Source organism: Cetorhinus maximus, chromosome 1 (assembly GCF_964194155.1).
Source record: "Cetorhinus maximus chromosome 1, sCetMax3.hap1.1, whole genome shotgun sequence".
Lineage (NCBI taxonomy): Eukaryota > Metazoa > Chordata > Chondrichthyes > Lamniformes > Cetorhinidae > Cetorhinus > Cetorhinus maximus.
In genome coordinates this window covers 204,152,030-204,224,118 of record NC_135879.1, presented here as the reverse complement: position 1 = coordinate 204,224,118, position 72,089 = coordinate 204,152,030, and the positions used below count along the sequence as shown (strand labels likewise).

Genomic DNA, 72,089 nt, shown 5'->3' with positions numbered 1-72,089 from the left:
AATGCTGACATCACCAGTGACACCCACATCCCATGAACCAATTTTTTAAAATTGTGTTTTAGGCTATATCCGCTTCTAGCTTAGGCTCACACACTGAATGAGGAGAGATTGTAGGATTTTCTTCAGATCAGTCTTTCAAATATAATTAAATAAATTTTAAAAATTGAGGTTGAACTGATGCTGTTTACTCTTTTAAGTTTGACTTTTACAGCCAGTCATTTGGCTCCTGACATAAGATGAAGTTGAACAAGGCTGTTCTCCTGGTGAGGAGCATCACTCAAGAGCAGCATGATCACAGATACATCACTTTATACTTTGAGTCGAACTGGGTCTGCACTCCCACATGGTGAGGCTCCGCACAGTGGAGTGGGGTCTTGCTGAAAGTACCATCCAGTGAGCTGCTCGAATGAAATTTTGTTGAGACGTTAATAGCAAAAACAAATTTTTCAGTAAATTCAGGTCAATTAACAAGTCTATTGGGTTATTAGTTTAATAGCCATTAATGCCATTGGTTTCAACCCAGCCTCTTCCGCTGTGCAGGCATGTTCTTGACTTATTTTTTATTCTTTCTTTTGTTTTTGGTCAGCACTCTTAGCTGATCCACCAGTTCTCTTAGAGGATGCAGTGAAAATCCTTATCTTTTCAGGTGCTAACAGACCTATTTTGCATTTACAACATGCCCTGTTTTTTATATTTCTGATTTCAAGTGTTCACACTTTTTGTTTGTATCTTTCTGTGGACGAATTTCACTAGTTTATGCCTGAGCTGGAAGGAGTGGGGGAGGGGTGGGGAGGAAAGAAAAAACAGCTACACTGGCCCCATCCCACAGAGGCACATCTTCTGTCAGCTGATGGTGGAGACTCAAAACACGAAGACTGATCTCAAACATGAAGAACACTGCAGCCTAATCATTCCAGGTCTCCCAACTGAGAGACAATCCTAGCAGTGGGAGGCTTCAAAAAAAAAAGCTCACATCAAGTTTAATTAGAAAGTGACACAAAGGTCCTGTAGGCTTGCACTGAACCGTAAACAGTTTTGGAGATACCTTTAAAAAACAGCAGTAGAAACCCTTACACCTTGCTTCCAGAAAGGATAGATTACAGTCTTCCATCATCGTCACTGCACTTGCAAGTTTAATAAAAAGACAGGTTTTGTTAAAAAAAACTTTAAAACAACAAATATATTGTAATTTGAGAAAAAGCAAAAAAAAGATTTTTTAATGTAAAGGAGAATACAAAGACACAATTTTTATATATCCATCTCATTAAATGCGTTGCAGCAGGAGGTATCCATTCTAAAATGAGATGTCTGAACAACATTGCTAACTTTAAGCACTAGGTTAATGGGGAGGGACCTGTCTTCCCAGAGATTTACAATGCAATATTTATTCATGTTTAAACTATCACTGATACCAGACCTTTATTTTAGTATGTTTTGGGGCTATTTCAGAATCTATTTAATGAATTGCCTTCCTGCTCACTATTGGAAGTCAGTGATTGATACTGGTCAGTTGATCACGTGACAAAAATTGATCAGAGCAAGCAGCAATTTAGAGAAAGCTCTCTAGACAGTTGGTTGCTAGGCAACTGTAGCCTTTGGTCAGTAGTGGTCAGTTAGTACGTGCAATAGCCTTTGTCCCAGAGTGGCCAGTTGGGCACTGACCTCTAATCTATATATATATATATTTATATATATATGGAGGGAGATCGGTTAAATGCTTAAGGCATTCACTTTCCTTTTCTTATCTTTACCAATTTTTCCAAAAGAACTGCTTAACCTTTTAAGCAAAGAATCTTCAGCTCTTCTCAGAAGATAAAATGGATTTAGCCCTTCAAAATATCATAAGCATCTTCAACCATGATAAAATGAGAAAGTATTATTGGCTTTGGTGGGATATAAAGATTAGTCTTCAGGTTGGTGTACTGTGTGAAAACTGTATAGAATAATAAACGTTAGCAGCAAGATGTAAGATAGTAACTGAACAAAGGGATTCAAAGACACAAAGGGGAACTTTGTGAAATTCATAACATCATAATTTCTAGCTCTGGAGTCATTATTCTTTAAAATATGCATGCTACTAACTATTTCTGGAGAAAAGAAAGCACACAAGTTGTGTAAATCTCAAATAAAAACAGAAAATTCTAGAAATAAACAGCAGATTGGTTGAAATTTGATAAAGAAAACATGTCATAAGATAAATATAGATAAAGAAGGCCATTCAACCAATCACTGTTAACTCTGCAAAAAATAACTTACCTCCCCCTCTCCCCCCCCAACCCAATTAAACAGCATCTAATTGTCTTTTATATGACTCCAGGTTACTGTCCCAGGTGAGACCTTTCATCAGAATTGATTTTACTATTTCCACTTGGTTAGAAGTGATTTGGTCTGCATTGCTGTTTGTGTTACTGATCCTGCTAAACTAGGGTACTTAAGATAAATGAAACTTCAAATGATGTATTGAAAGGATAATTAAGATAAGATTGTCATCAAAGTAGCAGATATGTAGCATCGTTAGACTTCTTCCTGAGTTCTCTGCCCAAAGGCAGGTGCCACAATCTCCACCATGGGTAGGGCAAGGAGACAGGCACTAAATTCACCTCAGCCAGTGCTCGGATCGAACCCCATGTTATTGGCACCAATCTGATCCACCAGCCATCCAGCCAACTGGTTCCCCAAGAAGCCTGTGTTTCTGTGATAACATACAGTTGTAGCCTGGAGCTATGGATAGTGATTGTAGAGCATCAAATTTCTTTCCATCACATGGATGACCAGGAATCTCTCCCGCTCTTACCACCTGCCATTGGCAAATATTGGAAGAATTTACAAGTTGATACTCAGCCTGTTTGGCCACATTATGAGCTCACCTTCCATGACCATCAAGTCCTGGAGTGGAACTTGAACCCAGTGCTTCTAGCTCAGAGGCAGGGATGCTACCCACTGTGCCAGAATACCACCCTATTGTTAAACTAGTAATCACAATTTATATATATATATAGATTTCTGATCACCTTTTAACCTGTGTTGGAGTCCTTAGTTATTTATCTACATAAAACACCACACTTTTTGTAGTTGTGCACAAGCTTTTAGAGACTTAAGTACATAAAACACCTAAATCCCTTTGCCCCGCCACAGCTCCTTGTCCCTCACCGTTAAGAAAACATTGCAGTTTGTATTTCTCAGATCCAAAATGGATGTCATGATTTTCCTTGGACCCCTCCAGTTGGACAGGTACCATGCCCTGTCTTCTGTTTGTCCCGCACGGTGAGCACCCGAACCTTGATCATAAGAATGAGGTGTGAATCTAGAAACCCCACCTCCCACTCCAATTTCACTAAACTGCCCCTGCCCATCCCCTGGGGAAACCCACGGGTATGGTACAGTGATATAGGTCAGGAGAAAAGCCAATGCAAATAACAATGCAAAACAAAAATGAGGGCATTCCAGGCTAGGTGTGCACAGCGCACTGTGGGCTTCACACCAGTCAATTGAGTTGCAGGTGGTCCACTTTCAGACTTCCATAGCATAACTTATTAATATTAATGAACTGAGCTCCTGAAATGCGCAAAGAGCAAGGAAGAAGCGTGGTGGTTGGTGGGGGCTCTATATTAACTTCGGACAATGGTATTCCAAGTACTGCTGACGGAGGGGAACCTCGCCTGATGGAAGTATTGAAAACATTGAAAATTCATCGGTTGGATTTTACAGTCCCCCGCTGGTGTATTTGAAGGAGGGGGTCTCGTAAAATACAGTGCGTGGCCTTCTCACCACCTTCCCCCCCGCCCCAGACCTCTCTCCTGTTTTACAATAGGCGGGAGAGGTGTCAGGCAGCCCACATGCCCTTGAGCCTATTCAGGTCCTTGTGGCAAATTAATGACTATTTAAGTGCCTCATTCCACCTCCGCCACTGTTTTACCCACAGCAGGGGGAGGCCCATGCCAGTGATAGCCCAACAGCTTATACTGTGCAGGATAGTGTCGGGCAAGAGGAGGGGGAACCTATTTTGGGGTGGTGTCTATCAGAGGTATTCCCTACGCCTAGGTTATACCCTACTTTTAATCCTTCCGCTGGCACTCAGACCCACGCCCCCCCATCCCCCCACCCCCTCATCCACCTCGCTGGGGTCTAAAAACTAGGACCTGCTGATACCCCAGGCTTACCTTGAAGTCCAGCTTCATATCTTCCTCTTGTTTGGGACTGCCGATAGTCCCAAAAGTGGGCATGCTTAAACCTGGTGCTGCTGGGTACGACAGAGCTGCCAGCCAATCTGATTGGCTGGCAGCTCTCTAAAGCAGGACTTCGTCCCAGATGAGGGCGAAAGTCTTGACCTTAGAGAATTAACGCTGCTTCCAACGTAAAATGGCGGCAGGGCAGCCGGCATTTTGTGTGCGGGCTGACAACCGACCTTTTAGTTGAGAGGTGGGGCACATGGAATATGGTGACCTGTAAAATACAGCCCATGAGTGCAATCAGGTAGAAGCAAATGGCTTTGCTGGATTGTGCCCTTACCTCTGACCATACCCAGCATAAAGCAGTGGAAAATCTGGACCATTGTGCTCAGCAGGTTCACAAACAAAGGAAATTGAATGATAATGGCAATATAAACATTAGGCTAGTTGTCCCATTTGTAGTGTGGTATAGTTAATGCAAAGGAGGACTGTAACAAAATACAGGAAGACATTAATAAACTCTTGGAATGGGCATATGATTGGCAAACTTCAATATAGATAAGTGAAAGGTGGTACAGTTTGGTAAGAAGAATAATGGGGCCACTTACTCCTCAGAAAATAAGGGTGGAATTTTCCCATCCTGCCCACGGCGGGTTTCGTGGTGGGCGGGAGTGCAGAATCTAGCAGCAGGCAAAAAGTTGGTAATCCGCCAGCATAAAAATAGTTTACAATTCTCCCAATGGTGTGTTTATGGCAGGTTGGTTATCCCGCCGACTAGTGACGTGAACACCAACATGTCATGAATGCTCATTAAAACAGCTGCTCACCAGAATCTTGCCAAGCCTTCCAATATTCACGCCAGTGGGAAATCAAGCATGTTTGAAAAGGGTTGGCTTGCACAGGTCGAACCTCAGTTCGTTCGTAACTTCGAGGCGAGTGGAACATACATTGTCTACCTGTCGTAGCGCTGCGCCGGTCTTGTCCAGATGAACACCACATTGCTGGGACTGTATGGTTGGTCTGCTCCTGCTCTTTGCCTACGTTGTCCTGAAGGACACCACTGCTGTGGTACTCATGCAGGCCTCCACTTTCAGAAACACTTCAATCGGGGGTGAGCTGTGAGGCGACAGTGGGGTTAATGAACATGAGGTGGGCAACAGGGACAGAAGACTGTGGAATGACAGGGGGAACACGAGGGGATCAACGGGGAGGGAAGGCTGTGGAATGGTAGTCGGGGAAGGGTAAGCACGAGGGGGGGGCCTTTCTGGGGTCACCCTCTAGCCTCTTGTTGCCACAGGAGTGAGCAGGTGTCTGCTTAGAAAGAAAGGAGGAAGACCTTGCAATGAAAGCCAATGGCTTCATTAGCACTGTTAAAGGGCTACTCAGAACTCAGTGGCTTCACATCACAGTCACTGCAACTTAAGAGTAACAGGGCTGAATTTTCAGCTCGGCGTGCACGCACGAGTGTGATATAGCGCGCGATGACGTTGGGCGAGTGTCCCAACGTCATCGCGCACTCTCACGATATTTCGGTCAGTGGGCGCACGCGGGAGTCGGCAGCGCACCTGCTGACAATTAAGAGGGCTGTTAAGCCCATTAATAAATTAACTAACTGAATTTTTCCCTCCCCATCCAACCTTTAGATTGGTGGGTGAATCAGCCAAGCAGCCTTTGGATTTTTGAGGAAACCTCATCCACGGGTGGGGTGAGGTTTCCGATTTTAATTAAAAATAAAATAAAAATTTTTAAATCTCGTTTTTAACATGTCCCTGCTCATGTGACAGAGGGCGCTTTCACTGCGTGCTTCCCTGCGCCTGCGCTGACTTCTCCGCTCGCTCTCCTCCCCCACCCCATCCAGGCAGTGCTGAGCATTTCAGCGCATGATTCACACTGACTGGCCATTAATTGGCCAGCCAGCGTGAAATCGCGGTTGGGGCCCGATCGCAGGTGGTCAGTTTCACGGCCGCTCCTGGGCCCACCCACTGTGCCCCTCCAGCGAGGTAAAAATCTTGCCCGTAGGGATGTAGAATTTGTGAATGTAGGCAATGGTGAAGGAGACACAGCTGCATCATACATGGCATTCCATCAATGAAGGCCTGTCATATGCTCACCAGAATTGACAATCCTAATGGGCCAAAGGGCATCCGCTCATTGACTTTGAGCAACTGATTGGTCATTAATATACCACATCAGAGATTGGGGCACAGAGCTAGGTTGGGTCACTCATCTCACTGAAACTTTAGCATCCCACACAGGGCTCAAGATATTACATATCTGTGATGCCATCTTGGTCACCTCGATGTGTGTGCTAGTGTCTCAGGGACAAGGCGGCATCAGCCACCATGCAAGTAGGGCAGGAAAAGGTATGGGTCCTTACGGTTTCCAAACATGTCATCTTCTAAGCTTCGTTTTCTTGCCCCTTGAATTATTAATGTCTTCAATGTTTCCTTTCAGAGAGAAGGCAAAAGCACATATGGATCCAGGCTCAATGCTGCCTTTGTCAAGGAGGAGGCGAAGAAGGGAGAGACGACTCCACATGCAGCTGCAGCAAGGTCAAGTGGAGCCAGAGCATGAACAGGAGGGTCAGGAGGAGAGATCCAGACAACTGGGGTGACTTGCCAGACCTAGGATTTATCATAGAAGAGTTTCCTATTTACAGATGAGTGAGAGGCAATGCCATGCACGTCTGCACTTGTCCCAAGCTCTGGTACATCACATATGCCACATTCTTTGTGAAGACCTGACGCCATGTGGAGTTGGAGGGTCTCCCCTGCCAATGGCTTTGAAAGTGACCACAGCACTCAATTTCTTGGCATCTGGTTTTTTCCAAGGATCCACAGGGGACCTGTGCAGCATGTCTCAGTCCACAACACATTGATGCATTATGGAGGTCACAGACGCCCTTTACAGGAAGGCCCATCGTTATGTCAGGTTTTCTCCGGACAAAGATAACCAGGCTGTAAGATTCACCAGCTTCGCCGCCATCTCAGGCTTCCCAAGAGTGCAGGGTGCAATAGACTGCACCCATGTGGCTATATGGGCTCCATGGCAGCAGCCCCTAATGTTTATAAACCACAAGGACTATCATTCCATCAGTGTGCAACTGGTGTGTGATCACCAGAAGCACATGCTGCACGTTTATGCATGGTACCCTAGGAGTTGCCATGACTATGACTCCTACAACCTGAGTCGCTCCCAGGTACCTGAGATTTTCAAGGGGCCTTTACGTCTGCAGGGATGCTGCTTGGGGATAAGGGGTACCCACGGAAACACTGGCTGATGACACTAGTGCGTCGCCCTCAGAGTCCATCCGAGGAGAGGTACAACGCTGCTCACAGCTCCACATGCTCCCTTATAGAGCAGACCATAGGGCTTCTGAAGATGCGCTTCAGATGCTTGGAACGCTCAGGTGGCTCACTCCAATATTCACTCGACAGGGTTTCCACACCATCGTAGTGTGGTACACCCTTCACAATCTGGCAATGCGAAGAGGTGAACTCCTACCAGAGGATGAACTGGAGGAGGATGAAGATCCGGTGGCCCAGGGAGCTCCTGAGGGTCAGTATGAGCGCGATCATGCCCGTGATATGTTAATTGCTGACAGGTTCCAGGAAGAGTAAAGTTAAGTGAGGGAATATGGCCGCATCTCTCCTAGCCCTGAATGCCATTTTCTTTCAACTCACGGGATGTCCAGTCACTTGCAGCAAGAATGAGTCCCACATTCACACATCCGTGTTCTGGCCTCATGAATCGCCAGGCCATGACCTTTGCTTTGGTCCGCGATGCCCTATTAGTGAGCTCACTCTGGGAACTAAGAGTCTGCTTAGAGATGAGAGCGATTCAAGGCAAGACTTGAAGCCCTATCCGCCATCTAATGTTACAAACGGTGCTGCAACTGAGATGTGGACATGCCTAGGGATCTCCTCCTCCTGTGCATGGCTTTTCTTCTGCCACTGCCACTGAGGAGACTCAAATGCCGCTAGAATATCAATGCTGATGAGCTGCCCTCACTCAATGGTGTTCCTTGAGGAAGCAGGGTTAGAAACACTTACATCACACCCTTCAAATAAAGATTTAAACACACAAGGGTGCGGAGACTAGTCTAATTGAGGTTGTCATCACAGGAATGTTAATCTCGCAGTGGGACACTATCACTGAGTGGGAGGAAGGCTAAACCTCAAAATAAGAGGGATTCGAAAGTACAAAATCACAATGCCTTCAGTTGCCAAGAACATTCACATAACCATAAAATACATTTCACAAAAGTGAAATTTCTTTACAGTTCTTTACACCCGTGACCCAAAAGTGACATCAATTTTTATTAACTTTCCTAACTCTGCTGCTATGCCTGAGTGCAGTCCCGACATCCGCATCAAAGTGTCTCCAAGGTGGTCTTCAGCCTTCCCATGGTGACCTCAATGTGCTCGCATGTCAGAGCCACAGCATCAGAAAGAATGTGGATGGACTCCTCCATCATTCACTCTAGTATGCTGAGTGACTGTCAAACCTCTGCCTGATATTCCGCCACCTGTCATCGCATCTCCAGCATTGAGTTGGCAGCCACTTCTAGAGGCTCATCATCTGACTCGGACTGAGCAGGTCGCTGGTCTCCAGCAGCCCTCCGAGTGCCAGTGACCTGGGCTGTCCCTGCCTCCGACTGCTGCGGGGGCATGTTCAGTGTGTGAGCCTGAGCCTAATCTACAGCTCTGCCCCGCCGACATGTGTGTCTCTGAGCTGGTGAAGGGTGCATGTGAGCGCCGTGATGGTTGTTCTGGAGCTTCCTCCTCGAATGAAGTCTGTGGGCTCGCACTGGTGCTGGACTGGCTTGGGGGCTTCGATCTGCTGGCGCCCAGAAAATTGAAAATAGAGTTTCAGTTAATGAGCATGAGCTAGATAGGACTGCACTGTGGTTTATCAGGACTGTGATTGTCAGGATTTGATGAAGTGATAGAGCTGTGATCCATAGTAGGTTGCTGGGAGAGGCCAATTTCCCCTTCCCCACAAGAGCGATCCCTGTCCTCCCCAGCCAGCTCGGCTGCAGCCTCCTCAGTGAGGTCAATGATGTCGGCCATCCTTCCCCCGGTCCATGCTCTCTCTCGTGCCTGTTGTGCACCAGCTGGGCCTACATGAAGAAGAAAGGCATGTGATGAGAAGGGATGGAGCAGAGGTTGGGTGAGATGCATGTCCCCTGTGTGTGGTGAGCCCTCCCCAGAAGGGCCAGAGGATGGAGTGTGAGCAACATGATAGGTGGGATGGTGGTGATGTGAAAGTCTCAGTAAGAGAATGAGTGTTGATATGTGTCCCCCGCTAATGGTTGTGTGAGATCCCTGAAGAGAGTACCCATTTGAGTGCATGATGCCATGATGAGAGTTGATATTGGAGGGAGTTGAAGGATGATTTAGCTTGGCAGAATGGATGAGATCATTCACTCTCTTCCTGCACTGGATGGCATTTCGGGCACAGTTGCCAGCTGTGCTGACCTGCTCCGTTATGGCCTCCCAGGCTGGAGAGGTGTGGCTGCTGCATTTCATGCAGCCATCCCTGTGATAGAGCATTTGCCTGTGCGCCTGCACCCCTCTGATCAAGGCCTAGAGGGCCTGGCAGGTGAAGCGGGGTGCTGCTTTCTTCTTGAGGCTCTCAGCCTTCTTCTTCTGGCTGCAAGATGTCTCTGGTGGGCTAGATAGAGTGAGATTATGTGCTGGACTGGCCTTTAAATATGGCGCCTGGACCTTTATACCTGTCAGCTGTCAGGTGGATGAATAAGACCATTGAAAATTGAGAAAAGAAAATACAGGGGTACATTTCTAGAGGGAAAGAATTGAAAAACTGAATCCCGGCCCATCTACCATTTTTAAAAATGTTTTAAAAACACTTCAGTGGGTGCCTTGCCTAGCTACCTAATTCGGCAGATCCCACTTCTGACACTGGGGCTGCTGATATGTCAGTGCTGCAGGGCTTCTTATTAATTCTCCAGCCAAGGGAGGCTGCCCATCATTCTTAATTGGATGATCAGAATCTAGTGTGTCTGCTAGAGAGAGCTCGCCAGATGAACCTAAAGCTGAACATGAAAAAACTGCAACTGAAGATGACTGAACTCAAGTAGGGTCATAGAGTCATAGAGGTCTACAGCACAGAAAAAAGCCTTTCGGCCCATCGAGTCTGCGCCAGTCAAACAAGTACCTAACTATTCTAATCCCATTTTCCAGCACTAGGCCCATAGCCTTGTATGCCATAGCATTGCAAGTGCACATCCAAATACTTCTTAAATGTTATGAGGGTTTCTGCCTCTACCACCCTTTCAGGCAGTGAGTTCCAGATTCCCACAATGGAGCTGCCTCAGAGAGATTGAAGAGCTTTTGAAATGATTGAATAAGAGGTTGAAAAATGTATTTAGACTGTGTCACATGGGATGGGACATGTTTTTATATTTATGAATTTTTATTTATTTATTTAAAAAAAGCTTTGGGAAACCTCATCCCACTCGTGGATGAAGCTTCCCAAAAGACGGGAACTGCCAGCCCACCAACCTTAAGGTTGGACGGGCAGCGTTTACAATTACCTTCATTAGTTCCTTAATGGCCTTAATAGGCCATTTACATATCAGCGGGCATACAGCTGACTCCGGCGCGCGACCCTGAATGAAACATCACACGCCCTACGTCATCAGTCATCATTTTACACATTGGCATGTCGGGCCCACCTCCGCATGCCAACTGAAAAATCCTGCCCATAGAGTACAAAAGCAAGTTATGATCAACTTTTAAAAGGAGCAATGATTCAACATCAACTGAAGCATTGTGTAAAAGAGATTTATGAGAATGGTTCTAGGGGTGAAGGACTTCAATTGCATGGATAAATTGGAGAAGCTATGATTATTCTCCTTAAAGAATAGAATGCTGAGAGGAGAGTTTATAGAAGCGTTCAAGATCATGAGCAGTCTAGACAGAGTTGATAGAGAGAAATTGTTGTTGAAATCCAGAAGACACTGATTTAAGGTAATTGGCAAAAGAACCAACGGTGATTTGAGGAAAACCTTCTTTATGCAGCGATTGGTGAGGATCAGGAATGCACTGCCTGAGAGGGGGTGGAGACAGCTACAACTGAGGCTTTCAAAAGGGAATTGGATAAGCATCTGAAGAGAAAAAAGTGATAGGACTATGAGTAAAGGGACACAGAGTGAGACTAGCCAATTTGCTCTTTCAAAGTGGGCATAGGCCCAACCTGTTCAACCTTTCTTCGTAGATAAGCCCTTCATCCCAGGAATGAGTCGAGTGAACCTTCTCTGTACCACTTCTAATGCAATTATATCTTTTTTTCAAATGAGGCCAAACCTGTACACAGTATCCCAGATGTGGTCTCAACAATGCCCTGTACAGCTGCAGTAAAACTATTCCATTCCCCTTGCAATAGATAGAAATATTCCATTTGCCTTCCTAATCACTTGCTGTACCGACATACTAACCTGTTGCGATTCATGTACCAGGACACCCAGATCCCTCTGTACTACCGAGTTCTGCAATCTCTTTCCATGACAAGTTCACATTTTCCCACCTTATACACCATATCTGCCAAATTTTTGCCTATTCATTTAACCTGTCGATATCCCTTTACAGACTCTCTAACTCCTCTTGACAACTTACCTTCTTACCTATATTGTCATCAGCAAATTTAGCTACCATAGATTTGGTATCTTCATCCAAATCATTGATATAGATTGTAAATAGTTGAGGCTCCGGCACTTATACCTGTGGCATTCCGCGAATTATAGCTTGTCAACCCAAAAAAAAAACATTTTTCCCTACTCTCTGCTTCCTGTTAGCTAACCAATCCTTTATCCATGCAAATATGTACCCCAACACCATGTTCTCTTATCTTGTGAGGTAACTTTTGATGCAGCACCTTACCAAATGCTTTTTGAAAATCAAAATACTCTACATCTACAGGCCCCCCTTTATCCACCTTTCTTGTTACTTCCTTGAAAAACTCTAATAAATTAATTAAACACGATTTCCCTTTCACAAGACCATGCCGACTCTGCCTGATCCCATTATGATTTTCTAAATATCCTGCTATAAATTCCTTATTAATGAATTCTATGACAGATGTTATGCTAACTAGCCTGCAGTTTCCTGCTTTCTGTCTCCCTCCTGCAAGTCTTATTTCCTTCAAGTTCCCATCCAATTTCCTTCTAAAAGCATTTATCATCTCCACTTCCTCCACCCTCAGAGGCAACAAGTTGCAGGTTACTGTGTAAAAAAGGTACTTCCTCACAACCGCTTTGCATCTCTTACCCAAAGGCCTGAATAATACAGTCCAAAAACGGGAGTGAAATGCACACATGCCAACATATTATCGGGCGCGAAGATATAGGGTCACATTCCTGCCATCATCACACGAGTCTGGGATAATAGCTATCAAGCGGGTCTGGAAATCGGGAGCCCGTCCGCGCTATGCAAGTTGAAGGTAATAGGCTAGTTGTGCTCATTAAAAAGGCAATTGTCTGCCATAATACATGCAGAATGAAATATAACGCTTTCAGAGTGGGATTTACACCAGCCGTATTTCCCGATTTTCATCAGGCAGGCTGTAACGGTGGGTTGTCTGAAGGCAGAGTTAAATCTTGACTGTTCAGTGTTCCTTGGCCACTGGAAGTGCTTCGTGGAAGTAGTAGATGTAAACTGGCTTAAATTCATGATTTAAGAACCTGAGACCTCATGCAGGGAGATCCATTTCTGCATTATGCTGCTAAAGAGGCAAGAGTGGCTCTTCAAATTACAGGCTGTGACCTCGATCCGGGTCACGGCTGTTGAGCTCCAACACCAGATATCCTGACCTGCTGCTCTGATTGGGTACTCTCAGTCTGTGGCCTGGAACCTACCCAGCACACTTAATTGGCCCAATTGACACTTTACTTGACCTATTTGGGCGGCTGGTTTAGAAGTCTGAATGTCAGCCGCTTCCAGGTGCCACGCCGGTGTGTATTGTTCAGCCCAAAACCTTAAATCTGTGCCCCTAATCCTTGTATGAGAAGTTAATGGGAACAGCTTTTCTTTGTCTACCCTAACTAAACTTGTTATAATCTTGTACACCTCTATCAAATCCGTTCTGTTGAAGAGTCATACGGACTCGAAACGTTAACTGTATTCCTCTCCGCAGATGCTGTCAGACCTGCTGAGTTTTTCCAGGTATTTTTATTTTTGTTTCTATCAAATCTCCCTTCAGCCTCTTTTGCCCTAAGAAGAATGTCCCCAGCTTCTCCAACCTAACTTTGTAGCTAAACTCCCTCACCCCGGAACCATTCTGGTAAAACTCTTCTGCACCCTCTCAAGGACTCTCGCATCCTTCCTAAAGTGTGGTGACCAGAACTGGATGCAATACTCTAGTTGTGGCCTATCCAAAGCTTTATAAAGGTTCAGCTTAACTTCCCTGCTTTAGTACTCAATACCTATATTTATGAAGCCCGAGATCCTACATGTTTTGCTAACTACTTTCAATATATCCTGCTATCTTCAAGGATGTATGCTGATGAATCCCAGATCCTTCTGTTCCTGTACACTCTTTAGAGTGCCATTTAGCTCATATTGCCTCTCCCTATCAGCTTTTGCCAAAATGCACAACTTCAAATTTCTCTGTTTTAAATTCCATCTGCCACATGCCTGCTCATTCTGCTAGCTTATCTATGTTCTATTACAGTCGATTGGTATCATCTTCACTGTCTCCCACACCTCCAAGTTTGGAGTCATTGACAATTTTTCAGATTTTACTCTGTACTCCAATATCCAAGTCATTTATATATATATCAAAAAAGCAATAGTCCTAGCACTGAGCCTTAGGGAAGACCATTGTCCCCTACTCTGAAAACCAATCATTTACCACAACTTGCTGTTTTCTGTCTTTAAGACAATAGTTTTGTCAATAGTGAACTCTGATCCTCTTATTTCATGAGCCTCAATTTTGTTAACCAACTTTTTATCTGGTACTTTGTCAAAGGCTTTCATAAAATCCATATAGACAACATCCATTGCTTTCCCTTCATCAACCTTCTCTGTTAATTCATTAAAAAAATCAGTTAGAGTGGTCAAGCACGATCTGCCTTTTACAAATCAGTGAAGGCTCTTCCTAATTAACTCAAAGCTCTATAAATACCTGCTGATTTTTTCCCTGATTATTGTTTCTAAAACATTGTCCATCACAGATGTTAAAATGACTAGCCTGTAATTCTTAGGAATGTCCTTATATCTTCTCTTGAATAAGGATGTCACATTTGCCTCTTCAATCTTCTGGCATCTCCCCTGGATCCAGGAAAGATTGGAAGATTATGACAAGCCCTTTCATTATCTCCATTCCAACTTCCTCGAGCAACCTGAATGCAAGCCATCCAGAGCTGGTGGCTTATCCACTTTAAGCAGTGCCAGCCTTTCGAACGCATCCTTCCTATCAATTTTCACCACATCCATTACCTCTACCAATGTTTTGTCAGCATCCTCTTTGTTGGTAAACACTGATAAAAAGTACTTATTAGCCAGGATTTTCCGGTCGTCGGGCGGGCTTGGGGGGTGGGCCGGGAGTGATAGGGAAGCCGACCACTACCCGCGATCAGGCTCCGACTGTGATTTCATGTTGGCTGGCCAGGAGTGGGGTGGGGCCAGGAGGAGCGCAAGTGCTGAAGCTCGTGCATGTGCCCAGGTGTGCGCAGTAAAAGCCTCCTGAGGCATGGAGCTGTCTCAGGGAGCTGAAGATTTTTAAAATTTAAAATTAAAAACTTTAGCAATGTTAAAAACATGTCCCCTCATGTTCCATTTTATTCTCTATCTCCCTCACCATCCAAGGAGCACAGGCTTAAATATTGGCTCAGACACCAGGGTTACTTCCCTGCTCTTCTTTGGGATCTTTTACGTCCAACCAAGCAGGCAGATTGGGCCTTGATTTAATGTCTCATCATAAAGATGGCAGCTTCCTCAGTACTGCAATGGAGTGTCAGCCTTGATTTTTGTCTGCAAGTCCTGGAGTGGTACATGAACCCGGAACCTTGTGGTTTAGAAGCAAGAGTGCTACCAAATGAGTCACAACTGACATGATACGGACTCGAAACGTCAACTGTATCCCTCTCCGCAGATGCTGTCAGACTGCTGAGTTTTTCCAGGTATTTTTGTTTTTGTTCTTGACATGATAACTTCCTGGTTTCTCCTGCATTTTTTAAATAATGGAGTTGGACTTACAGTTTTCCAATCTAAAAAGCGATAGTTCCTTAATCAAGAGAGTTTTGGAAAATTATGGCTAAAGCATCTGTAATTTCCTCATCCATTTCCCATTAAACCCCGGAGCAATTAGGTCCTCGGTGTTTGTGAGTTTATGGCGCCACTATTTTTTCTAATACAGTTTCCTTGCTAATGCTAACTTTTGTGAGTTCCAGTCTTTATTGCAATATTAGTTTCTTAGGAAAGTCAGGTTTATTATCCTCTTCCTCTACTGTGAAGACTGACACAAAAGTATTATTATTTTCATTTACAGTTTTACCCCATCTGTTTTTAAAGGGCCCATTATCACTCTTGACTACCCTTTCTCTTCTAATATAATTGCACAAACTTCTTGTGTTAAGCTTGATATCCATTTCAAGTTTCTTTTCACATTCCCTTTTAGCAGCTCATTTTTGTCTTGCTCTGGTGACCCCCAATGGTTTATCCTTTTTCACATCTACATGTGGCACCTTGGTGACATCCAAAAACACAGCATCAGTTTTCATACGTACGCTGACAACACCTTGACAGAATCATTACTGAAGGAGGTCATTTGGCCTATCACAGACAGAAAAGTGGAATTGAGACCACAACCAGCTAGCCATGACCTTATTGAATGGTGGAGCAGGCTTGAAGGGCCAAATGGCCTCCTCTTGCTCCTAAGTCCTATGTTCCTATCTTCCAATGTACTTGAATGTACTTTGGGGCAGCAATGGCGTAGTGGTATTGTCACTAGACCAGTAATCCTGAGACCCAGGGTAATGCTCTGGGGAGCTGGGTTCAAATTCCACCACGGCAAATGGTGGAGTTTGAATTCAATAAAAATCTGGAATTAAAAGTCCAATGATGACCATGAAATCATTGCAGATTGTTGTAAAAACCCATCTGGTTCACTAATGTCCCTTAGGGAAGGAAATCTGCTGTCCTTACCTGGTCTGGCCTACATGTGACTCCAGATTCACAGCAATGTGGTTTACTCTTAAATGCCCTCTGAACTAGGGCAACTAGGGATGGGTAATAAATGCTGGCCTAGCCAGTGACACCCACATCCCACAAAGGAATAAAAAAAATTGGAAGGAAGCAACTTGTGGTATTCCTCTATTCTGGGGCCTCAGTGATTCACGATGTTATTAAACTTAGATAATGCAATAGAGAGTCATATCCAGTTTGGTGATGACACAAAGATTGGTGGCATAGCAAGTAGTGTAGGCAGAAGCATAAAATGATAATGAGACATTGATAGATTAAATGAGTGGATAAAACTGGCAGATGAATTTTGATGCAAGTACATATGAAGTCATCCATTTTGGACCAAAAATGGATAGATTCAAGTTTTTTCAAATCATGAAAAACTAGGAACAGAGTCAGTCCAAATAAATTATGGGCTGCACGTGTACAGATCACTAAAATATAGTAGTCAGGTGCAAAAAAAAATCAAAAAGGCTAATAGAATGTTAGCTTTTATAACTAGGCGCCTATAATATAAAGCTGAAGAAGTTTTGCTAGAGCTATGCAAATTCCTGGTTAAACCTTATATGTAGTACAGTGTAGCGTTCAGGCACTACACCTTAGAAACAATATATTGACATTGGAAGGAATGCATTGCAAATTCACCAGGGTATTACCAGGGCTCCATTGGTTAGATTATGAGAAGAGATTACATTAATTTTAGGCTTGTATTCCTTGGCTAAAGGGTGATTACATTGAGGGTTTTGGATTTTGAAAGGAATTGGTACAGACTTTGGGTGGAATCGTCCCAGATTTGCAGGCAGGAAAAAGGACGTTTTACTCGTTGGCCGCAATGGTGGCTTTTTAAGCCATATTGTCCCATTCTCAGCGCATCACGCCTCACTAATAATTAATTCCTGGGAAACACGCCAGGTCGCTGGTGCGGCAGTCTCTGATTCGCCCGGCCACTGCAATTTGAGAGAGAAACGGGGCACCTCGACATCCCTCCAGGTGCTCCTTCCCCTCGAGGAGTCAGGCTGGGACTCTCGGGCACTCGAAGGGAGGAGGAGCAGCAGCTGGACACCCGTGGGTCATCCACTCAGGAATCTCAGAGATTGTCCTCTACCTCTGAGTCCCCTTTGCCTGTAACCCCCTCAACCTCGTCCTCTGTCACTGCAGAGGGAGCAGCTGGCCCACAGGAAGACAGCCAAAGCAAGCTGAGGCCCTTAAGGCCTCGGTACCCCAGAGGACCCACGCCAAAGTCATCAGAGGCAACAGGGCCAACCATTGCACAGGCTGCCTCCACCCATCCTACCTGGAAAAGTTAAGAATTTCTGATCACAAGTGGTTACTTTATAATCTAAAAATGTATTCACTTTCACTGAGTAATGTGTAATGATGTATTTCAGCTTAATTTACAGGCTTCACTAGTCCTCCCCCTCTAGCAGTTCAGCTGCATGCAGCTGGCCCACGAGTGATTTTGGAGGGAGAAGTGCAAGCATTTTCCCAAACACGCGGAGACTTTCTGCATCACACTCACTTCAATGTCCTGAGCATTTTCAATGCTGCCTGCTGGGGTTCTCCTTCAGTTGTCTATCTGAGCTGACCTGCATCTCCACCCACCCACTGATCACACTCCCATGCAGCACCTGTTCCTGCCCAACATGAGGCTCCTCTCACTTTCGATTTCAGAAGCAGGGTCATTGTAAGGTTTGTTTTGAGCTCCCCCTGTCCTTTCCCCTCCCCCAGTCACCCATGTCTTTTCCCCCATCACTGTTGACCCCCTGGCATCACCTTCCACCTCCCCACCGTCACCTACCACCCAGAACCCTTTTCTTTCCAGGATGTCCAGGTGAACATGCACGTTCTCTATCTTCCCGGGAATCCCACCCCCATCCACTTTGGCCTCCCCGACCTCCTCCTTCCCACCCCAGGGTCTGTGTCTGCCTCCGAGTCCCCACCAACCACCTTCACTGTCTCTTCTATCACGACCACCGCACCCTCACCCTCCCACCCTACCGGCTCACTCTGCCCTCTCTCATACTCACGATTCCCTCCTAACACACCCACCCTCAGTTCACTCCCCAGGAGGCAGTCATTGCCTCCACAGATCCCTCCCTTACACGTTCACCTGGACATTGCCACCCTTACTTCCTCCTCCACCCTTACTCCTTCCCACCTCTGGACTCCTTTTTCTCTCTGGACTCCTTTCCCCCCTCCCAACTCCTTCCCTTAAACCATCCTCTACCCTTACACCTACCTCCCCAGTTGCCGCATTCTCCCCGTTACATTCTCCCCTCTCCTCCCCACCACCGCCGTACTCCCTCGGGCTGCAGCACCTTCCGCTCCTCGGATGTCCACGATGTGAGCAAGACCTTAATGGTAAATCCCAACTTCAGCACATCACACTTGCCAAGACGTGTTCCAGGCCAGTGTGTTTTCCTGCCGACGTGGGCAATAAATTTGACGTGGGGGGCTGAATTCTGGCAAGCAGGCCTTATGATAAGATGCAGATTTATTCAGCGGCAGGAAATGCGGCCCACCATTGATGGGTGGAGCGGACGATCGCAAACTGGTTTCACAACCGCATGAAACTGATTTTTGGCTTTCTCACCATATTGTCCGTTCAATGGGGATGGAAAATTTCAGCCTTTTTCCCCTTGGTGGCAGATGCCTTAACATTAAAATTAGAGCCAGGCCATTCAGGAGAGAAGTTCAGAAATATTTCTTTATGCAAAAGGTGGTAGAACTATGAAACTGTCCTCCACAAAAAGCAGTGGATGCTAGATGAATTAATTATTTTAAATCTTAGATTGACAGATTTTTGCTAGTCAAGAGTATTAGGGGCTGTGGAATCAAGGCTGATGGAAGGAGTTAGGATACAGAGCAGCTATGGTCTCATTGAATGGTGGATCAAACCCAAGGAGCTGATTGTTCTATTCCTGTTCTTCTCTGCTAGTTTCTGTGGGACATTTTTTGGGATAAACAAAGTCACCTGGATGAGAGGGAGCATAGTCAGGGTTAGCGAACTCTCAGGCAGAAGCTTCCACATCCCTGGCCAGGAGGATGAATAGCAGCCAGTACTCCAGATGAAAAGATGTGTGTTTGAGAGCCCCATACGTGGGTCTACTCCAGGATCACATGCTTGAACCCTTGAAGAAAAGGTAGCAGGAACCAAGGACATTATTTGGGGGAGGGGGAGGGGGAGTGGGGAGGCAGGGTGGGTTGGAGATCTAGCTACCCCTCACCCTCAAGAGGAGCCAGCATCCATTGCATTTAGAGATCTGCCTACCAGGATTACTTAAGCAATGAAATTTCCCGACACTAAAAGTCCAGAGGCAACAGTTTCCCAAGCGGGGTGATCCCAGCACTTAATGCTGGGCTCGAACACCTATAGTTGCTCTGCCCCATTACATTTAAATGGTTGCTTGTCTGAGGCCTGGGTAATTCAGGTAGCTGCAAAAATATTATAGATTCAAAGTACTATTGAACACTATCACATAAACAACAGAAATTACTCTGAAATGTTGCCATCAAAAGCAATCAGTAGCACCAGACAAGACATCATCCCCTACTTAAAAAAGTCTGCAAAAAGTGAGGGAGAAGCTAAACCTGACTGCTGTAATTATATAGCCTTTACAGATAATATGACTCCATATTTTTGACAGAGAAGGAGAAGAAAGATGCAATCATGAATATAAATTGAAAGCTCACTTATAACTTGTTATCCAGTGAGGAAATACTGCAGATCCTTACCCAGTTTGATAAGCAACGAAATCTCTCATGTTGAAATGGTGTTGACACTAACGAAAGCTGGTAGCGAATAAGACAACGCTTTCCCCCAAGCCTAATAAAGCTATTGCTTCACAGAATCACAGAATTGTCACAGCGGAGAATGAGACCATTTGGCTCGCTGAATGAGCAGTTCACCTAGTGCCCTGCTTTCTCCCTGGAATCCTGCACATTCTTCCTTTTCAGATAACAGTCTAATTCCCTTTTGGATGCTTCGATTGAACTTGCCTCCACCACTCACTGAGACAGTGCACCCCAGGCATTAACCACTGGCTGCGTGAAAACATTTTTCCTTATATACTTTTGCTTCTTTTGCCAATTACTTTAAATTTGTACCCTTTCACTCTCGATCCTTTCACGAGTAAGAAGTTTCTATCTACCCTGTATATGCTTGCATATGTTATTTGTCCAAGTATATGCTTGAAAGTTTGCAGAAACTTTGGAGCCAAAATTCTGTAAGCCTGCACGTGCAGTGAAATCACACTTGACAGGACCCTTTGCTGTTACACTCCAGGAGACTTCCGAGGATCAGGTGGATTTTTCCTATTTAACGTGTTCTGCTAGGCATCCATGACAGTGGAAGGTCCTCTCAGGTGCCTGGCTGCAAAATATGCTCTGGTTAAATTCACCAATGACATCTTATGTGACTGCAACTGTGACTTATTATCCATCCATCATCAGTCTCTCCATTCCTTCAAACCTGTTGATCACTCAATTTGAAAAAGATTGTTACATTTACCTTGCTGAGCCACAATCCAGCTCCCGACAGGTCTGGTTTGATATGGAGCCCCTCACTGCTACCCGCTCAGACCTTCAACTAAAATTGCAGATCTGGTTATGTAATAAGCAGTTAGGAAGGCAAATGGTAAGTTGGCCATCATTGCAAGAGGATTTGAGTATAGGAGCAACAATGTCTTACTGCAGCTGTACAGGGCCTTGGTGAGACCACACCTAGAGTATAGTGTGCAGTTTTGGCCTCTTTACCTCAGAAAGAATATACTTGCCATAGAGGGATTGCAGCAAAGGTTCACCAGACTGATTCTTGTAATGGCAGGATTGTCGTATGAGGAGAGATTGGGCCGACTAGGCCTGTATTCACTGGAGTTTAAAAGAATGAGAGGGGGTCGCATTGAAACATATAAAATTCTGACAGGGCTGGACAGACTGGATGCAGAGATGATATTTCCCCTGGCTGGGTGAGTCTAGGACAAGGGGTCACAGTCTGAGGATATGGGGTAGGCTATTCAGGACTGAGATGAGGAGAAATGTCTTCACGCAGAGAGTGGTGAACCTATGTAATTCTCTACCACACAGGGCTGAGAAGGCTGAGTCATTGAATATATTTAAGAAGGAAATAGATAGATTTCTAGACACTAAAGGTGTCAAGGGGTATGGAAGTATGGCATTGAGATAGAGGATCAGCCCATGTTCATATTGAATGGTGGAGCAGGCTCAAAGGGCCGAATGACCTACTCCTGCTCCTATTTTCTATGTTTTATGTTTACCACTTCTATCTCCTCCATTAATGCTGTTACCAGGTGTTATACAGATGAAGCAACATAAAATAAAGATGAGAGACTGATAATTTATCTAAAAACATATGCAAGTTGTGCTAATATTCAATTAGTCATTTGGTAGTACAGAATTTGAGTATTGCTGAAAAAAGAGACATGTCTAAGCTTTTTGTCTTGCACTCATCAGGACACTCACAAGAATACCAATTTAAGGGAGAAAACAACAATTTATACTGTATGTGCAGAGTGTTGATTGATTGGCAAGTGGTGTTGCCATGGAGAAAGCACCACTCATGGTGACTGACAGTTAACTGCCAAGCATTGTTTGAATACATGGGGGTCTGTTCTTTGTAGACAGAAAGAACATGTACATACTTTTGCACCTGTTTCAGCTAAACAAAATAAGTGGCAGCCATTCACTGACTTACTCCTCAGGGCAATGCCTTGACCAATCAGGGCCAAGCTTCCAGGTTTAAAATTCAAACAATGCTTGGCAGTTAACAGTCAGTCACCATCAGTGGTGCTTTCTCCATGGCAACACCACTTTCCAACCAGTCAGCACTCTCCACACACAGTATAACTTGTCGTTTTCCCCCTTAAATTGGTATTCTTGCGAGTGCCCTGATGAGTGCAAGACAAAAAGCTTAGACATGTCTCTTTTTTCAGCAATAATATTGAATTAGAGAGCAAAATGCATATTCCAGCTCCATGACTCACTGGTGCAAAGAAACAGTATTTGGAGTTGAGAACCCAGCACAGGGGATTGTCAAAATGGTGTGCACATAATTAGAGGGAGGTGAGAGGTAATAGATGCAGTACATTGAGGAAAATTAGAATATCCTACTGTACATTTATTGTCTCCGTTACAAAGAAAAATGTTTTGCATGTTATCTTCAGGTATACTGTGTAAATGGGATGCTTAGTTTTCCACTGGGGAAAAGATCAGTATTGGTATCTCAATATTTGCCATTACACATCCTCTTTGTATTGAATGGTGACACTGATGAAACAAACATTAAATCATGATCCTCGGACCTACAGATACTTTTCAATAGGTCCCTTCAACAGAAATGATACATGATTAACAGTCTTATCTGAAATGTTAATGGGGGGCTATATCAGATGTTTGTGGTATAATGGATTGTATTCATAGAGTTATACAGCACAGAAACAGGCTCTTTGGCCCATCATGTCCATGGGGCCATCAAGCACCTATCTATTACATTTTCTAGCACTTGGCCCATGGCCCTGTATGCTATGGAATTTCAAATGCTCATCGAAATACTTCTTAAATGTTGTGAGGGTTTCTGCCTCTACCACCTTTGCTGAATGATGTGCAGCTGGCTATCACCTTGTTCCTGGATGCAGGTTATCCACACAATGGTCCTTGCAGAGCCCAGCAGTGCTGGTGAAGTCACATTGCTCACTCTAGGGGTCTTCTGTGGGGGTATTAATTGCTTCTCTTATAGATACTGATTGCTGAAGGCATGGCAGCCAATGGTTGGACAAATGAACTGGGAGATGGGCAAGGGGTCAGAGTTGGAGGAATGCAAAGTTCTCACAGAATAGTAGAGCTGGGGAGGTCACAGATGCAGTGAGGCCATGGAGGAATTTGAATAAAAAGAGGCAATTTAAAAATTGAGACATTGATGGACTGGGAGCCAATGCAGATCAGGAAGCATTAGGTGATGTGTGAATGGGACTCAGTCCATGACAGGTACACACAGCAGAGTTTTGGATAAGCTTAAGTTTATATAGGGTGGAAAATGGGATATCAGCCAGATGGTCCTTGGAATAATTGAGTCTGAAGGTACAAAACCATGGACGAGGGATTCAATGGTAAATGGGCTGAGGCAGGAGCAGAGATGGGTGATAATAGCTAGGATCTGTCTTTTGTTCCATACCCCTCAACAAGTTATCATTAAAGTATACACTCCCATTCATTGTTTTTCCTTATATGAATTAAATGACCTTCCACTTGCATTAAATTGCATCTGCCACCTGTCTGCCCAATTCCATAAGCGTTGTCTTCTGGAAGATGTTTTTACAGGTCTTCTTGCCAAATCCATTATTGTTATTAATTAGTTCCCCCAACCCCTACCCCTAGCAAAATATCTATCTCTTTCTGTGTGGCAGGTATCATTTTTTTCTTTTTTTTTAAGTGCAGTCAGTTTAATTCAAGGAACAACACGATGTTCTTTTTTTTTATTGAAACGCACCCAGGCATTTACTAAGGGTTCATTAATAAAAGCCTTAAGCTTGTCGGGTAAATAGAGGAGCACTATTCCAGTCACATTTAGCCTGCAGCCGGGGAATGGATGGAGGCAGCGCTGGTGCAGTGTGCATGTGGAGTGCGGGGGTATCATTGAGCTACGCGACGTATCACCAACGCAACCACCTACCATTTCTGCATTGCAGAATTTTGACTCCGTCCATTTTTATTTCACATATAAAGCAGAACAATAGATTGTCAATATAATCGACTTACTTTTCTTTCTTTTTCTCCCTCTCTTGTTAAGATAAACGAACAGATATGGGCCTGCTTTCGTTTTACTGTTGAGGTGTTTGCACTATGAGGATTTGCAGGATGGTTCGCATGGCGAGTGTGCTGGGTTTGGTGATGTTAAGCGTCGCATTGCTTATTCTATCATTGATCAGCTATGTTTCACTCAAAAAGGACAACCTCTTCGCCACCCCGAGATATCTAGGCTCAGCCGGCCCCAGACTGTACATGTTACACAGTGGATTTCGGTAAGTAAAGAATAATAATAATAATGATTTTTAAAATCCTTTTAAAAGAAGCCAACAGAATCTGGGCAAAATTAGACGTTCTGTCAGTTGGCAGCCCCGGTGCCCGCCTTGCTTCCCAATTGATTGACCATTGGTTCAGCCTTCAAACCAAAAAAAGGACCTGCGTTATTTCTTTTTTTTCAGAAAGTAATAATCGTATTGTTTGAAAGAAGCACGCAGGCCCGTGCATCATCGCAGGCGTACAGCATCTTTATGTGTTGTGATCCTGACATGTTCAGTCAGTCTCTCCCCCACCCCCAGCCCCCGAACTCCCCTCCCCCAACCCCTCTCCAGGCACCACTGTTGAATCGGCATATTTTAGATCCATACCCCGCCTCCGGATAGTTTCATGGAAAATAACAGGTTGGGTTGGGGTTGGGGGTGGGGGGGGTGCTATACCAGATGTTTGTAACATAAACGGATCGTGGTCCTTTGCAGACTGATGTGCAGCTGGCTGTCGCTTTGCAGGGCCCAGCGGTGCTGCTGAAGTCGCATCGCTCACTGCCGGGGTCTCTGGGGTATTGATTATTTCCCACAGCACCCACTGTCATCCCTAATTTGAGAGGGGGCTAAATGCTTCAGTCGGAAGTGTTGCTGTTGTTTATACTTATATGTGTGTGTGTGTGCATATACAAAATTGTAATTGTCTAGGCTTCATTGTGATGTCGAATATGCCCAATGTATCTGTAAAACAAATAACATTTGTGTTGTGCAAAGGCTGCAATGTTGCTGGCATTAGCAGGCAGTACCCGCACACTTGGAAGAATTTATGCAAAACTAACCTGACATTCAAATTTTAAGACGAAATGGAAAGCTTGATTGGGGAGCATCATAACCAAATGAGCATGTTCCTTCTAAAAAAAACAAAGAATTTGATTTAGTGCCTTATTTTTGTAACGGCCATCCAGGAGTGTAATTAATTGCCTAGGCACAATTCCAAAACTCTATTATATGCCTTTCTTAATACCTACTATCACAATCAGATTTTTTTTAAAGCATACTGATAGCGCAACTTGTGCCAGCATTCTTCAGTTTACATGAATATCAAGGGAAATCTGTTTTAAATGATCCTGTAAATAATCCAGGTTTTGGGGCGGGGGTGGGTGGGGGTGGGTTGGTCGTTCTTACAATTGGTGGAATTGAGATGCTATGATGCAACTTTTCAAACATGCTATGATTGTTTGTCCAATTCATATTGTCCATGATGCTGATTTACAGTGAAGGCTCCTTTGCACAGACAGCAACTTGGATTTATATAGCACCTTTAGTGTAGCAGAATGCCCCAAGGTGATTCACAGGAAAGTAATCAGACAAAATTTAACATGGAAAGAGAAAAATTGACAAAGGAGACACCAGAATGGGTATCTCAAAGTTTGGTTAAATCGGTAGAATTTAAGAAGAGCCTTCAAAGGGAAGATGTTTAGTGGAGGATTCCGGAGCTTGGGGGCCTAAATAGCTGAATGCATAGCAACCAATAGAGGGGCAAGGAAACCAGTATGCACAATGGGTCAGAATTATAACAACGAGCCTTACTGCACTCTAAGTAAAAAGGAGAAGATTCAACCAGGGATAAATATTTTAACAAAGTCAGGAAAACAATCCAGTGTAAAATCAAGCAAATTTAAAATTAACAACTCAATTAACAAATCAGATGATGAGTTCTATTGGACATTGTCAAAAATAGAAGTGCAGTAGATATTATTGAATCCATTTTTATTGAGCTAACTAAATTAATGGATCCAGTTGGAGCACCATGCAATTCAAAAGTACTTCGTAAAAAAGACTTGTGTTTATATAACATCTTTTACCATCTCAGGACATCCCAAAGTGTTGACAGCCAATGAAGTACTGTACTTTTGTAATGTAGTCACTGTTGTACTGTAGGCCTGAAAAATAGATTCATGGATCAACATATTGACACCCTCAAGAAGTTCTATACCTGCATAGTTACCACAAAGAGAGCAGACTGGAAAAAATAAATGTCAAAGAATGATTGCAATCTTTCAATTCTGAATTAGAAGCTAGCAAATATACTATGCATATTGATAGAAAGGATCAAATCTGACCTGACCACTGCAGGCCCACCATCCAAATATTCGAAAAGGGCCAAATGAAGGAAGGCATTGGGTGGAGAAATGGCTATATAGCAGCAGGTGAATAAGAAACAGCCTAGATTTAGAAAGGGGAGATCCTAATTGATAAATCTCCTGGATCCATCCTGACTAAGTTGCAAATCAAGTAGGTAGTGGAACTCTGGAAGATACTATTTATTTAGACTTTCAGAGAGCCACTAATCCACAATAAGGTGCCACATGAAATATTGCAAATAAAACTGGAAAATCATGAGAATCCAGAGTAGTACTGTAGTAAAACTGGGTAAAAAGCTGGGGAAGAAGTATGAAACAGAAAATACTAATCAGAGGATGAGTGTCAGACTATACAAGGGTTCTAAAGGAGGAGGGTAAGTGTCAATGATTCAACAATACAGAAAAGCAATTTAAATGACATCTTATTAACACTTCAGAATACTCAACAGGCCTGTGAAATTCAAGTTTGCCGAAGCTATAGATATATATACTGTATATAGACCATATATGCGACTGGTGAGTAGAATTTTGTTCCGCCTGTTCAGATGGAGTGGGTGCAAAGGAAAATAACAAGATTGATCACAAATATCAACTGAAAGATTAAAGAGGTGTAGGCTGTATAGTATAGAAAGAATAAATACTAAGGGGGAAACTTCACTGAGTTTGAAAATGTATTACATGATGCAGAATGTTCCAGGTGAGATGACATGGATTAAAATTAGTGCATTTAAACCATGCTTATATCCTTAAAAGTTGAAATGTTTGGGATAATCTAGTTAACTGATAGAGTCAAAGATGTTAGGAACTTTCAAAGTGCAAATAGAAACAAAGGTAAGTAATAACAGAAAGAAAAGCTTGGCTCAGCTGAGCAGCCTGTTCCATTCTTGACTTTCTTCTCGTTCATGGAACAAGTATTTAGTTGTGAAAAGAGAGGGGTTCTCAGGATTAAACAGGAGCAAATTAGATAATGGAATCTCTAGAGTACATCCACCCTCTAGGAAAAGGCATTATTTCACAGAAACATTAACAACAGGGAATGGACAAGGGATATCTCTGAGGAAGGGACGGAGTTGAAAGTTACTGAAAGAAAGAACTAAAATGCTAAAATAGTAATTAAACCCAGTCTAGTGGTATATTTTAAGATATTAAGAATGATTTACTGGTGTACCAGTAAATGATTTTGAGTATTTGAGGCCTCTGAGCAAAGCAATTTGTAGAAATCTCGGCCTTAATTTAGTTTTGATAAGTAACTTTACATGTGTGCTTGGATAGTTGCACAGGGATTGTAGGTGCTGTGCATATGTATTTCTGGGCAAGTTAATACAAATGATCAAACAAATGCCAGCAATAAATTGAAATAACACGTATTTGTTATAGTCAGTGAAAGGTTGAGAGTGAGTTCAGATCTTTCATCATCCGAGCCTTGTAAATTCACGAGTAATATAGTTAAACCGACAGGGCAATACTCCAATTAAACCTTGGTGCTGATTTTTCCTACAGGTCACAGTTTTCTTTGAAGTTTCTGGATCCTTCTTTTTTGCCAGCTGGAAGTGGCCTTAATGACAATGTTCGTGCCAAATCCGTAAAGTGGACTTTCAACACAACTTCTTTTTTAAAGCAAAGGCAAGTCTCCCTGCAAAGTGTAAAGGTCCAAGGTGCTAGACTGGAAGTGATTATCATTCTTTTCCTCTTTATTTCATACTTCCAGAGATTGCAGAGGTTTTTGTGGCTTTTACCTCTGCAATGGGGAAGCCTTCAAATGAAATCAGAGTTCTGGTACAGTATTGGTTATGGGGGAGATGGTAGCATAGTGGTAATGTCATTGGACTAGTAATCCTGAGACCCAGGCTTCATGAACCCATGAGGGCAAGGGTTCAAATCCTACCACCCATAGCAGCTGGTTGGATTTAAATTCAATTAATAAATCTGGAATGGAAAGCTAGTCTCAGTAATGATGACTGTGAAGCTATCATCGATTGTTGTAAAAACCCATCTGATTCATGAATGTCCTTTTGGGAAAGAAATCTGCCATCCTTACCTGGCCTGGCCTACACCTGACTCCTGATCCATAGCAGTGCGGTTGACCCTTCATTGCCCTGTGAAATGGTGAGGCAAGCTGCTCAGTTCAAAGGCAATTAGGGATGGGCAACAAATGCTGACGTTGCCAGTGACGCCCACCTCCCATGTAAAAATAGATAAAAGTTACGTAGAACTAAAGTTGTATCACTATGAGAGATAAGTGAAATCAAGACCAACAAGTGTGAATGTGATGTTTCATTGTACTATCAGTAATAGGCATATTTCAAAGTTACAACTTCTCAAAAGGAAACTTTTTAATAATTCCTTCTCAATGGCCCTTTTTGATTTGTTTTATTTCTCAATAGTTTAAACCTACTGAGAAAAAATTTCACTGCACTCCTAGAAGTGTGTGTTCTGAATTCAAATCCATTGCCGAGAATGAACTGAACTAACTCGTTCTGTACCTCTCTTTTGTTTTTGTTTTAGGAAGGACATCAGTCGCTATGTCGACATTTATAAAAATTTCACCTTGGTTAAGAAAAACGTGCGAGTTGGACAATTGCTGCACTATGACTATTCTAACCACAAGTACGTTTTTTCTGTCAGCAATAGTTTTCGATCATTACTCCCCGACGTGCCCCCTATATTAAAGATGCACTACAACACATGTGCTGTGGTCGGGAACAGTGGAATCCTCATCGGAAGCCATTGTGGAGCTGACATTGATAAATCCGATTTCGTGTTCCGCTGCAATTTCGCACCAACTGAATCTTTTGAAAAAGATGTTGGCAAAAAGACGAACCTCACGACCTTCAACCCAAGCATCCTCGAAAAGTACTACAACAATCTATTAACAATCCAAGATCGAAATAAGTTTTTCCTGAATCTTAAAAAGCTCGATGGAGCCATTCTTTGGATCCCTGCTTTTTTCTTCCACACCTCCGCTCCGGTGACAAGAACGTTGGTAGATTTTTTTATAGAGTATAGAGCGCAACTGAAGGTTCAGTTGGCTTGGCCTGGGAACATAATGCAACATATCAACAAGTAAGTATGTGAGGCCCAAGGATGCTTTTCCACGTCATTTCTATAAGTATTCCTATGATAGTCCATGCTAGTTAACCCAGTTATAGTCTTCAATTGCATCTGTATGATAACACAAATGGTGGTGTGACTGTTTCTCAGTTTAACCTGCTGTTGTTTTCTCTTTGTTTGCCGACTGTCTTGTTCCTCATTGGTTCAGTTTCTGTACTTCAATCAAATTGATTGGTTACCTTCGCATGCTCCGAACAATTCTTCAAACCCTTACTTCCAAAGTCCCCTCCCATCCTAGATCGTCCAAAAGTCCTTAAGTAAAACTGTCATGGTACTCTAAGATAAAAGCAAAAAACTGCGGATGCTGGAAATCCAAAACAAAAATAAAAATACCTGGAAAAACTCAGCAGGTCTGGCAGCATCTGCGGAGAGGAACACAGTTAACGTTTCGAGTCCATATGTTCTGTTGAAGTTTTTCCAGGTATTTTTTATTTTTGTCATGGTAACTCCTTGTTCGCCCCGCTGTTTATCCCGAAAACTGACATTTATATCATTGTAGACACCATTAAAAAAAAGCTAAAAATAATCACAAACGTGCACATAAAAAGGCAATTTTACCTGCCAATCGCTGACATGTTCCAATACACCTGGATCACAGATCCATCCTCTCTCCACGCCATTGGTTGTCAGAGCCTGTACAGAACGGCTCCGAGGCCTGATTCCTGGGCCCTGCCCATCACCTTTCTAACCTTTTTTCTAGCCTCTATCTTGGACTACCTATAACATTCTCCCCACCCAGTTCTTGTGCCCAAATACCCTGAGCATCTTATGACGTCCTGGCATTTTACCTCCCCCGGACTCACCGACCATCCTCCATCTCAAGCTCTGTCACCTGGGAAATTCTGTTTTGTTTCCCGGTCACAAGACACCCACAGTCCAGAGGGCACCTGTGCCTCCCCATTCTCTCACAGAGACTTTCAATTCTGAATCTTGGAGGCATTTAATTATTAAGTATTTATCTAACACTGGTGGGTCAGTCAAATCATTCACCTGATGGAATCATGTGTAAAATCATGTGAAATGTTGTATTCAGAATAATATGTTGCTTGTTTATGCAATAATATACATTTACCTAGGGCGTCCCCTCCCCCCTCCCCTCAGTCTGTAACCCTAGTCCTGAGTCCAGGTTCACACTCTGGTTTTCAACTCCTCCCCAAACCATGGCCACATCAAACCTGTTATATGCGAACAAGGAGCAGTAGGTCATTCGGCCCCTCAAGCCTGCTCAGCCGTTCAATAAGATCACGGCCGATCTGATGGTAACCTGACTCTGTTTCCACCGCCTTTTTCCAGGAAGAGAGTTCCAAAGACTCTGTTTTAAATGGGCGACCTCTTATTTTTAAACAATGACCCCCCCCCCCCCCCCCCAGTTCTAGATTCTCCCACAAGAGGAAACCTCCTCTCCACATCCATCCTGTCAAGATCCCTCAGCATCTTGTATGTTTCAATCAAGTCACCTCTTACTCTTCTAAACTCCAGTAGATACAAGCCTAGCCTGCCCAACCTAAGACATCCCACCCATTCCAGGGATTAGTCTGGTAAACCTTCTCTGAACTACTTTCAATGTATTTACATCTCTCCTTAAATAAGGAGACAAGTACTGTACATAATACACCAGATGTGGTCTCACTGGTGCTCTATATAACTGAAGCATAACCTCCCTACTTCTGTATTCAATTCCCCTCGCAATAAATTATAACATCCTATTAGCTTTCCTAATTACTTGCTGTCATCACATGTGTCACATGAAACCAAGATGGCATACGCCCAGAGAGAAAGCGCGAAAGAGAGAATATTATCAAAGGTTCAAAATTCCAATCTATCTCCAGGCGATAAGGAATTTTGTGAGTACCAGATATTAAGAAAGAGAGAAATGATTCGTGTAGAGAACCCCTTACAGAAGGCACACTGAGAATGTAAGAATGTAGAAGATAGGAGGCAGACTAGGAGAAACTCACACGGAGGCAAAGCGGTAAAAAAAAAATAGTAGACACCGAGATAGACGAAGAGAAAGCAATAGAGAGGCATACAGGGAAAAAGTAGAAGATAAATTGAACAAAAACAGAAACGGTTCAGAAAGCGAGAAATGTTCTTCATGAAAAATAAATCCACGGCAGATTATTTTTTTTTATTTATTGAAAAATTATTTTATGAAATGTTTTGTTGCTTTACCGTTGAACAGGTATTGGAAAACCAAACAACTGTCGCCAAAGCGGCTAAGTACAGGCATCCTGATGTACACATTGGCTTCTGCCATTTGCGAAGAGATTCATCTGTACGGATTTTGGCCTTTCGCTTGGGATCCCAACACAGGAAAAGAATTGCCATATCACTACTATGACAAAAAGGGGACAAAATTCACTACCAAATGGCAAGAGTCCCATCAGCTTCCAGCAGAATTCAAGCTGTTGTTCAAACTACACAATGAGGGCTTGACTAAACTGACTCTTTCACATTGTGCCTCCTAATGGGATGCTTTTGAAGTGCCAAGCCATTCCTTGTTTTCATTCTTGTTCGGTTTATGTTTCAAAATGCATTTTGTACCCAATACGTAAGCTCTCTATCGGCGACGCTTCCTGGAGCACACCTCAAAGTAATTCCAGCACTATGCCACTGACGTGTTCATGAGATTATGTGTATTGTGGTAGTAAACATTTATTTATTTTATATTGGGAAGGAGCCGGAAGCGCTTAGACGTGAACTTTGGGAGTTTCCTTTAAATAGGCGAATGAATGTATTGAACCACAAGAACCTGTTTATAGATATCAGCTCACAGACGCAAGTAGCTGCGTCGTGAGAGAAAATGGCCTGGCGATATCATGCCCTGTCAATTTATTGGAGACAATGTAGGCCTCAGAATTTTTAAAGCCTGGGATGTTGGATGTGGCACCCAATCAAATTAGGGAGAGGTAAGAAATGTTCCTCCACGTCCCGCCAATGAATAATTAAAATGAAATGTTGAACCGGCTCAATTTTTTTTAATGCAGTGGGGAAAAAAAATATTAAAGCGGGTGAAAGTATGTCCCAGTGATTTTGCTCAGGCGCTTTTGTTATCTGACCTTTGCTTGTTTCAATGGTGCCAACATAAAACACAGTCTGGATTTTCAATGTGCTCAGCACGGGATTCACCAAAATCACCTTACTTTAGATCCTGTTTTTTGTTGAAGTTTGAGGTTAATTCCTTAGATTTTAACACGAATCAGCTAGTGAACTCCATGTATGCTGGCTGATTTTAAATACCCAGTAGTGCGTAAAATAAAGGGAAACCCCGCAATAATTGATATCACCAATTACAACGGTTCAAGCACAAAAGGTTCTCAACAAAACTCTTCTAATAGAGTTCAGTAGGACGAGGAACCACGTTAGACCTGGAAGAAACGGCCTAGCATAGGAGAATGAAAGAGGGTTGCAAAGTAATTGTTCATTTAAACACATCCATAAATGGAAAACGTTTGATATCTCTCGAGTCCTGTTTATATAGAATATCTTACATGGTTGTCAAAGTGGACATGCGAGTCTTTTGTATGTACGTGGCACTTTTTTTTATCATCCAATGAACGGTAAATGTACTACTTTTGTACCGGTACTTAAAAAAAACCGACGTTTTATTTCTTTCACAGCTTCAGAAGAAACAAATGAGTATTGAGTACGTTTTCTTTTGCTGGTTTAGCAATTGCAAGGTTGCTATATGTCCCTGCCGCCATGTTAAAGCAGGGCTTCCAAGAAGGTGATCTCGACTCTGTGTTGTATTGCGAAAGTGAAGAATTTTATTGATTCTTGTCTGTAAATATTTTTTCTCATGCCTGCTATTGTTCATCTATATTAAATTACTTATTAACTTCTGTGAGAATTTTGTTTCAGTGGCAAGACCAGTTGTTGGTTCCCATGTAAAGACATTTTAATGAATGCTTCGCACGCCCATTAACATCGCAGAGAGCTCCACAAAAACATGACAGAAAGTTATTTGTATCGAAAAAATTTTGCATTTACAGTACCATGAACCATTCCACTTTGCTTAACGCATATGGCAGTAGTTTCCTTGGCTTTAGCCGTATGCAGCACCGTGAAAATATGGGCAGAAAAGCCATGAGCAAAACGAGGTACACTTGAATGTTCAAACACCATGAGCTTTACCTGAGATAAATGTCGCGCTTCAGGATTTTTTAAAAAATCACTCCCCACCGGAATGTTCTCAATGAGTTAGAGCAGACTGAATCTGATTGATTTTGGTGCATAATTGGTTTAATATCTCAATGTCGATTTGAAGGAGGAAAAGTCGGGTTATATATTGAAGATAAATGCATTTAAAGATGTGTTTACTTCTTCCGAGATAATGCTTTCATGTGAATCAGGGAATTGGAGATCTGGGGGTTTAATATGGTAGCTGCATGTAACTATCAGGTAAACTAAGATGCAGTTAGTTATCTGTAAACCAACATTAGCCCATAATCCTACGAATTACGCTGTCTCTCCCTGTATATATGTGTAGATAAAGTGTGCACGCATACAAGGAATCATCCAGTTTTGTGACTGTGTCGGTCGCGCAATTCCGCTTCCCACATACCCAGGGTACCTGCTTGCATTTGATCTCCTCTCTGAAGTTGTTTAATGCTGTCCTGTAAAGTAAGACTCCTTAATATGTTTGCTTTATTTCGCACTGCACTTCCATATCCTACTATTCTTGCCTGAGAGAGGGGGACAGGAGAATGCTGACTGTTGCTTTCCCTCAGCTCAATCCTTGTTTTACTGAGTCAACCACGGTTATTTGATCAATATTTTAAAAATCCATAGCTTTAAGCAGGGTTTCCGCCTCCCATCAGCGTGTCGGTCTTTATAACCGCACGACCTTTCACAATTAGACGCATATACACGTGACAATTGTCAAAACCGAGAGGCCGAGATAGTTCTTTCCCTTTTCTGCTTTAATAAAAATTTTTTTACCAACTGTTCAAAATTAATTCTTATCATGGAAAGAATGAGACTTGTCCCGTCGCATAATCCATCCAGATACAAAATGAAGAGTATGAAATAACGTAAACAATTAGATCATTTCTATTTATCAAAACCTGAACATTTCACACACGCTTCATGGTAGTGTCTGAAAGGTTTTAATTCAAGGAGAAATTTGCAAGTGTTATTTGTAAATTTGACGGCTCCAGTCTCTCTTCTATGCCATTGTTTAAATTATTCTTAGTAGAAAGCCTCGTGAGTACTTTCTACTAAAATTATCACACCATATAAACAGGTGTATTAGAAAATACCTATCGTGAAACTTGTTAATAATGACGTAGATAGGTGTATTCTGATTAGTTATACCTGAAATGTTTTAATAACAAGTGTAGGCAAGACGGGCAAGTACCCCAGTATTTCCACACTAAAGACAGTAAGGCTAATCCTAACCGTATCAACAAACTATATACTTTACATGTATTTTCAGATACGGCTGGGTTTGCATTTGACATATACTTCCCGACATTTTCTGTCTGAAGAGCTGCGGCTGTACCTGCAAACCACATACTCCGGACGAGGAGGAGTAGAGTTACTCCGCAGAATTTGGTTTCACTTTCACTGCGATGCATTAACAACGCTGAACGTACGAACTAGCACTGCAAGGGTTTGCAGCATGGGAACAAGGATCAGGAAGGATCGCACTGTTTGTCAATAGTTTATCTTTAATGTCCTGTCAACAGCCATTTAGAAAGAACGAGGGAGAACTACAGCACTTAAGAGAAAGAGGGAAGTTACGTTAACCGAATAAACTGGAGGAAGTGTATATCATTTAGGTATAACACCGAGAAACAAGTGAGCAACTTATTCAGCATTGCTCGGCAAGTACCGGACGTTGTGTTAATTCGGTTTGAATGCTATTAAATCCTCAGCGCCCATTAATCCATGCGAAAAAGTTCCTCAGCACTTACGAACACCCTAAATTACAGCATTATTTATCGCTCCTAAGTATAAAATATACCTGAATCTTGTAACTTCCAAGTTGTAGAAGAATTACGTTTTCTGTGGATGCATTGCCTTTATATCACAAATTAATATTCGCCTCTTGATTTACAGAAAATCTGTTAATGGAGAATACTTCTATATACTTGTGCAACACCTTCGCTTATTAATAAATGATGGGGTGTCAGTCAAATCTAGGGTCAGGATGTCTTTGTCTGTACCCCAGTCGGCGAACAGGTGAACGGGCCATTTGTAGAACTGTGCTCACTTCTTGCGCTTTCATGTGTTGTTTCTCGATTTTTTTTTTAAAAAAGGTGTTATAGTATACATTATGCACTAAATAATATAAACTATTCATCAACTAAAAACGGCAACCAGGCCTGTGGTATGTAAAATAGTATAGTTCACGTCGAACAAACTTATTTGTTCAGAGGATTTACCGATTGAAGAGTGTAAATCAAAGGATTATCTGCGCAGAGTGATAAAAGATACCGAAATCTTCAGATAAACTTGGGTGTGTTTTTTTCACGTATTCGCAAGGCACAAGTAAAATCATACAAAAGCCTCTTGTTTTTCATGTTATCTTTAGGAAATAATTTAGGACTAAAATAATCGATAACATCAGATTTGAATTGGAATGTCTCAAATTATTACGGCATAGTTTGGCATTTCAAATTATTGTAATACAACTATTCAGTGCTCTAAGATTCGTTTTATATACTTTCAGTTGCTTTTTAATGATCCGTTCATCAATATGTTCCACTAAATATAGAGAGCGTAATTTCGTTGTCCAAATTCAGGTTGAAAAATTCATCATCCCTTCAATTAATTAAATTGTGCAGGTTTAAATAACTATATATTGAAATATATCAGCAGCACTGATATGTTAATATAAAAATCATGGCAATGTGAAGGCCCTTTTAATAACTTAAATCTATAAATCTTTCATCCCGAAATAGGTTATTGTGGTTACTTGAGTGTACTATTTTCAAAACGAATCTCTTGGACATAGAGCTCTGCACAGAACTGGATTATGTTCTGTGTTGTGATTTGAAATATTAATCATATATAGATAATTCCCCCAACAGGAAATCCTCGTATTTGACAGTGTACCACGGCTCCTGTAAAATAAGCAACCTGAACATTGCCAGACGATAGTAAATGCTCCCAAGTGAAATTTGATGCAGGCCGGTCTGTTTCTCAGCATTTCACATATGAACATTACTTATTCCATCAGTGGTGTTGCACAACAGTTAGCGATTAAACCGAACCTCAACATAGATCAGGCAAAAATGGGAAAGAGCAAAGAACACTAGTTACTGCACCCAGTCGGAGAAAGCTTTAAATTATGCCAAAATGCATAGATATAAATGAGAATAATTAAGCACAGTACCGCAAAGTACAGGGTGGCAGTGGAACTGAGCTAACTTTCAAAACCTTCCCATTGGTATCTGGAAAAGGAAATTGGTCCAATTGGGGTTAGTCGAAGTTAAATGTCTTATTCTGTATTTATTTAAAGGGAGCGTTTAAAACAAATTGCAAAACACTAATAATTCAACCAGTGCTCTCCACAGAAGTTCGTCGCGTATTCGTTGTAAATTAAGTTATTTTTTCTCCAGAGGTTTCAGTCAATTTTCATTAGTTGATTAAAAATGTATTTAAATAATATTTACCCCAAGCCATTAAGCCGGATGAATCCAAGTTTTTAAAAAGTCCTATGAAAAGAATGGAAATAAGGGAGACGCCGGTCGGTGCTCGGCAGTGCAAGAACTGCAACTCCCCCTTATTTTGCAAATTGCATCTGTCTTACACGCTAATCGATAACATGAAATCAAAACATATGATTAAAACAGGCATTGCTTCAGGCGTTAGAAAATGAAACGAAATTAATAAGAGTTTTCATTCTACATAAAAGGCACAACTGTTAAAATAAAAAAATGAATGAACAAGGTCAAAATCCTGCAGTTTTCAAAGTTCAATTCTTAATTTTCTCTTCTTGCCCTTTCCCAACCAAGGGCGTCTTTATTAAAGATAATGCGGTAAATGTCGTAATTGAAAGAAATAGGAAATTTGCACAAAAGGCTTGCAATTACTTGTCATTGGGGAAGCTTCTGTAAATGATTTTTTAAACAATCTTTTAATGTCTTTAACTCCAGTGTTAATGATTAGATAATGACAGTACCATGTAGGAGCGAGCTGAAAGTTTAAACGACAGTGTGTTTCAGCTCCTCTAGGTCATTCCTCCCATCTACCAGTAACTATTTGTAATAGCAATTCGTTATCCGTCAAGTTTAGAATGCGAGACAACCGCAAGCTTCCCATTGGGCCTTCAAAATGCGTGGTGTTTATTCATTTTTCATGTGAGCGGTTCCAAGAAGATTGGGGTTTATGTCTGTAAGGGCCAACAAAGAGTAACCACTTCAGAAAGTCTCGAAGTTTAACTTGTCCTCCGAATCATTGCTTTCTTACCCACATCTGTTGTGTTACCATTGGGAGGGTGTCCGCCTGCTCCTTCCACACGGGACCACTGGACAGTTCTTTGTACCTAAGTCCCATTTGCTCTTTTTCCCCCATCTAGTTAATATAACAATCAAACATATCTAACAAAGAATGTCGTAGTTTAATTCTTTGCTTGGCTGCATTGACTTCCTTGGCGAGAACGAATATTATTAAAAATGCCATTGTTAATAATATTGTAATACTCCTGACAATACATTGAGTCAAGGCTGACAATATGATAATGTATATTTATCAGGTTTTATTGTGCCTGAGCAGTGTTGCACACTCTTAATGCAAACAAAAAAACTCAGGTTTTTTCAAGTACTTGAAAGAATTAACATTATTTTAGTTATGCAAAGTATTTTTAGTCAATCTACATTTTGTAAACAGAGCTCTTTATCATATGGCTTGCGTAAATTCCCACACGCGTCCAGGATTAAAAATGAAATTTCAAACAATTTGAAAATTCTTTATTTTTAATGCCAAAGCTATTGCTTAGATTGTACAAGAGCTGTTGAGGGAGTTTTGACTACTTCCTGAGAAGACTTGCGCACAACTTCCACGTATTAAAGTGAGAATAAATTGCGAAACATAAAATACAGGGATGATAACTTCGCAGGCTATTTGTTAAAGAGGGTCAATTTAACACATTAACTCTGAATTTCATTTTTGCTTCATTTCCTCGATAATCACGTCTTATAACATTATATCTCAGGTATACTGCATAAAATGTTATGTTGTGTTAATAACTTTCCTGGAAATGTGTTATTAGCTGAAAAATAGTTTGTATCGTGTTTGCCGCTCTTTTGTAAAACTTTATATAAGCTTCGTGACCTTGGCTGGAATGTCTTCATACTATCTATTTTTTTTAAATGATTACTCATTGCAATGATAATAACATACAAATAAATAATTGCAACGCTTAGATAATTTCAAAAAGAAATTAAAGGAACCAGACGAAATAGACTCTTTCCTTTACTTGTGGTCAATATAAAAATAAAGGTTAGTATAAAATAATGTACAAATATAATCTTTTGAATTCTCAACTGTATGAATCTCCAGAAGCACAGACTCTGGCCGAAATTAAACTTTAATAGCACACATGGAAGGTTGCTCTCTGAACACTGCAGCTCCCAGATGTAAAACAGGTTTGCATTCAGAACGTCTTTTAAAATCAACTGCAACTTCTGCTTCCTTTTGTATGGGACAATAAAAAAGATTTCATGCGTAGCTGCCTTTCAACAAAGGTACCTCACGCCAAAGGTTGTCTCCATTGCTTGGCTTCTTAACAATGGATTGTTAGGAAAGCTACTTGGGTTTCAGTTCTGGCAATGAAAAGTTCTGGCCTGCACTCGTTGAGCTCCCAGTTATCAGCCTTTGCAACAAATAAACAGGGAAGCAGGCAGGATCATCTCCATTTATTTAACCAGCTTTAAAGTGCATTTGAAAAAAAAAATCCCAAAAAGGTTTAAAACCTTACACATTCCGAGGGTGGAATTGTGTTTTCTTAGGTCAGCGTATATCTACCAAGGCATTTGTAAATACCTTAGTATCAAATAATAAAATAGGTTACGGCCATGTTTACTTTATATTTGCCTCAATAATCTTGGAGCTGCGTCTCAACAGTTTAAATAGAAACATGCTTAACTATAACTGATTCAGTTAAAAATAACGGAGCACCTTTTTAAATCAGAAAAGGGTTAGACACGCTGCAGAATTCCGCTTGGCAATTGACAGAAGAGAATTTCCAAGAGTTTAATTGGTTCGAAACATTCTTTTTTTCTCCCTCTGTTGTCGTTTCCCCGTTAACTGATTAAAATGAAGGATAGAATGAAGAGCTGGGATTCCTGACAGTGCGAAAAGTTGGCCCGCGCTTTCAATGTTTGCTGAATTAAACACACATTTGATATCAACTTCACAACTGAACAATGCAGACAGGTTTGAGAACACAAATAAGATTGTAGACACGTACAAATAGGAGTATATGTTTTTATTTAAGAATACACGCGTAGTTGGATTAAATTTAGACAGATTGGAAAAGAGTGGTTTATTTTATTGCATACACCAGTAAGACATTTTAAAATTCATTATTGCACATTTTACATAGTCCTCCCCCAGCCCCCCACCCCGCCCTCAATCCACCCACCCTCCTCCTCTCGTCTTCCTGCTCAAATGTTTTCACTTCAGAAATATACACTTGGCATATACTGGGGAGCTGGATTCTCTGGTGCGCTTATAGTAAATGATCAACACCGAGCGGTTCAATTGTAACGTTGGTCAATTAATAAAAACACAAGGTTTTACTTTACTGGAGATCGCCAGTTAGGACGGGCGATGTTACAATTTAACGTAGGATTGCAAAGGAACACGGTGCACTTACCACAGGCCCCGTTCGTATAGTTTGAGCAGTCTTATTTTTTTAAGCTCTTCGTGGTGCTGCTAGCGCACAGATGCATACACGGGCTGACTATTTGCAAGTAACGCTGGCATGGGGTCTGCGGCAAACTGAGCTCAATCAATACCCATTGCACTCACATGCCAGATGGTTTGTGAGGGAACCAAATAAAACATTTCAGATCGACCCACAAGCACTCATCTTTTTTTTTTAACTGTAGGACATTCTGCGCTAACACAATTGTCAATCGTTGTGAACATGTCCAAAATGAAACAAATCTGTAAATGCGCATTAATAAATTGTAGTTAAAGCTTTTCTTCTTATTTAAAGAGAAACTGTTTAGTCAGCTTTTAAATGTGCTGCAAACGAGCTGGATTTCCAGTAGGGGATCTCCTCCAATTAAATATAGGCCTCAACTGAAGTGGAGAAGATTAATTGGGCTAATAGCCATTTTTATCAAGATGATTTATTCGTTTTATTTTAAGCATGCAGCAAAAACGGATGAGAATTTGAGACTGGTCTATTCCTGATTTCCCTTTAACTATGTGTTGCAATTTAGAACCGACGCTCAGTTTGCCAGTGTATATTTATTCAGCCAACACTCCTGCTATGTCTTGCCACTGAGTCACATGGGTGAAGCGACCCACCTGAAATATTAACCCATCCAGCTTTCACCCTTTCAGATGTTGGCTGAGCCGCCGTGAACCCTGCCTTTATTTCAAATGTCCGTGTTTATTGTTTGCTCTTTTCAAGATTTGCCGCGGTTTGGCAGCTTTCAATTAAGCAAAAGGATTGTATTCGAGGCCACTAAAACAGTTCAGACAAGCACTGGAAACAATTCGGGAGTGCTTGCACTTAATCGGTAAACCTAATGCCAACGTGCAGGAAACTCTTCATTGTATAGATTGATTATTTAAACAAATCGAATTTTATTGACCGCATGCTAATTTTTCACTTCATATCGAAGTAGGATTTAACTTGGAAGCTAACAAACCAAGCGATATAAAGTTTGGTTTCCACAATAAATACAGCGAGATGAGAGCTAATGTTAAACGCGTTGGAAAACTACTCGATTTTAACAGCACAGGGGCATTTTTCTCTCTCTCGGCCTATAAATGGTCGCGCTGTTTCAGATTGCCTCTCGTAAAATACTAGAGCGAAAGAGGATCCTGCAGAGAGAACAGAAGGGTGAGGTAGATCATTTGGAGAAAGCAAATGAGACAATATGCCGAAAGAGCAAGAGAGAAAATGTGAAAAGATGAGAATGGATAGAGGGGGGGAAAAGGGGGAGCGGAGAATGTAAAGAAAGCAAGAAAGAGAATGTGGAGAGAAAAATATGAAGAAGACGAGAATGTAGAGAAACGAGGAAGGGATATAAAGAACGGGACCTTAATGAAGAATGACAGAAACAAGAAACAACTAGAGAGAGCAAGAAGCGGGGCCTGTGAATAAAAGGCCAGAATGTACAGAGTGTAGATCGGAAGGGGAGAACTGTGAAGAGTGTACGGGGAAAATATATAGGAAGAGAGAGAGAGGTGAGAATATGGCAAGATAGGGAGAATATAGAGAAAGGAGTAGGATATGAAGAGAGGAGAGAATAAATACAGAATAGAGAAAGGGAGAAGAAAAAGTGATGAGGGGGCTGCGGAGAAAGAAAAAGTCCTAACCAAAATAACAGTTTGTGATGAAAGGTGGGAAGAGAAAGAATCTCGAGGCGAAAGTGGGGTGAGTGGGAAAGCCCGCCACAGACTCAGGTAAAGTGAGACAAACGCTAATTTGTAGAAAACTGGTATTTAAATTTTAGCAATCATATTACTTGAGCTGTAAAAGTAAACGCCAAAACTGACAAAGCACACAAGACCTCAATTATAATTCGGAAAAACTGTATTTCCTGAAATATGCAGATTAGTGCCAGGTAATCTATCTAATGCTTTACCCTTACTTACAAAGTAAACCTGAACAAACATATGCGGACGCACCAGGCTGGTCGAGCTAATATACTGCTTTTGTGTTCATTACAAAAAGTTAGCCTGCCACAAGCTGTCTTCTCTTCTACACTACTTGACTTTTTGAAGTGTGACTAACACTGTGACTGACACACAACGAGCCGCCCTGAATTTTTTTTTTCCAGACACTGAAAATGTTCGATTGTTGCGAGTCAATCCTCTGAACAGAACAGGTACCTCCTGACAACTTCTCCAGTTTCTTACAAGTTTGCCAACAGCTGAAAGTCAGCGGAGGGATATTTATCCGCCAGACCCCGCTGCTCTTCCCTGACGGATGATCAAAAGAATCGAGGTCACGCATCTCAAACTCTTGCCCAGCCCCTGTCCTTAATTGCTGCCCCCTGAACAATGGGCACATCTGCGCACCCTCACCACATTCTCTGCAAAGTCAACATTTTTTTTTTGGGGGGGGGGGGGAAGGAGAGCAGGTCAAATACTGGGGCTACCTTTTACATCTTGGCTCATCTTCTTAATCTTTCTTGTCCACGGTGCCATCCGCCCCCCCACTCGCCGGTTGTAAAGGGGGATCCAATAATTTAACAAATTTGTATGAAAATAAACCTACTAATATATTTGATTCAAAAATCAATTCATTTTAAATAACATATTTTTAAAGTCTTGTTTCACCCTAATCCACAGTAATAAAACGTCCCAAATTTAAAAATAGCAGGCCCTGTATCTCTTCCACTTACTTTCAAGTCCAGTCTCTTTATGCACATCATCAATAAGATGCTACTGCGTGATTTACGATTTATCTACGGTCTGCTTACAATTTGTATCATTTACATCCAGCCGAAATCTGACGACAGCAGATGTTATCCTCGTGTCAGAATTACACAAAGCAATAACACTTTCCAAACGATAGGTTTATGGCAATTATAGTACAGCCAAGTGTTCAGTCTGGCCTCTGTAGTTTTGCTTGAGGAGCCTCGTCAGTTAAATTTGGTTAACGTGTTGAGGTAAATTATTGTCAGGAGTTACCAGGCCGAAGGCTGAGAAGAAGCGATTACATTGAATGGATTCCTCGGTACCAGCCTGCAGTCATTATTAAAAACACAATAGCATTTCGCCCAGGAAGAGTTTAAAACAAATGCAACGACATGTTTTGGGAGAGCCGAAGGTAACGTGCAACAAATTACAATCGATCTTTAAAGTTTTTTTTTAGGGTTTTTTTTTTCTAAAAAGGAAAGCTTTGCATGAAATTGGATTAATTGCAATTTTCACGGTTTTAATTAAATATATCTTGGATATTTTCAAAAAGTAAGCTTTTGACTCATCCGCAGGGACGGAAACTATATGAAAAATATTTTAAAAAAGTAATTAATGTAGATTTTCAATTAAAAAACACATTATTAAAATGATATACAGGCTCTGTGAAGGAATAAATACTTATTCTCCTCCGGTTTCCCTCTTGCATTCCAAAGGGTTAAATTAGCATGGCAAATTAATTAGCTGTTGTCAAATTGACGAAAATAGGCAGATCTTTAAAGAAATAAATATTGGTATTAGGCACCCAAAAATGACTCCGAATCAAACGCCCTGATGAGTAAGAACATAATTATTGGGACAAAGTGGGGAGAAAGACCTGACTTACTTGAAACCCGGAAGTTAATATTGTTTTGGAAAAAAAATGCCAAGGCCGTTGGCGCTGTGTTGAACGCTGTTTGTGAAGGGAAGGGAAGGAAGGGGGGGGGCGGTTTCGGATGAGAGGCAGCTTGTACACAACCCGTCAATCTAACCTGATAACGGACATCCCGCCCCTCGCCGCCGCGACTGGACAACGCGCCTCCAGTTCTTTCTGCCCAAGCGGGTGGAAGGGAGAACGAGAGCCTGCGATAGGCTCCAGACTGCTGTCTGTCAGAGCCATCCTCCACCCCCCCCAACCCCCACCCCCACCCTTAGGTTAGCAATTTAGGTTGAAGCAGGAGAAACGCGTCTCGGGCTGGCTCCAGCTGTCTAAACAGTCGACGTAGGAGGAGGACAGGTTCGGACATGGCGAGAACCGGCACTGGCCCGCCTGAGAGTTATCGGTGATCTTTGCAACCCGTGAGGCCTTAACATTTTTATCTTTCTTTTCATACATGTGTGCGTGCGTGTGTATATGGATGTGTGCATATAACATCTATACATGCATATATGTAGCAAAAAAAAACCCCAAGCCAAAAGAAACAATTCCAATTTTTAATGGACTGAATGAACAACGCGTATAGATGTATAGCCAAAGAAGTATATACCATGAACCCGGAGATTACAATGGACAGCATTGGGAATCTGCATGGTGGAATAAGCCATGAGCAATCCACGGGCGATCTGATGAACAGTCACCAGCGGCAGGCCGTCTCAGCAGCTCACCGGGAACTGACCAGCAGATCTGCAATGGTCTCCAGCATGGCTTCCATCCTGGATGGGACTGGGGATTACCGTCCGGAGCTCTCTGTCCCTCTCCACCCGGCCATGAGCATGGCCTGCGAGTCTCCACCTGGAATGGGCATGAGCAGCACCTACACCACCCTGACCCCACTCCAGCCCCTGCCTCCCATCTCCACCGTGTCGGATAAGTTCCACCACCCTCACCACCATCACCACCACCATCACCATCACCACCACCAGCGTCTCGCAGGCAACGTGAGCGGGAGCTTCACCCTGATGCGGGATGAGAGGGGCTTGCCCGCCGCCATGAATAATCTCTACAGCCCGTACCACAAGGACATGTCCGGGATGACTCAAAACCTCTCCCCTCTGTCCAGCAACCCCCTGGGAAACGGTCTGGCTTCCATCCACAACAGTCACCAGGGTCTCCAGGGCTATGGCTCCAACGGCCACGACAAGATGCTGAGCCCAAACTTCGAAGCTCACACGGCCATGCTGGCCAGGGGCGAGCAGCACCTGTCCCGGGGGCTTGGAGCCCCATCGGCGGGCATGATGCCACATCTCAACGGCATGCATCACCACCACCACCACGGTCACGCAAGTCACCACCAATCTCACGGGCCCGTGCTGGCTTCCAGCCGGGATCGGCCTCCCTCCTCCTCGGGCTCGCAGGCGAACAGCTCGGCTCAGCTGGAAGAAATTAATACCAAAGAAGTAGCACAAAGAATCACGGCGGAACTCAAGCGCTACAGCATACCGCAGGCCATCTTCGCTCAGAGGGTGCTGTGCCGCTCACAGGGTACCCTCTCTGACCTTTTAAGGAACCCCAAACCTTGGAGTAAACTTAAATCGGGACGGGAGACCTTCAGGCGGATGTGGAAATGGCTGCAAGAACCTGAGTTCCAGAGAATGTCAGCCTTAAGGCTTGCAGGTAAGTCGGCCGAATAATGCACGCAGGTTGAGGTTGTGGAGCAAGGATTGCTCGTGTTACTGCTGTGTGATGGGGAAAGTAACAGTAAACGGTGCAGAGGAACCAAAAGTCGTTGCAGTTATTATTTGCTAGCTCTTATTACATCGACTAGGGAATATTGATTGGAACTGTCTTTCTTTGTGGTCAGCTGCAGCCGTTCCCAGGATTGAAGGAAGACCCGGGCTCTGCTTTCCCATTACACCCACTGCAGGGCTCCTTTGAGGGCTCCTTGGTGCCATCTTCGCACAGTAGCTCTATAATAAGACAATTCAACATTCCCTCAATGAAAGGACACACCCACAACAGTAACGTGGAACAGCATCAACATCTGATTACCATTCAATTAACGTAACTTAAAAACCCACTTAAGGATCTAGTGTTCATTTTTTTTTTCTCTCTGCTTGATAAACATCTGTAGTTACACTATGCAAAATCCTAGGTGCTGCCGGCCTGTTCAACCCATGACAGAATCGGAACAGTTTCTCTCTCTCTCTCTGTCTCCTTTGTAACGCGGCAGCCTTTATTCCCTTTATTAACGTTATCTGTGGCCCCGCTCTAGAGATCTGGAAGGACTAAAATCAGACTATTGTTGTCTGCCCTTGCCCATGCCTCAGCTGTGCACCGGACTTAAGCGATTCAACCGGTTTTTGTTAAGTCTGCAGCGCCCGGTTAGCTCTCGAACGCAATGGTATCTTCATCTACAACGCAGTTATCTTTGTGCTGAATTCTGCCACTGGTTTTGTTCTGTCTGAATAGGTAGAGCAAAGTGTAAAAGTCTAAATAATGTTTCACGTTTGCGAAGGTGCCCAGCGACTGACCTTTGAGCTATTTTGCGTCTATTTAAACTAATAGCTAAGACAGTGCAGTGCGATAAGTAAACGATCGTTTTGTTGTGGTGGATCCCAACGATTTAGCACTGGACGAGATTCAGTGATTGACAATGTGATTGGGAAATCGGCGGCATTGCATCTCTGCCCTCTCGCGGCGGTGTCTGTCTCTCGAATCCGAGCTCATTCCTATTGTGTCTGTTTGAACGCAAAAAATGGTATTTGTCTGCAGTTAGGGATTATTTAAAATAATATAATTAACACTCCTACCTTTAAAGGCCGGCCAAAGAATTGCTCTTCAAACCTTCCTTCACACCTCGTAGGCTCTGTTGTAGATATTTCCCTACAAAACAATTAAGTGAAAGCAACATTTGATCACATTGAAAGCATCCATCAAGAGAGCTAATTTTATTTCTATATATATATATATATGGAAAATTACCTATATTAACTGATAAAATGTAACCATTCCGATCTATAGGTCGTGGAGACCCATCATTTAACCTTTGCACCTCAAAAGGACAATGGAAGGGACATGTATTACAGTATCTAACTCGATTACATATCTTTATTTGACTACGTAACGTGATCGGTATATATGTAGATTTTGAGGAGTTTTTTTTTGCGTTGGGGCAATCAGTGATTCGTGGCTATATTTCAATGAATTAGTTATCAGCATAGATTGGAGGGAAATGTAACTCAGGGCTGTACGATATTTCGATTTCATTTTAATATACAAATATAAACTTTATGTTTTGTTTATTTATGTGACAGTATTAACACCCATGTATTATACACAATGTTTTCATGCCGCTGGTGTCAGGGTCCGCTTAGGCAAATCGGAGGCGATGTTGGATACCAAGGTCACGTGGTGTAATTGCTGTAATTACTTTTTCCAATTAAACTTGGCTTTACCCTGTATGTATTGAATAAACTATACCCTACTGATCGCTTATTTCTGGGGTTGCAACAAATACGGAAAAAAAAAACGTCAATTATTTGAGACCTTTTAACATACCCTGTGAGATAAACATGTTGACATATTTGAGATGTCTGGGTGCCAAGTTGGCGGCATAACCCTACAAGTATATTCAATCCATATAGGTGATGAGCAGCGTGGGCCTGCCTGAATGATGCTGTAGCCATTAGTTTCTGAATCCTCCTGACCCGACAAGGTGGAAGAGACCTTTTGAAAACTGCCTTGAAATAGCCACCCCGTCTATGGGTCTGGTTTGTTTACCTGTCAAATTATGTTCGCGACTACATTTTCGGTAAAAGCTAACACTGTATGATTGCTAAGCCAAAACAAAAATCAAGACCCAAAACAAAGCCACACAGTAGGCCTGACTGAAAAAAAGTAATGATATTGTAACTTGGTATTTTCACTGCATGCAGTTGACGCTGTCATTTCACTCCACATCCCTCAAGTTGGCGATCAATTCTGATTTGAGTAATTAAGCTGCTTTTGCTCAGCTGATTTGGTATTTACAAACAGAGTGCAAAAATAAAAAAAACAACTTTGGCAATAATACATTTTAAAATAATCTATTTTATATAAATCAGCCCATTGTGGCGAGCTGCGTTCATTACCATATCGTTGCTGCAGAATAATGACTTCAGATGCTCCTGCCGCACACGCTGCAGCACGAATCGCAATGTACATATTCTTACAACAGTTTATTAACTCCGGGCGAACGCAGATCAGGAGATTAAAAAGACCAGAGGGACAACAGCATTTTACCCAGCCATTTGAGGCGAGTATAGTTTGAGTTTTACGTGGAGGCCTCCTCTGAACGATGTTGCTAATTTTTGAAACATTTAAAAGATGTATATTTTAAAAAAGTGCAGTAGCCGGGTTCTCTTATTTAAAATTTTGTCTAAAGATATAATATGCTTACTGGCAGTGCTTTGAAAAGCAGCCCAGAAGCCGCAGATATGAATTATTAATGTAAATCTCTGCATGACCGGTTGCTAGCTGCAACGTCACCCTTGGTTTTAACCAGGCAAAAATCTGGGCACTCATTCACCGCTGGAGCTGATAGCCTTGTCAACCAGTATCTTTCTCTCTGGCGACGGCTTCATAAATGATTTATATTTAGAACGCCTACTGGGGTAGAATGATAAATAAAAAAAAATGGGGTTGTTTCTGAACTAAGGATATGCAAGAGAGTCTTACCGCGGAATACCATCCGGGGGTAAAAAAACACAATAAATTCTCAGCAACACCGCCACCAGCGTGTTTCTGTTAAGCCCGTGGCTTTACTTCGTTGTTGGTGTTGCAATTGGCAAATTAATAATTGAAACTCTCCCGCTCCTGATGTTTGCCTCTGGCAGCCCCTTGTGTGAGAAAGTAACATCTTCCTAATGTAAGAGGATTCCTGGGAGCACTCAGGGCAAGAGAAGATATATGGGGGAGGGGGCGGGGGTGGGGGTGGGAGGAGGGAGATGGAGGGAAAGAAATGGAACCGTGGTATTTATTTTTATCACAGAATTTCAATAATGTGGTTATGTCACTATATAAAAAAAATCTGTGTCTATGGACGTGGATCGATGAGGATAATCTATAGAAGATTAAAAGGGCATTAATGCTGGCAACAATAACACAAACCTGAGGACCCGGTTAGACATTGATTTGGAACCTGATCCGGCGTTGTTACAGTAAAGCTGCCATGGTCTTCCTGGCATTGTCGTCCACATTATATTCCCTTTGTCTCCTGATAGTTTCAACTCCCTCCTCGCTCCCATTTTAAAGACATTTCGTTTGCACAGCCAATGACAACGATAGCTAAAGTGTTTTTTTTTAACCGTAGTACTATATTTTAGTATCGATTTTTTATTGTGTTGTTTTGTATTAGGACCAAAGGTGTAGCAGTGTTACTGTGTACTTCGCTGATGTGGGTAGTTAGCGATTTAAAGGATCTCATTTAAACATTCTTAAAGTAAGATTGTTAGCATGCAACACACTAATAACACAGAAAATTGGCTTTTATTAAAAGCAAAAAGTCCTTGAATCATTCTTCCTGATGATTTCTTTCTTTTGCAAGGCTAAATTGAGATTATCAAGATTCGAGAATGATAATGGCACGTGACCTCAGCTACAGTTTTGGGCTTTAACCTAAATTAATTTATTAAAGTTAGAATCAATAATCCAGGCAAACCAACCCATCCAAGAAGGCTATTTACTGGCTTTCCGTCTGACATTAATATACAAACATTTTAAAATAAAACCTTATCTAGGTGGAAAACTTAGTATGCATGTCAGAGGATGCGTGTTAAGTGACAGGGACCCAATTAGCACAGCAAATTGCAATTCAGGGGGACAGCTGGTATGTGGCTAGCTCGCTGGCAGGGCGTTTGGTTAAACGCTTCGGCGCAATGCAGATTGCATTCCAACACCCTGATTAAATGCAGCTTCCAGTATGTCTCTGATGCAGTCAGTTTAAATTTTTTTGCATTTCGGCATTAATTAGACACTTCTGGGACTCTGAAATATGTGTCATTAGGAACTAACGGCAGTGTAAAAAGAGATTATGCCCCAGTAGGGGATGGGTCAGGCTGCCCTCTCATCACCCTGTAATTCTGAAGACAGTTAGTTTCCAAATGCTGTTGAATATCAATATCATTTAACAATGGTGCAGAAATCTCAGCGAAGGCTTGGGTGCATCTTTCTGATTATTTGACTGTCATGTTCGAAATTTAAAAAAAGTGCATTATTTTGACTTGAATAGTATTTATTTTAGCAACCCATTTAATACAAACCTTATGGTACTTGACCGTCACAGATTCCCTGTCGGTTATTTTAGCTTTTTCTAGATTCTATTTATAGTAGCCATATCTGTAACCCCAAGTTTGGAAAATATAATCCATTGTTTCATGTTTGTCATATTTGCATCTGTTCAAAACAACCTTGTTCAAAATATGTATATCTTGCATATTTCGTTGGCAACGCAAAGGTAGATTCCCTGAACTAAGCTGCTGCTTCCCACCGCTGAACTGGCGCTGTGTTCATTTATAATTGTTTGAAATTCTTTATGACCTTTAAAACCATCTCCTTCTATACCAATATATTGAATTGCCATGAAATGCCAGTAATTGTTTTGTATATGCTTCGGAAATCCACAAAAACATTTTTAAAAATGTACATAGGGACCACGTTTAGAACATTACTTACATTTTCGAATCATACAGCTAAGGCTTAATTTACAAACATAAAACGTATCTGTTCAGATGCAGAGCAGATTTCTCTTTTTACAAAGATTTTTTTTGCTGCAGCCTTTTATGTTATTTAACGAAATGCTTGGCACTTTAAGCAGAGTGGAGCGATGTCAAACGTTATACATGTGGGCTATGCATTATATATAAATTTTAATAGCATAATTATATATCGATATTTATTGTTCTCCTGGGATCTTTCCTTATCACAGGGACATGTAACACAATCAGAGAAAACAACTAAGTGTATTATAGATGGTCCCGGTATTGTGTCAGTTTCTTAACTCTGGTCCAACAGGGCTGCACAGCTTGACTTACATAGATTGTGTCCTGGCCCTGTTCATGCACAAGGAGAGATGATTAAAATATATTCCTAAAGAAATACTTCTACTTAAAAAAAAAGTTCCTTGGAGTTCAGAAGTATAGAGTGGAGTCAAGTCCTTATCACATTACGTTAACATCACAATCTTTGCATCGAGGTGATTTAAGATAGTGCGCCTCCTCATGTAGACTTCAGTTCTATCCTTGACATTGAAGATATTCCGTGATAAAGATCAACCCATGTTTATGCTGACAAATTCGACAATCTTTTCAGGATTGATTTTTGTCGCAAACAAGTTTTTTTTAAAAAAATGTTCTCTTCTCCAGGATCCTGTTGGAATAAATTGTGTGGTTTCCTGTCCAAATGCTTATCCTTATTTTTTTAATTTCGAAATTGCTGGCGAAACGTGCTTCCTAATATCAATTCTCCTTGGGTTTATTGGTCGGAGCTCCCAGTTCTTCTGTTTTTTTTTTCCTTTCCAAGAGCTCTATCACAAGGACTTTGCTCTCTCAGACCGCGGGTTAGTGCAAACAAGCCTTTGTTTTATCTGTGATATTGGTGACTCGCTGACATCGATTTTCATTTTGTCACAACCCGAGTGAAAAACAATGGAGAAGTCGCTCAGTGAAACTCCCCATTTGAGGTTTCATCAGCGACGACATTCATTTGATATAGGAATAGGGAAAACCTTCGCCATCGATCGCATTGATCCAGCCTTTCCCTTTAAGGAAACCGCACGTTTAAAGAAGCTCTTGCATAGATTTACTGTTTACCCGGATGTTGTTCTTTTTAATACAGTATTGTCATTCGATTTGTTATTACTGGGAAACACCTAAAACAAGTGTTCCACAAGCAGGAGGCACAGGCAGACAATGACAGAGGGGCATCAAGGGACTTTCAGAATAGGGCAATGTACCAAGATAGCCGACAGTGGAGCATTCTTATTACACCTAATGTTTGTGTGATTTTGCTTTACAATAATTCTATATAAATTGTAGATTCTAGACGTGTTACAAACCGTCTACTGCGTAGGTCAGTTGAAATCAATATGTGTTATAGGCAATATACCCTTCCTGTAATGCATAGTGCAATCTTAAAATAATAATCTTAAAATTATTCAGTCACATTATTCACACTTGGTGTATAGTTACAGACAAGATAAACCTCTATATATGCTATCAGCTAGTTAACACCCATACATTATGATGGAACATGTGTTATTGTATCATTTCCTATATGTAACATGCTAGCTTATGTTGTATATATTACGCATTCACACGCACTTTTCTATTATTTACCGTACATTCCAAAGAAAATATATTTTGGTAAATGAATAATGGAAATGCAACATTTAATTACTTTTATTCACTTTGAACTTATCTCCGTGCCCGCTTGTTGAGGGAGATTTATCAAGCGAATAATTTAGAATTTAAAGCGGCGAAACAGTCAACAAATAAATCAAAACAAAAACGGAACACTGGCATTTGTTAATTTTTGTCAGCAAACTTCAACGTCATGCCCTTTATAAATCGCGTATTGCTATTTGTTTAGATCAAATCTTAGGCATAATTTTGTAATGATTTCTGTTTGCAAAATATATCCCAATAAAAAGTGGTGGGACATTGTGGGAAAGTCATTTACCCAGCCTAAAACATGTCGGTATGAATGGCCGTATCATGCCTGACGCTGGTTGCTTTAAAGTTAAACCAGATGAAAGGAGTTTAATGTAAACACAAACGTGTCATCGGTTTATGGGTCCTGTCCTGTTTTGCATTTGTTCCACTTATTTATATAAGTATGAGGGTCAGAAAGTTAAGTGTCGCCAGCGCAAGTTTGACTTGAATTATAAATATTTTCAATCCTAGGTCACTAAAAAGAGCGCGAGAGAGAGGAGAGGGAGAGAAGGGGGTGGGGGCGTTTGTGATTATTCCAGCCTGCTCTGTTTAACTTTACAGGTAATTAGAAGCCACTATTGATTTTTTCATTTCTAATCCTAATGGGATGCGTGGTTTTGTAATCCATGTCTTCTGAGCTCACGTTTGGTTAAAAAGTTATGTAACAGCAAAACGAAATTGAAACACCACCCCATATAATAGCGCGTTTTAATGAGGTCACCGAGCAAGGCAGAACATATCTTGCGAATATATATAGAGAAGACAAGAGATGAAGAAAACGCCAGAGAACTCGGACAGACAGATTGAACCGACGCAGATGAACAGAAAGGGCATGTCACCGATGGATTTAGTGAGATGGACGGAGAAACTAAACTGAGCTAGGCCTAAGCGGTCTGACAAAAAGTAAGGTTTTTTTACATACCTAGGGTAGGGGCACAAGGCATCGAATTGCAACCCTGTTCATTTACCACAGGATTTTTAAAAAATTGATAGATTGGTGTTTTGCACTTCAGAAGAAAACGTGCTGGGGATGGAATAAGATAACAGGCATTATATATTTATAAATTTTTAAAATTCAGCATATTAATTATACGTGTAAACGGCATTTTTATTGCAATGACATAATCAGTGCATTTTCTACGTCGCCAGTCCTAGCGCTTTGTAGTAGCGTTCTCACCGAAGTGACAGAAACTTGTCAGCTAATAATGTCACAATGGGAAGCTGTTTTGTTGTTTAATCTGAAATAGGTGTATTTGAGGGGAAATGCTGTCATCACTCCTTCCAATTGCATCGCAGGCTAGGGGTTACCACTCCAATAGCAGTGTACCTGAGCACAAATACCCTATCCAAATATGCTTAGGCCGAGGAGCGCATAAAAGGTGAAAAAAAATACCTAGAAATTAAAACGGTTAATGATCATTGTTTTGTAAATGCTGTGGCTTGTTGGAAGGTGTGAGACTTAATGTCATAGACCTGGGCTCCTTCTGTCTACGATTAAAGCTTCTTTATTCAAGATCTGATTTTTTTAACTAAACAGTCCACCGAAAGGATAAGTAAATATTGCATCTTTTTGCTGAATTTCGAGGATGAACGACATTTGAATTTTTTAAAAATCAATTTGAGCAACATTGTGCCAGTTAATGGGTTTATTAGACTTCTATTGAGTTCAAAGGGCAAGGTTCATTGTTGGTACAGGTTAATTGATTTCTTTGATTTCTATGGATGCAAATTGTTGGAGAAATGTGGGGATTAGTACTTTCATACTGTGATATGATTGGGGAAAATGTTGCAGGATGGGAGAATTCTCTTGTGGGAGAATCGAGAACTAGGGGCCACAGTTTAAAAACAAGGGGGTCGCTCATTTAAGGCAGAGATTGTATTTTTTTCTCTCTCAGAGGCTTGTGAGTCTTTGGAACCCTCTCTTTCAAAAGGTGGTGGAAGCAGAGCCTTTGAATGTTTCCAAGGCAGAGCTAGATAGTTTCTTGATAAACAGGGGGGTGAAAGGTTATCGGGGGTGGGCAAGAGGTCACAATCAGATCAGCCATGATCGTACTGAATGACGGAGCAGGCTCGAAGGGCCGAGTGCCCTATTCCTGCTCCTAATCCAATATTTTCGTATGTTTGTTCGTATTTGCAGATTGTTTTAAACCGCGTTGCCTTTCGCATTTTTCGCTGTAGTGCACGGGGGTGGAGAGTACAGATTTTAGGCCTGGTTAAGGAACAAGATTAATTAATCGCCACATCAGAGGTTATAATTAGCGTTTAAACAGCGTCATCAAATTGATTTTTTGACTGTTGAGTCTCACTAAGAAATTTGTGTTTGCTACCCATACTACACAGTGTTAGATCATCGACACGTGTTCGTGCTGCTTTACTGCAGTCACCGTGATACAATGTATTAATGAGTATTTAAAAACACATGTAATCTGAAATAGAGGGTTGGCAATAGCAGAATGCTGCATTTCCTAACAGGAATTTTGTATTTGAGTGAAACTGTTCAAAATATTTAGAAAACCTAAGTAAACACGTTCAAAATCATATGTAATGAAATAATATAATTGGGGAAAATGCTGCCGAATTGACATGTTTAACTTTACCTGCCAAACAAATAATACAGGGAACAGGGCAGTAGAATGTATTTTTTTTTAAAAAAAACGAGATCATCCGAATGGCTGTAGAGTATGTTTCAAAGTTTCTGCTATTCCGATAGCATTTTGAGCCCAACCTTAATGGGCGCGACAGTTACAAATATTTGTGATTACTTTGTTTCGGTCGATTTAAAAGACATTTGTAAATACATTTTGCCATTGGCGTGGAATTGAATAATCGGTATATCTTTCTGGGAAAGGCAGGAATGGGGGGTCGGGGGGGAGGTGGGTGGTGGGGAAGGTTCAGTTGCAAAAATTGCGAAATAACTTTCATGTAGATAATGCGTGACCTCCCTACATGGTTTTCAACCATTAGCTGTTAGTTAATACCTGATAGTGTTAATGTGTGCAGGGCATTGTGCCTGCCCTGGTCAGTGTCAGGATTTAATATGACTAGAGTTTCGACTGAGAAATTAAGAGTAGCAAACTATTTTTAATGTCATATTTATTAATATGCTCACGCGTTAAGTACGAGTAAAAGTAAAACCCATGCCCGATATGTGAAGAGCTCGTGTGTGACAACTAAAGCGTATAATTAATCGACTGGCTGATTGATTAACTGTTTAATTCGATGGCGTAACACGAGCTATCTTTTTATTAGCGCTCTTGTTAATGCTGCTTGTTGACATGACTGACTGGTTTGTTTTCGAAACTGTTTACATGCGGCTGGCTTTTATTTCGTTCGGGTTCGGATCTTTGAATCAGGCAAACGATCACCAACATTTAATGTCATTTTAAACCCGGGTCTTCTCGGTTGAAGCGGCGCAGCATATTTAAGGTGTTGGCGCGCTTGTTTGCCTCCACCAAGGGCAGCAACTTACCGCATGGACCCAGGGCAGGGTCAGAGCCCAGCTCTGACATTTGCTTTCCCCGGAGTGAATCGTCCAGGGTACCAGCATCACGTTAAAATGTGCGGGGTTTCATACAAATAAAACAGCTTGAAGCCTCAGGATCCGCGGCCAGAGAGCATTGAGGAGATGATATTGGAAGTTCTCATCCTTATAACCAATCCTTGCCACTTCCAGTTGGATTGTGTGTGCATTTTTTCCTGGTTACCCGTCGCATTCAGCAATGGGACTGACATTCTGTTTGAAACACTTTGCTTGCCTCGCCCTTTACCTGTTATTTGTATCAATTGTGATCATTTGGGAGAGCAGAAATCGCAACGACTTTTTACTGCTCAACAATCATATTCTCCAGAATCCAGCATGAAGGATCTTTGAAATTATCTCATATTTAATTCCACTCTTAAATATCTAATGATGTGGATCGGTTTTGTGTGCGTGCGAAAACGATAGATTTAGATAATTGTCACGGCTAAACTGAGGAAGGACAGTGAGCAGCCTTAGCTATAGAGGCCAAGCCGACTCTCGTTTCCACCTCTGATCTGTGCTCGGTTCGCTATTTCTCAGCTGAGATCGCGGCAGTGATGCTGCGGTTGACTTCAATGCCTTTGTGTTCGGGGTGGGGGGGGGGTGGAGGATCGACCAGAGTTTCCGTCCTTCATGACTATCCCGCGCTCTTTTGCTGGTCGTGTGAATGTTAGGTAGGGAGAGAATGTAACTCAATTGTGATGCCACCCCATGTGGGCTATCTGCAGGCTCAAACATGAAAATGGAGGTACCAGGGGGCGCCTGACATCAGGACACCGTTCCCAAATCAGGAATCACTGCATTGAGAAGAGGAGGAAGAGAGCGGAGAGAACAAAAGACAAGAAAGGAGATGTTTTTTTCTCTTTAAAACGCACAATTGACTGAGGACACGGAGCTGTCGTATTTTATTAGTTCCCGTTTGCTGTCCACGATAGTCAGCTTGTGAAAGAACTTGTGTTCATTAACTAGTTGAATGTTGATAAGTAGCACACATGACCTACAGAGAGCCCCTGCTTTTATTTCCTATTGTCACGGCAGCTTAGTCTATCAGTGATGGTAGTAGCTGATTTTTGAGGCCCGTCTGTGTTGAATATTAAGTACCTCTAATGTTTACTCGCTGTCATCCAATCATGTTAGGAAAAACTTATTCACCAATTGCAGTTACGCCATCGACCATCTTTACTCATTGAGTTGATCAATAACCAGGAACCGATAACCATATTGATTAGTTGACTAGTGTTGACATTCTTCATGTATGTACACTGATATAATTCTTTTTAGTTAATCATATTCTTAAACAATTATATTGCCTAAATGCAATGCATCTATAACTATTGAAATTCAGTTCAGTCCAGATTTGAGTAAAGCAATAAAATTAGATGCCGTTCAATGCTGCTAGTCAATAGGGAGGGTGACGTGGCCTTTCAATGGCTCCACACGGTCTGGGCATCCAAAACCATCCACAGGGCCTTATCGCTGTGACTTCACGTGTCCACAGTAGCACCAACTGCAATCTATGCCAGCAAGACATAGAACAGAAAGGTGCCACTAAGACGTCTTTCGCCAGCGTCGCCTACATAAGACCCTGGGCATCACTTAGAGGGATTACCAATGGAGAGAAGTGTTACAGGGGACTGGCCAGAGGTGTCTCTGGGACATCATGACGGAGAGACCACTGAGGCTGGCAGGACGCACTTCGCCTCCGGGACATAGGCTGGCAGTAGAATGGACACCACCAGAGGGAAGAGGAAGACTGGACTGACCAAAGAAAACCTGGCGAAGCACATTTAAGGAGGAGCTTCAAGGAGGGGACATCACCTGGGCTGGAGGGAAGGAGGTTGCCATGGACCCTGCGGTGGGTCCTTGTTGCCCATTGTACCGCATGGGACCGGAAGAACTAAGTCTAAGTCAATGCTAATAGAGGCCACGCAGCCATGACGATGATTTTCATCTGTATTATTCATGGGTGGTTAGGAATTCAAATTCTGCTCTGTGTGTTTGTGTGTTTAATGCCCTCCCAGTTTCGTGCTTTATTAGTAAGGCCTCTAAGATATCATGCGGCCCTTCGAACTTGGGTTGATTATTCACTATGTTTGTCAATCATTAATGTAGAATAATGTTTTGTAGTTATTCTACAGTGTGCCTGTGAGCAGTTTCGCTTGCACGGTACTGCTGCAGCTGGATGCAGCACTGACACTGAGAATTGTGTGTACAACGCTGCCATCTCCTGGCAACCATAGACCCTTGACACATGGTGGGGGTAATAAAATGTTACATTTTAACATTAAAAATCAATAGTAATTACGTTTCCTGGAAGCTCCGCAGATATTGTATTTAGCATACAGCGCGGAAGATATATGTAATATTAACACCGTTTAAGAAAAAGGAAGCGATAAAACGAACAATTGCATCCAATTACAGAGGTCGGTTCAGCACCGCGGACAGGTCCAGGAAGAGTGCCGGTCCCTGGAAAATAGTCTTTCCGCAGGGTGCTGTAAAACGGCATTTGTTAAAACGGTGGTGACGGCATCTTCGTTGTGCACCGCTGCATAAGATAGTCTGCTCGCTTGTGTATTGTGTTTTATTGTCGTTAAGGTGAATTGGAATAGATGCACAAAGACCCTTCAAAACGAAGTAAAACGATTTGATTCCCACTATTTTCTTCATACCACTGCTGAAGGCGCTAAGCAATGCTGGAATATCCTCGTTCATTCTGCCCTCGTAAACCTTGTCAATGTGCGCCCTTTGGGTCATTGGACGACGCCACCGCAGAAGATAAGCCTGACTCGCTGCAAACCCAGCAGAAAAAGAAAAGGCGAATTACTTCACCCATTCCAAACCCAAGATCAGCTGTAAAGTCTCTGATGCTGATCCGGATCAGACTCCAGATCCAGTCTAAGAAGCTCCCTGTTTTTCTTTCTCCTTTCTCGGGATGCTACATTGCTGGAGGGCGGTAGGATGTGCGTAGTCAGGATGCTCCAGCCATTAGGCCTCGCCAGCAGACCTGGTGGACCAGCTGGCCTTTTCCCGCCTGTCATTTTCCTATGTTTCCTACATGGTTTTCCCATATATGGCAATGTGCAATCTCAGCAGATGGGAGAGAGCATTGTCCACATATGAAGACTTCCTAGTAACTCTGGCATACAGTCAGTGGCTGGCAGACTGCAGGCCAATTAACCTTTTGTTCACAGAGAAAAGTCATCTGGAAAGTTGTTGGGAGTAAGGGAATTTGATCCACTGACTCATGGATTTTTAAAAATTCTTTCATGGGACGTGGGCATCGCTGGCCAGGCCAGCAATTTTATTGCACATCGCTAATTGCCCTTGATTGAAAATAATGGCCTGAATCTTACAGAAGTGATGACAGAAAAGCTGTCAGCATTTGACATCATTACTCCTCTGAAGCTGACAGCAGTTTCTGGGATCACACTTGTCACTTAAATGAAGAAGTTGCTGTCTATGTTTCTTAATAGGGTATACTATTGAAATAACCGCAGATTGCAATCAACTAGGCATCACTGAACTGATGAGAGCTTCTACTTTTAAGCCATTTCTCCCCATAAAAACCCTTGAAAAGGTGACAACTTGTTGAATGTGTGTAACTGGTTTTAATAATATATCAAATTCATAATTACACCCGGTCAACCTCTCTGGCCCTGAAAAAAACTAATTTTATATTTATATCCATTGTGATTAAAAAAATACAAATTTATCTTTAAAAACTAAAGTTTGTTTACAATAGTTTAGCATCTATCTCAATCCCAAGTGAAAGTCCCAATCGTTATTTCACATTATGTAAAATGATTTTAAAAAGTGAAGGATAATCAATACACCTGTCTTGTTTGCTGTCTGTGATTTGCTGTTTACCCTATTTGATGACATCACTGTTGCTGGCTGCCTGGAAATTCCCTTGACTTGGCCCCAGTTCAAACTCATGTCAGGAAAGGGGAAATTCACAGAGACTGCTAAATCTTTGTAAGCAGCATCATTCGAGCAGCGAGGACTGAAGATTCATCACTGACTGAAAAATGTGGACCAATAAGTCCACCAGAATTAGTGAGGTGTGGGAGGCAGGTAGGGAATGGGGTTGGAGCTAGCCACATTTCCTGATTACAGTAGCTATCTAGCGATTCTTGGAAATCATACATGTTGGGCATCAGGGGAAAAGAGGATTGAACTTTGGTAAACAAATCATCAAAAAGCCTGCCAGTGTTAATGTTTACACATTAATAATAGTCAATGGTCAGTGTACCAGAGGACACTCAAAATCTTTAGAACATGTCCTCAAGCATGACTGAGAACTTTAAAGGGGGAAGGGGAAAAAAATAAATAAAAGACTAAAACAAAATACACAAGGAATGATTGTGTAGTAATCATTGCACAAATTTATTACAGTACTTAGGTTTTACATTTGTGTTTTGTAATCGAACGGTTAGAACACTGGTTAACAAAATAAATGCCTTGGTAATTTCCGCATTTATTGCCATTAGTTGATTTCCATGCCCGCCACCCCCCCCCCCCCCCCCCCCCCCCCCCCCGCCACTTGCCTTCCCAAAACCCATTGAAAAATTCTAAACCTCAGATAAATCAACGTGATATTTTAAAGAAGATTCACAATTTGACAAACAAACTAGGATAAAGTCAGTCCATTTCTATAAATTCTCAATGTTATTCTTTTTTCTTTTTTTTTTCCCCAGCGTGTAAACGCAAAGAACAAGAACAGAACAAAGAGAAGAGCAATACACCAAAGAAGCCACGGCTAGTTTTCACTGACCTCCAACGCCGAACTCTTTTTGCCATTTTCAAGGAAAACAAACGCCCTTCCAAGGAGATGCAGCTCACGATCTCACAACAGCTCGGTCTGGAGTTGACCACCGTCAGTAATTTCTTTATGAACGCCCGGAGGCGAAGCTTGGACAAATGGCAGGACGAAGCCATGTCGAGCCCAGGGGCTTCATCGTCGACCTCAAGCACTTGTACCAAAGCATGATTGAGGACAGTGCACCTGAACAGGGCACAACTCAACACCCTTTTTTTTTTGCTTTTTGAAGAGGCTGTTCAGTGGTGAGTGCATAAGCACAATCTTGATCAACACATTCTGTAAGAAAGGGATGGCACATATTTCTTAATGTGTCTGACTTAAGATTTCCCCTTAAATCATTTGAGTCCTTGCTGTAAACTGACAACGAAGCTGAGAGTCTATTTGGTGAATTTTCAGAGGCCATCAGGCACGGCACAACGAGCTATGTTGCTGAGCAATAATATGTCTAGTGCTTTGCCTGAAGAGTTTTAACTGTGATAAAATAATCAGAAGGTTGTGAGTTGGTTCAGTTATCAGTTTCTGGCAATGTTACACAGTGATTTTTGATGTGATAAAACTGGCACAGACACTGAAGGTAAGTGATGCCCATTTTGAATATATTTTTAAAGGAGCCTCAATAGAATTATTGGAGAACATTTGTACAATCATGCTATCTCATCACTAACCAGGCTGTTTAAGAATGGGCTGTTAGTGGTAAGTATGCAAGCACAAAATATCAAAGTCATTTTCGGAGACTTTCAGTCCGTCATTCCCACAACACATGAATCTTGAATGATGCTGGTAAATGTGCCCTCATTGCTATATTCCCCCATTGGGTGGAGCTGTTAGTGGTGGGAATGCAAGCACAATCTTCAAGCACATTCCTTCTAATCATCAAATTCCTGAGATTTTGTATACCCAATCATGTGGTCTGCTTTCATTTTGTTTTCAGAAGATATCAGGGCCATTAGGTTGTGAAGGCAGCTGTTTGCTGCAGGAAAAGTAAATATTGTTTGTCTTTATAGCTGTAGATTACTATGCATCCATTCTATTCTATACTTATATTCTATTTTTGGCCGACTCTGGTTTACTACTGCAAACGCACTGAATAGCCCGTGTAAAGGGGGCTGTCCATGGTGAGTGCGGAAGCACAAACATTAAATAGCTTTATTTTTCCTAAAACTCGACATCATCACCCCTTCTTCCAACATGTGCACATTCACCACTGAACGGGCCCTTTAAGAACACCATTGACGTGTTCAAAGGCAAGCCAAAGGCTTTAAAGACTCTCGTGAAGACACTTGATACTTTTTTTTTCTATTTATTATTAAATCGAAACCAAAGAAACTTTTTTCTGCACCTAATTGTTCTGCAACAAACTTTTAAACAAAAGAAGCACGTCAGGAAACAACGTACGCACTGTGTTTCAATGGTTGTCTTAGTCGTTTTGGGAAGCAGAGTTACGAAAGGGTTAACAAGAAAAATAGCAACAACAAGGGAGCAATGCCACGGATCATTGCTGCTTCATTTAATGACACTCGCCGCCTCTTAAAGTTGAATATTGTCTTTAACGTGTGCCTATGCAGTTTTTCAGAAACGTTGTACAGAACAACAGGAAACCTCTTCCGCTTCAACCAAAGTCAGCTTCACAGAGACATGGATCTGTTTGTAGTTTTTATGCATTACAGTTGAGTGCTGTTCGCACAATAGGCCTGTCTTTCAATGTTCGTCTTATTGAGAGAGGGAAGTACCCACTCGGTTTCACAAGTTCCTCCCAATTAGCAATTTCAATGGAACAGGATACCAACCAATGGATCCAAATGACTCCAAGCACAAGATGTTCAGGTGAAGATTAAACACCTCTACCAAAGATAGTAACCCATTCCCATATCTCAGTAAAGGTAACTAAATATGGGAGGGTTTTTTTTTTAAACTGAATTTTGCATTACATTAGTTACTAAACTTTACCGTGACATCCAATCTCAGCCATATATATTTAGCAAGTATTCAACATTAGCTAATGGTTCTACTCAAGTATCAATTTGGATAATTTAAGTGAAATATAGCTTTAATTTGTAATTTTGATGATTTAATCTCTTGTAAATTAATGCATTTCATACAATATTAATATATTCCAAATTATTTGACTTGTGTTGTTTATCTAGTTTAATATTTATAATTTTTACTTTGAAATGTTTACATGATAATTATTTATTTTAAAGATTTAGATTCAATTGATCCTCAGATTTTAAAAAGTTCACACTTCATCTTAAGCACAAAAGAACCCCCTGGTTATGTTTGTTGATGAATTTAGTAAATGATTACAATAGATAATACATCAATTGTATTTTAACCTAAATATCCTATGAGTTTCTTATTCATTGATAGACATTTAGCTCAGCGTCTTGTGCATGGAGTCCATGCGCACGTCCAAGACGAGTTCAACTTTGAAGAATATCAGGAGTCTCCGATAATTTTGCAACAAGAAGACAGTGCAGTATTGGTATACTGTAATTCAGTAGCTTTATCCAGGCATGTGGAAGCTTTTATCCTTAAACAAAGCTATATCCAAAGAAACCAAACTGATCGGACCAGCAAACTGAAGGTTGACCCCGCAGAGAGAATGACAGTACTTTCCCTGTGTGGCCATTATTGTTTTTTTTTACCAACTCAGCTATTAGAAATATGCCACATTGAGGTAACAAGTTCAGACAATTGACAGTGATGTTTTCATTGCTAGTCACAATACCCATAGGCCGTCTAAGTGATTTAATTAACAAAAGTTGATTTCTAAACAAGTGAGTAATTTTTAAAGTGCTTTTGACTGTAGTTTAGAAACCAAAAAGCTTCATCAGCTTTATTATTATTTGTATTATTCTTGGTATTTATTGTGAAGTATATATTTAAATGGTGATTTTTCTCTTATTTATCAAATACTACAAACGTATTTAAAATGAAAGATGCAGTGCTTCAGAAGGCTTTTAATCATATTGTCTGCTTTTTTAAAAATAAAGTAGCAAAGGTTAATTCTTTTAACTTTTTTTGTATTTCATTAGAAAAAATGCGAATTACCATTGGGAGTAAAATTGCACATGCATTGATTCACATCTAACACAACTCCAATTCTGTATTCTGTAAAATTGATAGAAAAAATTTAGATTTTCAAAATTCTATTAATAAGCATCCTGTTATAGTTAAACATTATAATTTTTGTGCAAAAACTACCTGAGCCAATATCCCAAAATGTTTTCATTATCAATTTTTAGATTTTAGCGCCTTTGAGCACTGCAACTTTTATTCTCAATTTCAATGCCAAAGAATTATCCCACTATAAGCACTGAAAGATATCCCTTCAGTCTTATTATTAATAACATGGACAAGCAATGATTTTAGATGGAACAATACAGCATGTACTGATGGGAACGTGAATACACAACAAAAAATACTTTAATGATCTTTCCACCATTGTTTAGCCCTGTGTCCAAATGGCTTTAGATAGCTTCTTTCGATTGCGGAGAAGTCTTTAGCGTTAGTGACAAGAGACAGAAAAAAAACCCTGAACTCGCTGCTTCCAGGTATGAACTATGTGTAAAAGCTCTTTCTATTTCTAGTGAGAACCAAAGAGGCTACCTCACTGAATTTTTCCATTTGTAATTTTAATCGCGTCGATGATACCAAAGATACCAAAGATTTCTTTCTCTGCACGGCCTGCGTTTTGCTCCTGCTCATGTATAGAGTGTCTCTTAAATACAGCTGCAACTCAGATACCCCAAAGATGTAAATGGTGGTTTGCACTCATTCTGAATGTGTGTTTTTTCTGTGCTGTAAAAAGATCATTTCCTCATTAGAATCCATCATCAAGAGACCAAATATACCATGTCCATTCAATGTATCAGTAAACAGTAATTCTTGTACTTACGGTCAATATTTTTTCAAAAAAAGCTAATGTCACCAGCACTTTGCTGTATTGTGTTTATTATAAATGTAGATACAAAGTATGCAGCAGTTTTGATTGGAATTTATGTAAAATAATTTATATTTCTCTCTATGGAAATGCTGTTTTACCGAATTCTGTACTTTCTAAACCAAAATGAGTAAATCTTCCAAAACAAACCCAGGAAACACATAAAGGTAATAATTCTTAACTCAAACTAGGGCCTGTAATTATTCCCATATAGTATCAAGGTGGGTTTGTAAATGCGACAAATTCAGCTGCTATGATGTCACTCAGATTATCTTTGTTCATCTAGCACTGTCTGTGTCCTGTGCAATTCATGAGCAACATCCTTTTAAGGATTTATTATTAACATGATAATAATCCCAAATTTCAGCAGGGGAAAAAACCCTGAAATAAATATAAAAAAATCTTCTATACTGAATCCAATACCACAGCATAGAGTGAATCTTCCAGCAGTTCTTTATGATCTACAGAGGAACTTTGGCTTAATTAAAACACTTGTGCTTTGCTTGCTATTCTAAGTAGCACTATTCTCCCTCTACTTATATAAAACCTCCTGCACCAATAATTACAATTATACTAATAGGTAATTCAAATTTACTTCATGACAAACAACACAAGATTTTCAGGTATTAAAATTTCTTTCAATCTACTTGTATAACTCTTGCAAACTTTAGTTAATCAGATTACTCTTGCAGCACTGGAGGGAGAATAAAAATTCTGCTATATAATGTTATCATTTTTAGTGATATTCAGCGGAGAAGAAACCCTCCCATGCTGGAAAGATTAATTTGCATTCAATTGAATTTATACTGTATGTACTAAGATAATATCAAACCAAACCAGTGCCTAGATTGTCTGATGCTTTAGGTCTTTGCTAGCTGCAACATGTCCACATCATATTGAATTTACGAACGCACAGAAAAACAATAAACAAATACACATCCTGAATCAGTCACCACCATTACCAAATACCTGTACTCAAAAGAAAAACTAAAATCTAGATGCACGCTTTAGTTGCAAAGTGTGATAAACCACGGGACGAGTGCCTTGCTTGAACCAAAGCGGTGTTTCTTTCCAGTTTCTAGACCTCTGTGCATTTTTTTATTCCTGTGAATACCTCAGCTTCGAAAAGGCCACCAGTTTTTTATTGCTGGTGAGCCACTACACTGTGGTGCTTTGCAATGCAACCATGCAAAGAACTAAACAAAGATACCAAAGTTTTCTCTCTATCTCAATCTCTATCTTCTCTTTCTCTTTAAGATACCAAAGCTTTAAAAAAAAAACTGATTGAGTAGGTTGGCAACGCAGACCGTGCATTCCTTACCGAATTTTCTCAGATATACCTCATAGATAATAGTGTCTAGGGTGATGTTATTATAGCATATGTAATAAATTATTCACTCGTTTTTTGGTAACTGTGACTATGATATAAAAAAAAGCTTTATACGTTTTAAGTTGTGATTTTTGTAATAGGTGACAGGTGCGCTTATGGAAGGATTGTAAATGTTTCATGGAATTTGGGGAAGTTGCAGAACGAGCCCAAAGTTTACAGTTTTCATATTCTAAAGAAACAATCTGTTGTTTTTTTCCTTTGTGTGTGTATGTATGTGTTTAAAATGCGTTTATTTCCACATTGTCCTACATAGACTTATTGACTAAGTGTTATGTGTTAAAAATGTAGTGTTAAAATTAGCAACTGCCAGTGCTATAATTTTATGCATGAGGCTGTATAAATTTAGCAAAGGTGATGCATTGTGATTATTGAGAGTAATATTTTTTAATTTAAGAAAATAGATTTTTTTCTTTTTTAAAATAGATTTTATTTATGCATGAGAGCCTGTTATTTGTTAGACATTGTGGAACAGTTGTGTATATATTGAACTGTGAAAGCAAACGCAGTTGAATTGATTACACTGGAAAAGTTGGCACACAGCGATTGGGATGGGCTGATGTGTCAATTTTAAAAAAAGTCAAAAATAAGACTTAGCATAAATAAAGAATCAAAACCCACACAAAACTAATAGGGTCCTTCAAATCATACTACAGCCAATTACAATGGCTTTCAACAGTTGGATATAATGAGAATACGCATTTTCCAGATCAAGAAAATACCCAAACAGAATTAATTCAGTTATAAGGTAGAATTTCTGATGTGTGGATGTTTATAGCTAGAACTCTTGGTTGATATGATCAAGAGAGAGGTGATTTTGTTTTGTTATTTATTTGCCAAGGATGAGGATGGGTACATAAGTTTGGACCAGAGGAGAGACAGTCAACAGATGTTTGTTCATTTGTATGCTTTTTTTTTCTCTTCCAGAAATCTATTTGTGTTCTTCCATAGGACAAAAGAATTACTCAGTGTATAAAAAATGCATTTCTGATACTTTTTTTCAAATTTAATTTGGGACAAGGCTGCTGTTTCAAATCTCACTAAATGCTTTTAAATCAGAAGGTTTGTTTTTTTTTTCTTTATAATTTTAAAGGAATGATGAACATAAGAGGAGATGTGAGTTGATGCAAAGGTTGTCTGTGTATTAATCAATACTGAGTGAAAGGGAGTTAATTATTATTGACTAATGCATACAAGGATTAGTTTTTTTTACATTTTGCTTAAATCCAATTCTATAGGGCTTCAGTAAACAACATGTGACAGTTGCTGAGAATGCCCGTGTTCTACAGCTCTAATGTTTACAAGAATAACTGATTCAACATTTTCAAAGGTTGCTGTGATGGCTATTTTTCAATCTCTTTGGAGAACACATTGGGGGCAACTTTCATCTCACCTGCCTATAGGGAAACTGATGGCATCAGGTGCAATGGTAGTTTTACACGCAGCCTGATTTACTCATCATTGCAGTTAATGAAGAATAATATGGGCAGGGTGTGCAACTGACATTCCACTCAATCCTGTGCATTTCCCACCTAATGGAGTGGGTAAAAATTACACCCATTGTGTCCTGACTAGGTATGGTTTTCTGTGCCTTGATCTCAAACAAGCTCAATATTGTACTTATTTTTTCATTCTTGCCAGTTTAAGACACGTGTACTTTCCCTCACTCTTTTTGCGGTTTTCTTCCTTTCACTAAAGGTGCTGATGAATGCTGTGGCACCGCTATCTTCCAGGATGTCCAAATGCCATTCTTCATGAATGAGTCTAGATGATGGGGCAGATTCCTAGACTGTACCTCTGATATTCTACCTGACCAGGAGAAGAGTTTCTTTTGGTACTAAACATAAATTTGAAATAACTGCTTCTTCCTGCAGATGTGTCAATACCATTTGCACATTTTATTTATCCTTCATAACTTTCCTTTGCTACTGTTTTCTGTTGTTTTCTACTTTAATTTCAGACTTCTGTTCCTCCTATTTGGTAATGTCATTAAAGCAGCTGTGGGACAGATTCAAGGGATGATCTAATGGGGATAGCATGATACTTTGCTGAGCATCCAGGAATTTTGTTTCTCCATAGAAACAACATTGTGGGATAAAGAGCATGATTCTCATGACACACTTGTCTCTTTGCGCATGATCAGTGGTGTGAAATAAACAAAACCTTCTTTAGCAATTTTACAAGTGCCATTTTAGAATGAAACAGAAAATTAAGACACACTGGCCAATTCATGGGGTGACAGGTCTACTTTTGAGTTGCAGTTGTTATGATTTGGTGCCATATGCAATTGAATTCCAAATTATCATATCAAAGCTGTTTTTGTTCCCTGTCTCACCCAAATGAACAGAACTGTATTTTCTAAACTGAGGATTAAGCACTATCCTGGTGCTCTCCTGGTGGATCAATGGATAAATCTAGCACGACACCATACTAGCCAGGAAGATCCCAGTTTAATCTTGATCTGTGCTGAATTAGCTGATCTCAATGAGGGTGGCAGTCAAGAGTGTCAAAATGAGCACCACATTAGCCAGTTTCCCACAATTAACCTAGTTGCCTAGTATCCCTGCTAGATAAGAGGTGAAGGCTGAATCAGGCTTGGCTACAATACATCCCCAATATCTCGTATAATAGAGCGCTAACTGCTAACCTTATACAAGTAATAGGCACCAGGGAGAGGCTAGAAGTCATTGAGCTTTTTTTCCAGGAAGACAGCCTTCAGGAGTGGAGAGGAAATGTTGGAGAAAAGTTAGGGGGAAATATTGGCTGGAGGCCACATCCACAAGTTTCATTCCGCTTCTAAGTTATCAGTGATGATTTCCGGTGTTTGCCATTTGTAGCAAAATCATAATTGTGTGAATAAAATTTATGTCACTACAAATAATGAATAAAGGAAATCTTCCCCCAATTAATCTGGTTTTCTTGTGACTGCTTATTTCCTCCTAAAACAGAAGTTTCCATAAAATACTTAGTTCTGATCAGAAGATCACAAAAAGCCTAAAACAACCAGGCCAATGCAAAACATAAGGAGGAACAGTTAATTGATTATTATAAACAAAGTTTCCTGATAATGCCAGACTGGGGTTGTAAATGAAAGTGAAAATAATTAAGGGTTTGGATATATTAAGGAATTGATCTGATAAATAGGTGGTGTTGTTTACTGTGTACAAATGCAAAGTGATAAGACTGAGGAAGGGAAACAAGGTATAGCAGGATTATGAACCAGATGGCATTATTTTGCACAATGTAGGAGAGGGATCCAGTGCTACTTGCAGTTAGCTACCTAAAAATAATTGGCATAGTTTGTGGCAACAGTAAAGAAAGGAAACAGAACTTTAGATTATATAGCCAAAGGATAGAACACTAAGTCCTTGGAAGTGATAACATATGTGCACAAAGTATGCGACTAACTTCATCTGGAATAATTCGCACAAATTCACTTACCATTATAGAGGATGCAGTGAAGGGCAATTGATGCCTTAGATTAAAAAAACCTGGGTTTTAAGGAGAGGCAACAGAAACTGGAGATCTTATCAAGGTGTTGAAGATTCTAAAGGCTATGGTGCATAGAATAGGTTATATTAGCAGATGAAAGCTTTATATGTTCATATGCTCTACTCAGTGTTATTTTAACAGAGGTGTTAACATACGAACAAGGAGCAGGAGTAGGCTGTTCAGCCCCTCTAGCCTGCTCTGCCATTTAATAAGATCATGGCTGATCTGATAGTAACCTGAAATCTGCATCCCACCTACCGCTGATAATCTATCACCCCCTTGCTTACCAAGAATTTATCTACCTCTGCCTTAAAAATATTCAAAGACTCTGCTTCCACCACCTTTTCAGGAAGAGAATTCCAAAGACTCACAACCATCTGAGTGAAAATTTTTTTGCCTCAGCTCGTTTATGTTAAACGGGTTAACATATTCATTAAAACAGTGGACAAGAAAATGCCAGGGTAGCATGTTAAATCATCGTTCATTAATATCACTAACAGTGATTTGGCAAGTTGAATGCTCATAGCATGTTTAACATAACCATAAGCATTGCAGCAAAGGTAACATGAACTCAAGCTCAGACTTAACTACTTCATGCAGCTGGTGGTGAATATGTGGTACAGAATGCCCAGAGACAATGGAGGACGAAAGTATTGTTAATTGAAGAAGAAACTGGTTTTATTTGGTAAAGAAAGTGATTGAGAGGTGAGGAGGAATTGAATAGCAGTTTTGGGACTGGCTTGATGGACCATAATGGAATATAACTTAGTCAGCTTTGTTTCTTAGATTCAACTAACGTCTCCTCCTTTCGTTTTACTTTACCCTGAGTAAAGGTCACTTCCGTTAGATATTCTGTGTAATATAAGCAGTCCTGTGCATTGCAATGTTCCTGTGGTTCCTGCTACACACTGTAATGATTGACAGATTTTTTTTATGAGCAGCACAGACACATGATACAATTCAACAGATTTTTTAATATGTCAAAAACTGATTTAAGTTCCGACAGCTATACTGAAAATTGGAAACTTTAAGTGAGAATAGAAAAAAAATTTGAAAAATATAAATCCTTGCAACTGAAATGATACCCTGTCTTTCTGCTTCAAATACTGATCAAACTGTTCTGTGTTTCCCACATTTTCTGCCTTTGTTTGAGTAATTTAATGTTTATTGAGCAGCTACTTATTTTTGGTGGGCCGTTGACCACAGTAAACCTACTTTGAGTACATTACTAATACAATAGGAATCCTTAAAACATTCTCCAGCTCCACAATAGTACCGTGCATAGATATCACCTTCATAATTATGACTACTGAATACAGCCAGAGGAAAATAGATGCAGTGGGTTAAGAATGCCTTTAGACAGTTGTACTAGAAAAGATATTTTCTATATAAATTTTAAATAAAATAGTCTGAAGTATAACTACAGCTTAGTTTTAATTAAAATAATGTAATGATTCTCAGGTGGGTCAGTCTGATAGCTTCAGACAAGCAGTTTTCCACTGTTGTTTGGAAGGTCAAATAATTGGAACCTGGTGCTGGTACAGCACTGTAAAAACCTGAAAGGTGGACAATCTGTAGACCTGACTAGCAGGAGCCAAATTTTTAATAGGGTCACTGCTACCTCTCAAAGAGATCTTCGTGACTGACAGTAGGCAAGGAAGTTTTCAAGGTGTTTCAAAGTGTAACAAATGCTGATGTCCTAGTTGTGACCAATCCCTGAGAAGAACCATTTCTGTAGCAAACAGTGTCTCCTTTGAGGATTTTTTCTCACCTTTCAAAAAGCTTCTGAATGTATTCATTTATGAAATCTCCAAACACTGATATTTTGTAAACGTCTAATGCTAAATGTTATACAGAAGAAATATTCAAGTGAACAGAACCAATGAGCAATTTAAAGAGTTCCTCAGATAAACATTTATTTAGTTTTTATATTTTATTTGGAAATATTATTGCAATCTTCAGAGTGGTAGAAATTGGCAATTTTTAAAAATTTTATATTTAAAGAAATTTCTGCAAGGTTAAGAGAGAAAAGTTCTGGAAATTCCAAACTTTGAACAAAAATGCTGAAAATGTGCATCAACATCTGATAGGTTAGCATTAGAGGTGCAGCCCTTCCATCAAACTGGAAGCAGGGAGAGAAACAAGCCATTTCATTGGAGTGAACAAATAAATTTGAGAGGGAAGAGCAACAGGACAAGTTGAGGGCCAGGCGTCTAACTAGTATCACAAAGGGACAATAAGTGGGCTTATCAGCCAGTCAACAAATATTTTAAAATCTTGGAAAAGGTGAAAAAGTGATGGGTGTCCCAGAAAAGAGCATACAAACTCATATT

The 72,089-nt window shown here is 41.1% G+C and overlaps 2 protein-coding genes across 5 annotated transcripts; both read left to right on the top strand.

Moving 5' to 3' along the window:
* Positions 1-23,825: 23,825 nt before the first annotated feature.
* Positions 23,826-39,092, top strand: st8sia3 (ST8 alpha-N-acetyl-neuraminide alpha-2,8-sialyltransferase 3). 2 transcript variants are annotated; one of them, XM_078552114.1, is made up of 5 exons: positions 23,826-24,411; positions 28,038-28,164; positions 29,047-29,600; positions 31,831-32,557; positions 35,086-39,092. In XM_078552114.1, the coding sequence occupies exons 1-4, from the start codon at positions 24,233-24,235 to the stop codon at positions 32,114-32,116; spliced, it is 1,146 nt and encodes a 381-aa protein (XP_078408240.1). In that variant the 5' UTR covers positions 23,826-24,232; the 3' UTR covers positions 32,117-32,557; positions 35,086-39,092. The 2 variants fall into 2 exon arrangements, with proteins under 2 accessions (XP_078408240.1, XP_078408232.1); XM_078552106.1 differs by lacking the exon at positions 35,086-39,092 and adding an exon at positions 33,269-33,490.
* Positions 39,093-44,461: 5,369 nt separating this feature from the next.
* Positions 44,462-70,851, top strand: onecut2 (one cut homeobox 2). 3 transcript variants are annotated; one of them, XR_013577965.1, is made up of 3 exons: positions 44,462-45,798; positions 60,810-64,488; positions 67,192-70,851. XR_013577965.1 is itself a non-coding variant. In XM_078552080.1 (2 exons), the coding sequence occupies exons 1-2, from the start codon at positions 44,691-44,693 to the stop codon at positions 61,100-61,102; spliced, it is 1,401 nt and encodes a 466-aa protein (XP_078408206.1). In that variant the 5' UTR covers positions 44,462-44,690; the 3' UTR covers positions 61,103-70,851. The 3 variants fall into 3 exon arrangements, 2 of the variants coding, with proteins under 2 accessions (XP_078408206.1, XP_078408219.1); XM_078552080.1 differs by having other exon boundaries at positions 60,810-70,851; XM_078552093.1 differs by lacking the exons at positions 60,810-64,488; positions 67,192-70,851 and adding an exon at positions 45,986-46,121.
* Positions 70,852-72,089: the final 1,238 nt, after the last annotated feature.

Bases quoted from the DNA above. Each gene is read 5' to 3' on its own strand.
- st8sia3 (XM_078552114.1), top strand. From the start codon at position 24,233: ATGAGGATTTGCAGGATGGTTCGCATGGCGAGTGTGCTGGGTTTGGTG. The intron at 24,412-28,037 runs GTAAGTAAAGAA...TTTTTCCTACAG, and splicing joins ATGTTACACAGTGGATTTCG to GTCACAGTTTTCTTTGAAGT. The intron at 28,165-29,046 runs GTCTCCCTGCAA...TGTTTTAGGAAG, and splicing joins CTTTTTTAAAGCAAAGGCAA to GACATCAGTCGCTATGTCGA.
- onecut2 (XM_078552080.1), top strand. From the start codon at position 44,691: ATGAACAACGCGTATAGATGTATAGCCAAAGAAGTATATACCATGAAC. The intron at 45,799-60,809 runs GTAAGTCGGCCG...TTTTTTCCCCAG, and splicing joins GTCAGCCTTAAGGCTTGCAG to CGTGTAAACGCAAAGAACAA.